We start from the raw sequence: 50,826 nt of genomic DNA on the forward strand, positions 1-50,826 counted from the left end.
CAGTATTATGTTGAACAATGGAACATATGTATATAAGACAATTCTTTAATCTATTAAGAATGGATTAAATTTGAATCTAGCTTATATAAAAAAAAAATTCTGCATGCTCAAGTGTACTGTTTTTCTTTTTCTAATAATTTGATCAAGAAATCTTTTCATGGACAGTATATCACAGTGAATATATCCGCAGACACGATTTCATAATGCGATATTGTCATAGACAGAATTTCATAGTGAAATATTGTCCAAAAGGATGTGACAAAATTTCATGGACATGGACACTATTTCATAATGAAATATTGTCCTGGACGTATTTTATAATAAAATAGTGTCTGTGGACAATATTTTATATTAAATTGTGTCCGACAGACAGTATTTTATATCACTCTTCATCGTTAACAGCATAGGAAGACATGGTCTTGTTCAGTGTCCTAATATTGTAGCTGTCCTGTTACTATGTTAGAACATTTTCTCAAATTAACTAGTATTACATCAAAATCTGATGAATTTTAGATCTGTGTTTTTTTGTAAATCTGATATATATAATTTTTATAAACTTAAAGACGTACAGGTCCGTTGTTCTATATATACGAGAGCTTATAGAAATAATACTTCCAGAAAAGATTTAGATACTTTAAAATTTAGACTGCAAAGTCTCCGTTTAGCATGATACGGAGGGACCACAGGCACTTGTCTCAGAATTTTGTTTATATTTAGGATTGTTTTGTGTATTGAGACACGTGCATGTGGGTGGGACAACGGCCGCTGCAGCGGATAGCGTAGAGGACAGATTGTTAAAAAAAAACATGGTCGATGGAAAAATGGCACAGCAAAAAGAGTCCTTGAAGGATCGACTTCCCGTCTCTAATAAATATAGGAAATTATTTATGCACTTTATTTTTAGCTTTGTTGAATATTGTTAGGTTACTTGATAGACCCGATACGAAGGTGTTGAATTTATTTTGTAAATAATTTATATTCATTTGAATTATGTATGAGGGTGGGGATGGAGGTTTAGATAATAGAAAATGATGGACATACAAATATAACATTATAACGAATAGAGAAAAATCGAAAAAAAAGAGAACAGAGAACAACGAGATGCTGAAATATAAAGAATAGATAAAAACGAACAAAAAGTAAAAAGAATACAAATAAAACGTTTTAAGAAATTAAAGAAAACATATATGAAGGGTCCGCCATCAAGACCCGCACGTATGGACTAAAAATTTAAATGTCTCTATATATATAATATCTCTTCTTTTTTATCAGTTCTTAAAATATATAAATGATAAAAAAACTTAACTTTCCTAAATGTACGATATGACCTTGTTGTCATTTTACCTAAGATAGTTTTCTTTCAATGAGGAAGTAAAACCTATGTTTAGATCACCGATAGTGACTAGAAAATATACCCAAAATGGCGTTTTCTCAGTCCACAGGGAAAGCGCAGACTCCAGCATTGTGCCAGTTCTGTGAAGAATCCCCGGAGATTAAGTGGAAGTGTATAAACTGTGAACTATTTTTATGTAACCTGTGCTGTTCAAAGATACACAGTAAAAGTAAGTCATCCATGAAACATGAAATTATAAATTTAAAAGATATTGATATAGAGAATTTTGCTAAATCAATGCGTAAAGTGGACCTCCAAAATTTGATATGTACAGTTCATAGTAACCAAAAGTGTATTATTTATTGCAAAGACTGCAATGAGCCGGTTTGTTCCAAATGTTTGACCCAAACTCATAAAATGCATGACTATAAAGATCTTGATGAAGTGTATAATAATAGTATCTGTGAAATGAAGGAACTTATAGGCAAATTTGAAACAAATCTTAAGTTCATCACTAATGAAAGGGGTAAACTGGAAAACAAACTTGCAGTTGGGGATAACAATTTCCAAGAAACCAGGAATTTGATTCTACAAACTGAGAAGGATATGAAAGAGGCTATTTCAAAACATGCTAGTAACCTCTTGCAAGATCTAGATGCGAAATGGAAACTGTCAGAAAATAGGATCAAAGTTGAACTTTCTGCCTTAAAACAGAATGGTGATGATTTGGAAATCAGGAAGAACAATTTATATCAATCGCTGCAAACTCATCAGGTGACAGACATATTCTCTACAACTCAAACTTTAGATAAGTCAGTACCAAATTATTTAGTTAAAGAATTCAAACAGAGTGAGACAAAGTTCATTCCTAATACTAGGCAATTGGAAATGGGAAGTACTATTCTTGGTAATCTTTATTCAGTTCCAGACTTTGAAGTTATAAAGAAATATCAAAGTAATAAAACAAGTGTGAATCATATTTTATTTTGTAATGACAGAACTGCATTCATAGGAACCCGAAGTAATGCAAGCCATAAACTACAAAAAGTCAAATTTGAAAATGACAATATGAAAGTAGAGAGAGACATCAAAATAATCATAGTGAATGATATGGAAATTACACATGATGGTGAACTACTAGTGTCGTCTGGAGAAAGTGATCTAAAACTATATACCAAAGATGGAACATTTAAAACTTTTATGACATTCACTCCCTTAAAAACTTTAGGTATACATTTAACTAAAAATAATATGATAATAGTAGGTTTGGCAGATTCCTTAGAGTGTATTGATACAGAAAGTGGTATCAGAAGATTTGTGGTCATGAACCTGAACGGTGACATACAACATACTATTGAATACAAAGATAATCAGAGACTGTTCTCCTGTCCTTATAGAATCAAAACTTTAAATGATAAGATAGTAGTTGTGGAACTTTTAAACAATTTAGGGGGCGGTCAAGTCGTAATGTTGGATTATTGTGGACATCTCCATTGGATCTACAACGGTTGTTATAATACCAGTTCTGATGAGGATGAGTTTAGTCCAAGAGATTTGTCAATAACTTCTTCCGATATGATTTTAGTTGCTGATTTTTTGAATCATGCTATACACGTATTAAATCATGATGGGGAGATTATTATATGCAAGGATGTAAGAAGTTTAGGAATAGAGTATCCTATAAGTCTTTGTATTGACAAAAACGAAGGTTTATGGATTGGGGAAGTATCAATAAAAGAACATAAAAAGGCCGAGATAAGCTGTATTAGATTGTCGTAAGAGTTTCTTACACAATAGATTTGACATGTTAACTTAAGCTTCTTTTTCTTCTTTAGTTCATCACCCTATCATTGGCTTCAACATACTGATGATAATGTGCCGTGCCGCATGCGTGGAATCTAATTTCTGACACAAATAAAAGTAAATTTCTTTTTTTCTTCTGTTTTGCACGATACATTTTGGTTAAAATTGAGTATAGTGTATGTTTAATTCAGATATGAAGCTGTTTGCTGCATGTGAACAGATATTAAAATCGGTTCTCGGAAACAATCAAGTGAAGTACATTTATTGCAGCTACATGTAGAAGGTTCCATTGTAATTTTGTTTTTGGATAAAATGTGTTTTCATATGAGTATTTATTAATCTGTATTGTACAAAAAAAGATGTGGTATGCATATGATTGCCAATGAGACAACTATCCACAAAAGACCAAAATGACACAGACATTAACAACTATAGGTAACCGTACGGCCTTCAACAATGAGCAAAGCCCATACCGCATAGTCAGCTATAAAAGGCCCCGATAAGACAATGTAAAACATTTAAAACGAGAAAACTAACGGCCTTATTTTTGTAAAAAAAATGGACGAAAAACAAATATGTAACACATAAACAAACGACAACCACTGAATTACAGGCTCTTGACTTGGGACAGGCTTTGGTCTGTTAGAAAGATCGATTTGTTAAATTTGGTTTGTTCTTGTTTCGTATAAAATAAGCTACCAATTCGAACCGGTCCTTGTAACACTTGTCAATTCAAAGTTTTAAAAAGTTTTGAAATTTTAGATTTTTGGAATTTTGATCAAAGTTTCAAAATGTCAAAATTCCAAATTGTGTAAAAGTTTAGAAATTTAGAAATTTTAACCAAATAATTAAAATATTAAAATTCTAAATATTGTTTTTAAATTTGATAGTTTAGAAATTTGATCAAACTTTAAAAATACTAAACCTAACGTGCAATTTTGTTTATTTCTCTTTTTGAAAGTTTGATTTTTTAAATTTTTGATTAAGATATCAAAAATAGAAAAGGGGCGAAAAGAGGGGTACCTGTAAACTGCAAAACCGGAACAAAACGAGACAAAATGAAATGAAAACATACTGATACTTAAAAAGTTAATGTATTAAACAACACCACAGGCAGACAGTTGTAAGCGGTAAAAAAATGGATGACAGAAATAAATATTTCTCAAAAGAAGAGAATTCATTTTAAAAACAAGACGCACGGCTCTGATAATGACCATTATACTTGCTGGTTTTCCCAGCACCCATATTTTAGGAGTAACAGTAAAAACTGACCAACTCGCAGTAGGTCAAATAGTATGGTTAGGTTGAGTATGTATATATATTTTCTACTAAACTTTAAGCAATAAAATGACTCAATACACGTTGTGTTATCTCATTTGATTTCAAATGTTTCTGTTTTGCTCTACGACTTTTTATCTTCTCCAATCACGTCGGCAGACGTATATATCATTCCATGTACATTTTGAACGATCATCTTTAACGTTTTAATCAGCTATTTCTGTTCTTTATAAATGGTTGGCCTTAAATATTCAGCTTTGAGCGTTCTTGAAGAAGGTAGATCCAGAAAAACGCTTCGGTCGTAACTTTTAACGTTTTGTATTCCTTTTTTATCGAATGCATGACGATCATATATTTCCTTGTATCGATATTTTCAGTTTTAAGTATTGGTACGGCAGTCGCAATGAACGTTGTGCTAGTCTGGAATATGGGAGGTTTTTGATATATTTTGTACGCTGAAACTAAGAGTAAGACCAAAATTAGTGGAGCCAGGATACTGCTATAAGGTATCTACATAAAGTCATCATAGATAGATACCAGAATGTTAATTTTGTATTTGCGCCAGACGCGCGTTTCGTCTACAAAAGACTTATCAGTGACGCTCGAATCAAATTAAGTTAAAAAGGCCAATAAAGTCAAATAAAATTAAAAAGGCCAAATAAAGTAAACGTTAACATCCAACTGATCGTTCTGGTTTTGTAAAAGCTGTACACATTCATATAACATAAACAATATTTTCAGCCTTCATATTTATGTAATAGTTGCCGCTGTACATTAAGCGCCTATCTATCCATTTGTATGTGTCGGCGTTTGTAAATTGAAAATAATTTTCAAAAGTTTATATCAGCGATAAATGGTTATTTTTTGTTTTGAATCCGATATAACCATATAGTCACTAACGTGACACTTTTTTTTACTTGGATACTTCCACGAGGGGCTTCAATAAAGGTACATAAATATATTCTGATCCCCAATTTGATGTAGAAAACAAAATCTGTGCAAGCAAAGGACAAAAAAAATATTTTGTATCCAGATTTTCCCCATGCCTTATAGTGTTAAATTTTTAACCAAATCATTTGATTAACAAATGATTAATAGCGAAGAAAAACTTAATAAATTTTTTTTCTCACTTCGACAAAGCAACCATATAGACTGATGCTTGTAAAAAGTATATGCATTTACCATAATATATCCATTAGCGGCCCTAAAGGATCAACCACTGTTTTTAAATAGCAAATAAAAGGAAATGGGATTTTTTTGTATGAAGGGATATCATTGTTCCGTATTTGTTATTTGTGCATTTTTAAGTTATCGTACGACAATTAACTTTGAGCAAAGTAAAAGAACACAGGTACATCCAGTCAGAATGGTGCGTGTAAAGAGAGTGCCACGCTGTCAGCTGCGTGATGGATTTTTCCATTTTTGGCCATACACCAATGTTGCTAGAGCATCTAAAAACCAGTACAATGTAAAACGCTAAATTTTAGGTAAAGCATTTACCTACGGAACGGAACGCTGAAAACTGAATATTTGAAAGTCAAGTAAATATAAGGTAGCACAATACAAAGATTTTATAACTCCAACTCCCAAGTTTTAAAATGCTGTAACTTTCTTAATAATGCTTGAAAATTTATAAAAGTGGTAGTTTTGGATAGCTAACAGATCACTCTTTCAAATAAATGCAATGTTAGTATTATGCAACAATTATGTAACCAATTATAATGTTAACTGTGTCTAAAATATTTTTCACCAAATTTCCACTTTCAAATGAAATTAGCTTCTGCATAGGTATCCCTAGAGGGATGATTTTATTATATGTTATTCCTATGGCCATTATCTACAAAAGGGTGTCTCAGATTTCAGATAGAATGAATAGAACAAATTTTACACCTAATTGAACATTGTCTTCTTTTATGTGGTTAGGATGTTTACACTAATTAGAGATTTATGAGAGAATGGAACACCATAGAGACAATCTGAGACACCCTTTTGAAGCCCATGATGTGTTGATTAAGATTCCGTTAAAATTTTCTGTATAGTTAAAGAGATGATAGAGCTAAATTCATTCAAGTGAACATACCCTTATTTTGCCACTAATTACATAATAATTGATTACATAATGATTGCATAATAAAAATATTGCAACCATTTAAAAGAGTAATCTTTTATCTATCTATATATACCTCTTTTATTATTTTCTATGCATACATAAGAAAGTTACAGCATTTTAAAGGTTAGTGATTGGAAGTAAAAAATTCTTTGTATTGTGCTACCATAAGAGCCGAAACAATTGAAGAGGTGTTTGGCCAAAGTTAAGTTAAACATAACAAGATCCATCTATAAGGGCTACTTTGCACGAGGGAGTTGAATCCTAAGATTCTTTATAATTTGTATGTAAACAACCTATTCTAAATCATCGATTTTTGGTTGCCAGTGACAAATATTTCATGAATGTTCAGGAACAAATTAGCAATAAATACAACAGGGAGGGATTGTGCTTGTTATTCATATGATGAAGACATTATCTTTAAATTAGTTTAATTGAAATCTGGAGCTGGCATATGTCAGTAACTGCTAGCTTTATATACAGTAGTCCTTTGTTAATTTATTATCATTGTCATTTTGATTAGTTTCTTTTGTGTCCTTTTCTGACATAGGACATGGATTTCTTTTAAAGTGCGTTTAGCTGTGCGTATTGCTGTGTGTTTGTTTATTGTACATTGGTTAGATGTATAGGGGGAGGGTTCTGATTTCACGAAACCAGTTTAACCCCGCCGCATGTGTGCGCCTGTACCAATTGCAGGAGCCTCAGGCCTTATTAGTCTTGTATGATTTTTATTTTAGTTCATCGTTATATTTCGGAGTTTAGTATGACGTCTATTATCACCGAACCATCACTGAACTATCACTGAACCAGTACACTGTTTTTATCTAGGGGCCTGCTGAAGCACTTCTAGCACAACGTTCATTGCGACACCATAAATTAAGTATCCCTTCCGTATCATTACTTGGAATTGAAATCAATCATAAAAGGCAATATGTTATCGTCATGCAATCGATAAATAGAAAACAAAAGTTTTAAGTGACATTTTGACCGAAGCGCTTTTCTGGATCTTCCTTTATCAGGTACGTCAAAAAGGCGAATAATACTATTTGGCACTGGGAACACCAAATAGCTCTGATTTTTTTTTATCTCAAATTCTTACCTTCTATTAGAGATTTAAATCAACTTATTTGATTCCGGTTTAAATAGGTTTAAATATTTTTGTTAATAGATGCACAACATTAAAATTTCAGGATACTATTATTCCATGTGGTGTATAAATATAAACCAGATGCCCCGCAGGGCGCAGCTTTATACGACCGCAGAGGTTGAACCCTGAACGGTTGGGGCAAGTATGGACACAACATTCAAGCTGGATTGAGCTCTAAATTTGGATTGTGATTAAATAGTTGACACAGCATAGGTTTCTGACACAGAATGAATGTGGTCTAATAAACTTAAAATTTGTTTTTGCCTTTGAGCAATTCACTATGCTGTTGAATATTAATCCTCTCAAAAAAAATGTTTGAAGAAATTTTCTTTTTATTTATGAAATCTGAAATGAGAAAAATTTACCCCCCCCCCCCCATTTTTTTTCTCACATCCCCATTTCCCTTATTCCAAAACTGATCTCAATTCAAATTTCTAATGGAGTTTGCAACAATAACTACTCATTTAAATACATCATAAAATATTAAAATGTAAACAAAGTGCTTGTTATCACTGAATGCTTAAAGATTGTTTTAATTTATCAGTTGATAGTAAAAGTGAATATACATTGTATATTGTATAAAACAATGATTTAAGTTGATTCAACTACTATTCTGGACAAAGAAAGATAACTCCAATTGAAAATATCTTGCTATTGCGCAATATTGTGCAATTAGATATTTCTTGCTATTGCGCAATACTGTGCAATTGAAAATTTCTTGCTATTGCACAATACTGTGCAATTGAAGATTTCTTGCTATTGATGAATACTGTGCAATTGAAAATTTCTTGCTATTGCACAATACTTAATATACTAGTAATAATTTTGGATCCTGATTTGGACCAACTTGAAAACTGGGCCCATAATCAAAAATCTAAGTACATGTTTAGATTCAGCATATCAAAGAAGCCCAATAATTCAATTTTTGTTAAAATCAAACTAAGTTTACTTTTGGACCCTTTGGACTTTAATGTAGACCAATTTGCAAACAGGACTAAAAATTAAGAATCTACATACACAGCTAGATTTGGCATATCAAAGAACCCCAATTATTCAATTTTTGATGAAATCAAACAAAGTTTAATTTTGGACCCCGATTTGGACCAACTTGAAAACCGGGCCAATAATCAAAAATCTAAGTACATTTTTAGATTCAGCATATCAAAGAACCCCAATTATTCAATTTTTGATGAAATCAAGCAAAGTTTAATTTTGGACCCTTTGGGCCCCTTATTCCTGTTGGAACCAAAACTCCCAAAATCAATCCCAACCTTCCTTTTGTGGTCATAAACCTTGTGTTTAAATTTTATAGATTTCTATTTACTTAAACTAAAGTTATAGTGCGAAAACCAAGTCTTCGGACTACGACAACGACGACGACGACGCAGACGACGACGACGCAGACGACGACGCCAATGTGATACCAATATACGACCAAAAATTTTTCAATGTTTGCGGTCGTTTAAAAACCCGACTTCTTCTTTTAATTATTTATTTTGTTATAAAAAGTTATTTGATAGATTTCGAGCTAGTTATTTCTAACTAAGAATCAGAGCCGTGTTTACAGGTACCCCTCTTTTCGGCCCTTTTCTATTTTTGATATTTTAATCAAAAATTTAAAAAAATCAAACTTTCAAAAAGTGAATTAATCAAAATTGCACGTTAGGTTTAGTATTTGAAAGTTTGATCAAATTTCTAAACTATCAAATTTAAAAGCGATATTTAGAATTTTAATATTTTAATTATTTGGTTAACATTTCAAAATTTCAAAACTTTAACACAATTTGAAATTTTGATATTTTAAAACTTTGATCAAAATTCCAAAAAACTAAAATTTCAAATCTTTTTATAACTTTGAATTGATAAGTGTTACACGGACCGAACTTCTCCATCACATCGGCACTTTAAATCTAGGGTGTGATCTAGAATTATTATCAAACTAGATCATGGAAACTGGGGAACTGTAGTTTCGAATAGAAATACGTATGTTTCTGACACATTCCCCATTTCCATTCTCAAATTTATTTTTATCTGAAAATTTAATAAAATGCTTAGATGAGCGCAGCCTGATACGACTACAGAGGACGAATCCTGAACAGTTAGGGCGAATTTTGACACAATATGCAAGCTTGTTACTGTCTGAATTTGGTTGTGATCAAAATTTATGTTTGATATAATATAGGTTTCTGACACAAAATAAATGTGGTCAAAAATCTGGCAAATCTATTGCGCAATACTGTGTAATTGAAGATTTCTTCTTGAAACTATTCAAAGCTTTGAAATTTGAAAAATAAAAAAAATAAAAATATGTACCCCTTAAAAAAATGGAAAAAAAATCCCCTACTTTTTGAACACTGAATACCCCAAACTTAATGCCAGCCTTTCCTTTCTAGTATGGAACCTTGTAGTACAATTTAAGATATATCCATACACTTAAACACAAGTTATAATTGTTAGGAAACTAAAAAAATGCTTGTTTTTAGTGCCTTTTTTGGCCAAAATTCCAGCACGTTTGGAGCAATTACCCCAGAACTCAATCCCAGCCTTCCCTTTGTTATATGGATCCTTGTTGTACAATATCAGAGAGATCCATACACTAACACACACGTTATTGTGCGGAAACTACAAAAAAATGCTTGTTTTGACCCCTTTTTGACCCTTAATTACTTAACTGTTAGCACCATTACTCCCAAAATGAATCTCAACCTTCTACTTGTGGTATTAAAGATTGTGGTGCAATTTCAGAGCTATCGAGATACATACTAGTATACACAAGTTCTTATCCTGATACTAAAAACATGCATGTTTTGGGCCCCTTATTCCGAAGTGGTGGGGACCATCACCCCCAAAATCAATCCCAACCTTCCTTTTGTGTATTGAACCTTCTTAAGAAATTTCATAGAGAATCATTCACTAAATATTGTCCGGAAACCAAACGTGTCTTCGGACGACGACATCATAGCATTATACAAACCTGCACAGTCAAACAGACACTTCTTCAGGATTTTAATCGCCAAATTCAGGATTTTTATAGTCAATGTTATGCGGGAAAGAGGGGGAAAGCGCAGACTAAGACAGTTGCCTCCCCTTTCCCGTTGAATGGTTAAATGTGTTTCACTGCTTTACATGTCTGTTCTCACTATTCTTAACTACAACAGTTTGGGGGACTGTCGTTCATGTTCTTTCGAGGCCTCCTGGTGAATAAAACAAAGATGTCTATATATGACGCCCATCAAGCAAAAACAACCCTTATGGCAAAAATTATGAATTGTCAGATTTTTTATTGATTTAACAGAAAATACTAATGCCAACTCAATGTAAAAAATTTGAAAACGATCGGAACTAACTAGTTGGGAAATTTCAATTTTGGTTACACATGAAAATGTGTTCTAACGTTAAACTCAACATAACGTTGGAATCATACACTTTGACGTCGATTTAAGTTTGCTGGAATTTACTAGTTTACTCTTCTCCTGGTGCTTGACAAAATGGAGCCTGATATTCCTTTCTAGTGCCGATTTTTTGAAAAGAGATGTTCCTACCGTGCTAACACGTGCAAGTCCGGCTGCAGGAATAACTACAGGACGAGCAAACAGATCAAACTATTATAGAGAATTTCACTGATGAAGAGTATTTATTTCTGTTTAAACTTGAATTTTTTTGGGGGCATAATTAATTCCTGATTTATCATGAGGAATGATGAAATAATGGTACTTTCTGATACCATAGAATAGGTTTAAACAAAACATAAAATTAGTTTCTAATCTCTCCATTGCTAAGTAGTTTTATCGTTCTCTTCCTTACAATGTTAAACGACTTATCTTATTGATGATGAGTTTCGAAAGAATTCTGCTACATGAAATACAGTATCACTGTTTGATCGTCAGTAATTTTTTTAGCTTGACAAAATCTACCAAACGTTTAGCATGTTTAGTGTGACCAAAGAACTAGGCTTATTTTCCTAATATCGTCCAGTTAACACACACAAAGCAAGATAGTCAGTCATATATCGATTTATTTTCTCCTACAATAACAGAACAATAAATACTTTTAATTGTTGGATTTCAAATATAAGAATATCTATTTTATTTTGGTATCGATTTCATTTATTTTTCGGTGTTATCTTAAATATAATTAAAAAAAGCACTGAAGTGTAAGCACCTGATTCTTCCAGGGCACCATATGTTTTTCATTGGGTTGGTGTTGCACAGTTTTCAAATTTCCGTGTTACTTTTTGTTTTACTTGTTTGTTTTTAAGACATGATCATCTGAGTTTTTCTGTTTATGATTTATGATTTCAAGCGTGGTGTATATTTATATGATATTAAGGATCAACTAAGTCTTATTTTTACTCAGGTTTTGATTGAATCAATTCATTTTGCCAGTTAGACAGTTTGGCCATTAAAATCAAATTCACTATAAAATTCGAGATGAAATATAGATTAAAGGAGGTCAGTGTTTTGAACATTTTATCTAAAGGAGTGGAATTTATTTTGTCAATAGGGCGTTTAATACTGGTATTAATTTACAGCCGATTTCATTGAGTGTGAAGGCAAAGGTAATATCTTTGGTTAGCTTGGTTGCTAGCTGAACCATGAACTCATTATGAGGTCAGGTAAACTACCCTCCTTTAAAAGTAGACTCATGCAACAGATAACAAATATATCTGTCTGTAAGACTAGGCTACTTCGAAAGGAGGGTAGTATACCTTACTAACCAAAGATATTACCTTTGCCTACACACTCAATGGAATCCGCTGTAAATTATTTAATTGTTTCATATTTTTCGTATTGGGGTCTTTTATAGCTGACGATACGGTATGTTATGTCTCATTGTTGAAGGCCTATCCATGCTTTACTTCGTCGACTTCATTTCAACTTTGGTGAATGTTATCTCACTGGCAATCATTTTCTTATTTTCAAATTGGTAAGAATTTATTAATAAAAGCCACCAATTAACAGAAATAAAAGTGAAAACAGCGTACCAAGATCATTATCACAATGCATTCAGCCTAATTCAGTCTAAAGCACTCAATAGTATGACCAAACATAGAAATGATTGCGTTTGGACCCTTTGTATCGGCGCAATCTTTTAAATAATTCATTAATTTTCATTAACCAAATATTTTTATTATTTCCGTTTTACTTCCATACATACACAAAGAACTTTAACCTTTCTACCCGATAAATAATACAATTGTGAAACTTGATCGGTATGATGCTGCAAAATTATAATATCAATCAAATTCAAGTGTTTTTATTTAAGCGAACATTTAAAAAAAATCTATATTGCATGATTATAATATCTATTTTTTTTCGGGCGATTTTGAAATTCATTTATTGTAAATCTCTTGTTCTCTCCTGGCAGCTTCAATATGTGGTATGTAATTTGGGGAATTTTAATTTTTTTTCTCTCTTCTGTTTGAGCTTATTGTAATGAATTCTCGTATTTTTTTGTTATAACTACGACCTGGGACTATTATACTACATGTAGTATAAGAGTACCAGCTACGACACACATCATAATGTATAGATGCAAATATTATGTACGGACATCAAGCCGACCAGACATTTGTCCATTCTGTTAAGTGGACACATATAGTTTATAAAGGCTCCGTGTTGAAGACCGCACTTTGACCTATAAGGGTTTTCTTTTTTAAATTGTGACTTGGATGGAGAGTTGTTTCATTGGCACTCATTCCACACCTTCTTATATCTATATCCAGTTCTTTTTGTCTGAAATGCTGATACATATGTGTCCAAACCAGACTGTTTTAATTAACAAGAAGATAACACAATCTGAGGTCCAGAGTCATGTCTGTTAGGAGGGACTTTTTGTGGTAAAGCATGCAGACTAGTATATTTTTTTTAAATACTGTGCCATATTTGAAACTCCCTCAAATAAAAATGTATTTTTCGGAGGTCTATTAAATTTTTTATATTTTCTTGGTATTTTTATTACTGTTGATGTGTTTAATCAAATGTTTTAAACAGGACTCTTCAATACTATAGGTAACAGAAATACATCTCGACAAACTTGTCTGTCTTCATGTATTATGTAAAATTTTGTTCGCTTTCGCTCTCAGTATCTAGAACGGGATTTATCTACGCCTTTTTAATCTAATTTACCCAATAAATACATATCTTTGCCTTCTTTGGATAGTTCACGCTTAGAGAGGATGTGCCTTATTATTTCAACCGGTTCAAATTGGTTGATACATAAAAAAAACCCGACAATCTCTAGTTATTTTGGCCACATCCAAACGTTAAAGCTATTTATACACGTATTATCTTCAATGTAAAGTATGGCATTTCAAGATTAAAAAAAATATAAAGAACAACAAAATTATTTAATGTGATTTAATTGTATTTTTTTTTTTCTCAATTAGTCCTTGTTACATATTTAAAGATCATTGTATTATATCCATCATCATCTTTCTTGAAAATTAACGCAACATTGCAAAATTGCCTTTGTTTCTGTTTCTGATTTTACATGGCGTTAAAAAATACTATTAAAAGTGTTTAATCGGATTGTTAACCTGATATATCCCTGATTTTAGAGATTTACATGATGAGTGATGCAGTTGATCATTAAATCACAAACATCAATTTAAAAATTGTCTTTTTGTCGTTGTATAACCTTTCGTACTTGAGTTGCATATTTATTTCAACAAGGTTAACAACTCTATTTAAGTCATACAATATCCGGCCGCATCTCATTGAAAATGAATACAATATGAAATTGAAATGTGACCACTAAATAGTATACATATATTTGACAACATTGTAACAGTGATTAACCAGCTTAAACAATCTCGGGTATACAGCCATCCAAAATTGTTAACCATTTTTCGAATTGGCTAAAGCCAGTCAAGCATCTTTTATTTTCTAATAATTACTGATGAGTTTTCTTCCTTTCTTTGCTTGTTTGATTCTTCAGGGCCTACCACGCAGACCATTTAAGAATAAAGAAATTTGTTTTCGAAAGGAAGCAGAAAACTATATTTTGTTTACTTTTAGAAAATGTAAAAAAAAAATTGAAATAAAACTTGTCCTTAATAAAGTTGATAAAGGAAATGCGGAATCTGTCAAAAAGACAACAACCTGGCCAAATAACCGAATTGTAGGTTTATTATAGTTTTTGTGTCATATTTGCCGAGTTAATTCCAACCTCTTTCCACTTAAAAGATGAGTGACCTCTATAGGTGATTAAAGTAGGAGATTTCAGTAAACTTCAAAAGCGTGTAAAACAAGAGCTACTGCTTACTGATGATACCCCCGTTTAAAATTTTCATTAACATGAAGTTCTTGAGTGATAAATCTGAAAACGAATCCCACGGTATAACTGGCTTATATAAACCATGAAACAAAATTTCAGAAATCCTTGTAATTTAGTTCCTGAGTAATATTCGACGAACGGACGGACTGACGGATGGATTGACTGACCACCAGACAGAGGTAAATAAAGGAAACATAGTATACCCCAACTTTTTTAAATTGAGTATGTAGTTTTGAACTGATACTTGTTTCATACTTACAGTTTTGAACGCATTGCAAACTTTTTGATATTATTTCTGATAACATACTCGAATGTTTTCTTTTGAACAAATGGACTTATTGTTTGAAGTACAGGTATATATATTGCGGATTAAAGCGTAACAAAATAAAAGACGAAAACTTTCAGACAGACTTTCTTCTCTGTCGTACTTGATTTTTTTTAAGCAAATGCTCTCGTGTGATGAACCATGTATAATTTTCCGCATTTGGTAAGCAATATAGTGCTCCAAATATCAAATTATTTTCTTGGGTTCTTCATACAATAACTTGCCGTACCAGAAGTATAAAAGAAATCTAGCTACGGAAAATAACTTTTTTGCGATTTCTAGAAAATATTTAAGATATTTTTATACAACATTGATATGTTTATATATAGTGAAAAAGGTTAATACGCGTATAGTATTGCATCATCACATATCGTGGTACTAATATGTCATAATAAGACTTAGAGATGTGTGGGAATTTTTTTTTATATTATTTATAAATTATTTCTCTAAAGACAATAAGCATATACAGTGTATATATGTCAAAACAAGCATTTGAAAAGTTTTAACCGAATTTTATCACAGAATTAAAACCGTGCTACGTTTAAATTTTGAATCATAAATACGGCATTATTTTACAGAAGTAATGTACTATAAGAATATACTATTCAATTCGCATGGGTAACGTTTAGAATTTTTTTTTATCTCAATTTCAACGTGCAATTTATTGGTTTGTTGTACGTTACATTCTAGCGTTGACTACCGATAACGACGTCAAATGCGATAAGGGTTGTTTTTGCTTGACGGGCGTCATATGTTTATTTCGAGTCCAACCATACCAGTAAATTAATCAAATACATAAATATGAAATAAAGAGTTTGATTCTTAAAATGAAATTGAATTAACAATTATCAAAATACTTTATCAATTAATTAAAATAGTTTATCATGATATTAATGGTAACTTTAATTAAGAAAGATTTCTGTTATAAACTGTTACATTAAAACATTATTAAGGTTACGTTATGTTTTTCATTAAACAAAATTTATAAGTTTACGAACCTGGTGAATAAAACAAAGATGTCTATATATGTTTATTTCGAGTCCAACCATACCAGTAAATTAATGTTTGATTCCTTAGGGTTTCCTATTTTAAACCCCTAGAACACGTGCTGGTTGGACTTGTTTTATTCACCAATCAAAATGACTTTTAGAATACATATTTTTATAAGAACAGTTTCTATTGGTTAGATATCTTTTAAACTAATTTACAATTTTACATAATTTGGGGTTACTGTTTTTAATTACTTAATACTTTGTTTGTACGACCATTAGGGAAATCCGATTATTTGGTTAGATAGAATTCTAGGCGAACAATAGAAAAGAATTAGATATATTTGCTCAAGGAAATACTTCTAAGAGTTTAAGCTGTCAAACCTTATTTATATCGCTACGTGTCAAATAAGAAGAATTTCACATCTAATACTTATATATTAAAAGTTACATAACATTATAGACTTTCTAATTATATCTTTTTATACAAAAAGCTTTATACAAGAATTAGTTATTTTCTACAATTACAAAGAAGATTCACTTAGTTTTATATGAAATATTAAAATTTATTTCTTGTAATATTTTACCTCATTTTACCTTCATTATATCATGGAAGTATTATATTGACAGGAACTCCAACAAGCGGACTTCAAACGTTTATAGTGCGATGCCGCAAAATCGTTAAGTATCTGTTAATTAACTCGACATGTCTTATGGATGCATGGGTTCCGATCAAATTTTTGGAACCTCGTGAATGATCGTAATTACGGAACATACCGAAATAAACGGATGTGTACTTAATTGTCAAGGAAATGAATTTACCGACCATGTGAATGACAAATATGTCAGTTTTTACGGGTTTTGCTGCTTAAAAACAAATAAAAAGAAACGAAACGAAATCCCCGCGACTGTTTTCACCAAATAAAAAAATAAAACAAAAACAAAAAAACTGAAGAGTAAAATTACCCACAAGCCATAGACATTTCAGTTTAAATTGCAATCAGTTTTAAAATAGTAAGATTTTAATTCGTGAGAGAGACGTTGACTAGACACGCGTAACTGTAATATACCTGTTAGACTTGAAAATCATAAAATTCTCATGTTAAGTAAACGGAAAAGTTTTTATCAGTAATTATTATCAGGTTTTACTGCTAACTTTGACAAATGTTGTAATGAAGTTTTTAATGAAAGAATTTCCAACAAAAATTTAATCCAAAAGTTGGCCGGGGGAACGGGGTTAAAGAGCTTTGATCCGAAAAAAAAATTGATTTATTGTTTACTAAAAGTCCAATGGCAAATATTTCATGCAATTTAACAGAAACAGAAACATAAATTGCTTAGCATACGATGTAAGATGTTTCAGAACTGTAAAAGCTTTTAAACACATAAATAAATTCTAAATTGGTTTCCATGATAAAAAAAAAATAAACTGCTTATGGCCCATCATGGTGATCGTTCTTTAAATGCATCCAGAAATATTAAAAGCCATCCGTAAAAATAAGTCTGTCAGACGTCAGATCGAGTAATCTCGGACTACATGTAGGTTGAATGTTTAAGGTTGTTTACAACTTTGGAATTATCATAAAAGGTGTAACAATTCATCTGCATGTCTCGTAACCTGATATTGCTATGTAGAGGTCATCACATGCGTGTAATTATTAACCTCTTTTAGTTCTTAAAACATATTTGATAAATAAGTTTATAACATTTTACGATAGAGAAAACCAAAAATATTTGTGTAACACTCGATAAAAGTTTACAATCTTTAACTTAAAATTTGAGTTATCTGGCAACATCTGGCACACTACAAGCGCATCACATTATTTTCTGCAAACACTCTACTTCAGAATAATGTAATTTTCATAATCGGATATTTCCCGATTTCCAAGTTCCAATGATTAAAACATACTCACCAAAACTAAAAATAAGCTTGCCCTCTTTCCGAAGGCAGTTAATTTTCTTATGTCATTCTGTTAAATATGGACCAATTTTTTCGATCTTTTCAGCGTTGTTCTTCATTTATTGATCAGAAACAGGTGTTGTTATTCATGTGGTGATTCACAAATAACCACGGGAGTTTCCGTGTTTATTTACATTGGTAGGTAGATAAGACAATCGATATCAACTCACGTGATAAGACCAGCTTCAGTTAAAAGAACAGGCGAAGGCGGCATCACAGATACCCCACAAAGGAGTTATCACGTACTTGACAAACTGAGTCGGAACCTTTTATTTTCTTAACGAAATCAGTGGGATGGGAATGTGCTAATTTTTCGTTGGAGTTCCTGTCAATATAATACTTCCATGATTATATCAATATGACCACATTTACCACAGGGGTCTTAATGAGATGACATTTAAGGAAGATGTCAATGAGATAGCAACACAGAGACATAAACAAACAATATCCAAAATACAATAGACATGGTTAAATTCAGCTTTTCAAAGATCTAGAGTTCGATTTTTGATGAAATCAAACTTTAAAGTTTAATTTTGGACCCTTTGACCTAAAAATCTAAAATCCTAGTACTAGATTAGATTCGGCATATAAAAAAAACCCATATATTTAATTTTTGTTGCAATCAAACAAAGTTTAATTGTGGACTCCAATTTGAAAACCGGGCCAAAAATGAAAAAAAAATCTTAATAGAGGTTGGTATTCGGCATATAAGTTATTTTCGACTTTTCGTTACGTTTCTTGTCGTTTTTTTTGCCATTGCTTTGTCAGTTTTTAATCGACTTACGGGTTCGGATATCCCATAGGAATCGTCGGTCTCTCTTTAAGAATAAACAATTTGACAAAGTAAAAATAAAGTTATCAGCTTCACATGACATATGAATTATATTTGTTTAAGAAAACTTAAAACCAGTATTTAAAGATTAATTTTAATATTGACCTCTTTTTAGTAAGCACAATCATATCCTGTAGCTTTTAGAGTAGTTTTGCCGTTTCTTTCAATTATATGGTCTTGCTCACTTCCACCCCATACACGACAAAAACTATGAACTTTTATGCCATCATTATATTTCTTTACATTAAATCCACCATACATCATTGGAACTGAATAATGAAACGGACCCTTTTCATATAAAAAGGCAAGTTGTGGGAGTTGAACTCCATGTTCTTGGATCAGTTTCTCCACTCTTTCCAATATAACTGCATGCAGAGATTTCTCCATTATAGCTATAGATTCTGATTTATTCTTTACATTTTCTGGTAGCTCAAGAAGTTTTAATATTTCCTCCTCTAAGGAATTTTTCACTGCTAAGTCGTATGCTGTTTCTCCATTTGTTGTTTTAAAGCATTTAGTTGCCCCCTTTTTCAAAAGATCTTCAAATACATACTTTGGTGCTTTCCCGGCAGCAGCATGATGAAGTGGTGTATACAAGGAGGGTAAAGAATTTGAATCATCTTTAATGGGTAGTCTAGAGAAATCTACATTTCCAGTGTTAACCAAAGAAACGAGCTCGTCCCAGTTCTTGTCTTTACCGAGTTTGTCAAGTTTTTGATGGCATTCTGAAACTCCTATATGGAAAACATCCTCATATACATTAAGTGGATAGTCGCAAGAGGAAAACACCTGTATAAAATGAAATATGTAGCATTTTAAATGAAAAAAAGATAAGATAAAGTTAAATCAAACGACAGAAAACACAACGACATTGTCGTTAACTAAAGTAATATGCATTGTGTTCATAAGATCGTGTAAATCTTGCATCAATGAGTATGCTGATGTTTAATATATTGCATAGCCCATTTACTGTTCTTTGACCTTAAGACAACATATACATGAGGCTATTTTTAGGCGCTTATTCTCATTTAGACTTGAAATCTCGATGTCTTAAAGACAGAACCGGATTTAGGGGGGGGGGGGGGAGGGGGCCCGCCCCCCCTTTTTGGGGAAAAATTGGTTGCTTATATAGGGAATCACTGAGGCGTGACTCGAGCGGGCCCCCTCTAAGGTCAGTCAGTGGGCCCCCACTATTGAAAATTTCTGAATCCGCCACTGTCTTTTTTTTTGTGTTTGAGTGTTCCTAAAAGATAAATTCAGAGTTTAAAGCACTTTAAATGCACCATGCAACATGCTGTTGTTCAAAACAAACCTTTCGTACCGCATAATAAAAGCCATTTGCAAAAATAAGGTATATAAAATATGGAATATAAAGGTTACGTCAACGAGTCAGTATCTTAACGACAAAATACAAATAAACGGTCTGGAGGTCTAATATACGGTCTTGAGCAATACAGATGTATCTTTCCATATATACCAAACTATAAATAATACTGACTCTAGAAAGAGAAAGTACCCAATGGCCATCGCTTTAATCAGGCTTGAAACAGAAACAGACACGTTAAAAATGGACTATAGTGTAAAATGAGAAGTCTAGTGAGACAACCCCGAAATTGTTTTCATAAAACCCCCTAAACTAAAACAATAATAAAAACACTTATTGAGGTCAAGTTGCGTTGTTCTTGTGCATAATATTTTGCTCTATACGATAAGAAGCTTTACAACACTTTTTGCACCAGATCATTCCGTATAATAAAGTCAAACTAAGTTAGTCGAGTTCTTAGCTAAACCTTAATGTGGTAATTATAAAACACGAAAAACAATTTATTAAACCGTAAATTGACACGTGGAATGAGAAAAAATCATCCCGAAAAGCGCATCGGACGCCTAAAATCAATAATGCATTGTTTCCATTTGTTTAAAGTCTAGTATCTTTGAAGGGTTTTAATACAGAAGTACAAACCGGTAAATCATCAATCTCCCCTGTCACAGCAGGTTCTTTTGATGAAGCGGAATCCCTGTCTTTTCTACTGCATAAGCGCCTACAGCAGCATGACTTGCTTACCTAGTTCAGTAAACGATGACATAATGTAGTTGAGTGGACCATATCTGAAAAAGTATATGTATTTTATGATTTTCCTGCGTTAAAAACATGATTTTAGAAAAAAAATCCAAATCAAAAGTTTGAAAAGAAAATTTAACATTTTTTTATAAAACAACTAGAAATATCTGAAGTCAAAACTAAACACTGTATGACGGGAAACACGCCATTATTTTGGAAATCTCAGATGAACCAGAAAAAAAGCAGCTAGATCATGCCCCACATGTAGTAAATATCATGATCAAAGGCGATTGCTCACTCTTTATTTTCCAGTCGAGGAAAAGACTGATGATTGTTGGTTGCTTAACATCCAGTGGCAAATATTTCATGCATGTTCAGGACAAGTCAAGTGTGAGGACGGGCTTATGACTACGATACTAAAACCTTATACGTATAGATCATATCGGTCAATCAAATTATTATATATACTTTGAATTTTTTATTTCAATTAACTCATAAGGAAAGGCTCTTCATAAACAACGTTAACATTTATATATCAAAGGGAAACAATGTTATTATTTGTCACTTTGTTTTCCGCAAAATTGGTTTCTTTTATGAGATATCACACAAGAATAAAGTGGGGGGGGGGGGGGGCAGGGGGTCGATGCTGGGGTCCTTCCATAAAACAGCTGAAATTTATAGTCAGAGACAGTATTAAATGTCCCTTTGGAGATAGTAAATTTATAGTCAGAGACCGTATTAAATGTCCCTTTGGAGATAGTAAATTTATAGTCAGAAACAGTATTAAATGTCCCTTTGGAGATAGTAATTTCAGTATCTATATACATGCATAAATAATTATTTCTGAGTAATGTCAAGTTCTAAAAATATGTCATAATTATCTGTACAAAAATGTGGGTTCAACATGTTCAACTGCCGTGACTGCGAAAACGTAACAACGAAAATGTCATGTAAATCAGACCTTAAATAAAGTTTCGATGTGTTTAGAAAATGTGTTTTCCTATGAAAATATAGGTGAATTTCCGAGTGGTAGTAGTACGACGTGCACATACTTTTGTACATATTTACCTACACACATCGTTTTAGACATTTATTTTCATAATATATTCGTGAGATATATACATTTTTGTAAGTATACTGTGTGCATATTTATTAATCGAATAGTTAAAAAAATATTATAAAAATTGTGATGTGAAAATAGCGTCAATCTCTAACAAATAACAATACCTTTGAGCGAATGTAAACAATAACAAGAATCCTCTAACGTCTATCTTTAGTAACAACCTTCGAATTGATCATGATGATGTCATTGCTAAAAATATATTCTGTATAATGAGGGATAATGCTAAAGGTTGCACTTTGTATTTAAAGCTTCATAATAATAAATAATAATAATAATAAAATTCTTTATTTAACGAAGGTAACACATTTAACAATTACATGTTAATCTTCCATGAGGCCTTCAAAAACTATTAATACAAATAGAAACGGACAAAAATACATATAACCCTTAATATAAATAGATATATTAAAGAGTATCTCCATAATTATTAATTTAATAAAACAGTTGTTATAACACAAGTATTATATTGCTATATATAAATGTGACAAATTACATAAAACATATATATTATAAAAGTAAATTGACAAATAAAGGCGGAAAATATAAAGAAGACATTCAACATGTTCAAAACTCACAAATCCGAGAAAAAAAAAAACATCACCTTGGTAAAAAAAAAAAAAGATGCTCACTTCTACAAACCAATGTAAGAATATTTACGATTGAGCAACACAAACCCAACAAAAACACTGGGTACTCCGGCTCGAATTCTACGGAAGGGTAGACAGTTCCTACTCTTCTAAAATCTGTCAAGCTATAGTTCTTGTCCTCGGTTCCATTGACAGTTTTGTAACTGTTGAACATTTGTCGGAAGAAAAAAAATATATATATTAGCTTTTTATAGGTGAAAGTGACAAGAAGTGCAGATGAACTATTTGGCTGGTTGTAACCGAATTTAACGTTTCCTTTGTTACTTTTGTTTTGTTTCTGACTTGTACGACGTGTCTAACTAGAAACGATTACATTTCAAAGGCAAGAATATGTGTATTAATTAAAATTGTTTTAAAAAAATCCTATACCGGCTTATGCACTATGATATTTAGATGTATGTAGTCTTTAATTAATGAGTAGATTTGCTTTAATTTTAGGGCTTTTCAAATCTTTAAGAAGTCTGAAAAAAAAATATACTATCCTAAAAAAATATTTGCATATAATATCCACACCACTGTAAGAAAAAGTATGGGGACTTGTACTACAATTTCATAGAGCTCCACACTTGTTTTAGCCCCTTATTCCGAAACAGTTTGGGCAATGACCCTCCTCCCCCCAAAAACAACAGCAAAAAACAAAACAAAACAAAACCAACAAAAAATTAAACAAAACATTCAGCATATCAAAGTACACCAAAAATTCAAGAATTTGAATTAAAACCAAATTGAAATTGCTCAAGACATATGCAATTTATATGAGAAAAGTATTGTTTTTTTTCTACCATTATTAGTAAACTGTTATGGCCTAAATGTCAAAAAACAATCCGTAACGGTTTGGCCCATGATCCTCCTTTTTTCCTCCGAAAAAACAGAAAAAAACAAAACAAGACAAAACACATCCAAATTTTTCTTTTGAGATCTTGTGAGGTATGGAACATGGAGATCCTGCCTCGTATTTGCGTCTGTCCCAAGTCAGGAACATCTGTCCTCTGTTAGTCTTGTATGTTTTTTTTTAAACGAGTATACATTTTAGTGAAGGGAGCATCCGAATCCCGCCTCCGCGTAAAGAATTTTCTCGCAATGTTGAAGACTCATTGGTGGCATTAGGCCGTTCTTTTGTCTTTGTCCGTGTTGTTGTTTCTTGGACACATTCCCTGTTTTCCTTCTCAATTTTACTTATTAGTATATATACAAGTATTGAAGTGATTGTCCTGAAACATGTTAAGGTCGTACAAAAAGTGCATAGGTGGAAAAAACTACGATGAAGTCAGGCTACCCACTCGAATGCTCATTTATAAAAACACTAGTAGAATACATTTAATGACATTGACATGGAAAAGATTGAGCAAGGTTCAAACTTGATTTTCTTGTATGTCGTGTTTTTTTTAATAAATAGCTTATAGAAATAACCTTTCAAATCACAAGCAGTGAGAAATACGATGATCTGAGTTGTATGTGTCGATTAAAACAACACTTAAAAACATCATCGATATGGCCCGATTAGTGCTAACACATCTTAAAAAGTCTATCCGAATCATTTGCAGTGCGATGGCAGTTTCGTTTGAGATGAAGAAGAAAAATAAAAGCGCTGTTCTTTTGTTTGTTTGTTTTTCTGTTGTGCATGTACTGATTTTGTGTCATGGATGGAGATACCTCATTGTATTGTAATAAACGACTAAAACTCGATACTTTGCGTTGTGTTACTTTTATGCTCAAACTCTATATCGAAGGCCCCATACAAAGGGTACAAAGTAACGTCATAAACATAAGACGTAAATACGGGAAACATAACGTTAACGTTTGCATTATATTCTCAACATACTGGGGGCCGCAAAAGTATATCTTTGCATTAAATTGAAATATTTCTTTAACTGTCCATATATGAAACGGAAAAATATGAGGGCAATTATTGTCTCTTGGGATCGCTATGATAAAATTAAAAATTAACAGTCTCTATAACGATTTTAAAATCGAACACAATTAATGTCTAGAAGAATTTGTCCAAGTTTCAAGATGTCTTTCGCATAGGCACTATTCTTCTGGTATCAACTTCATTCGTCTCATCTGCTGTATTTGGTAGGTCTTCTTTGCTGATCTCTAGCGGATAAAGTTTGACGATCTGGGAAAATTGCTTTTTTCCACCGAGTTCGTGGTTTTTCTTCACGAACTTGCCCAATAACTCCGAAACGGATGGTGATTGTGTTGTCTCTACCCTTTTTATGTAACTCTCTAACGTTATCAGTTCTCTGTTTTGTAATTACTTTTTTTGGTAAGGTATCGTGATCATGTTTCCAGGGCAACTTTGGTACGTATCTATTTTCATGAAATTCTACTGATGTTTTTTGGTACATATTTTCTTCATCATGTTGTGTGTCGACTTCTCCTAGTGACTCTACTTTAAACTCTTCCGATTTCTGATTTGCTAAAATGCTGGCCATTCCTACTGCTCCCGATTTACGATTCACATCTGGTGATGTCGGACCAGACAACAGGTAACCAAGTTTAGATTTAACAGCTGTCGGACCTTTTCCTCTGATAACGGTATCTTCTATAAAATCCCAGTAAAAATCAGCACCTATCAGTAAAGATATACTAAAATTGTTGTCGTTCGTGATCGGGTGTGCTAATCTTAATCCTTCTAGATGTTTGCAATCTCGTGTTTTATTTGCACTATAATTTGTGATCGGACTTGCTATAGTAGGAACTACTAAAACTTCAATGGGTATTTTCTCTCCTTCTATTGGTTCAACATATATAATTGCTTTCGGTAAGTTTTGAACTTTAGTGCTTGTATTTCCAAATGTCGAAAGATTAATTACTTCGGTACCTTCTGTCTTAACATCTAGTGTTGAAGCTAATTCCTCGGTAACGAAAGAACGCTCTGCTCCTTCATCGAACAATATATTCGTATTTATTCCTTGATGTTCACTCCAAACGGGTGCTACGGCGGTTTTCAGTAATACGCTAGAACGGGATTGCATCGTGGACGAATAAAAACTTGTGGCAGTGGCAACAATTTCATTGTTGACTACGGCGTTAACTGACGTATCATATCTACTTACATTAGCGGTTTTATCAAAGTACGATCTGCCGGTAATTTGGGTACATATACTAGTATGGTGATTCTTGTTACAGAATCTGCAACGAAATTGAGATCTACATTCACATGCGCGGTGCGATCCCAAGCAATTAAAGCATAAGTGCTTGTGTTTAATAATTGTTATCCGGTGTTCATAATCTGGAACTTTTAAGCATTTTGCGGGGTCGTGCATATCGTTGCAATAAATACAAGGTTTCTGACGAATGTTTGTGCTTTGGCGGTAATCTAATCTATCTTGTGTTCGCGGGTAATCTCTCGTATCGGCGCTTGTCAATAATGACGCTATAGACGGTAAATGTTCATTTACTTCATCGGTTTCAAATCTATCTTGTATTTGCGTGTAGTCTCTATTATTGGCGATAGTCAAAAATGACGCTGTAGACGGTAAGTTGTCAATAAATACATCGGTGCGTTTCTCTCCGGCTTCTAAAATTGTGATTTCTTTCAATATCCCATATCTTAATCCTTTTAATTCCCAATTATCGGTTCCGTTTTCTCTAGCTAAGTTTTGTCTTACAGCTGACGGTAGCTTATTCAAGATGATTGGGATGAGCAGTGCCCCATATGAATCTCCCGATCTGCCTAACGATTCTAGGCCTCTTATATATGCTTCTTGTTTGTCGTAATAATTACGGAGGCTAATAAGGTTGTATTGTGGTGTGGGAAGGTCTAACAGGGCTTGCATGTAGGCATTCGTGATTTTGTGTGGCTGACCAAAACGTTCTTTTAACAATTTTATAGCTTCCGTATAATTATTATTTGTGAGCGGTAGTCCATCAATACATCGAGCGGCTTCATTACAAAGCTGCGATTTCAAATATGTGAATTTCTGTATGTCGGTAAGTGTGGGATTATAGTGTACAGATGATTCGAACAAGTCCCAAAAAGTTTGCCACATGAGTGTTTCTCCTGTAAATGTAGGTAAGGTGAGTTTCGGAAGTTGGTGATTTTGCATAACGTTGGGCGGAACATGGTACATTTGTTGTTGAACAGAGCTATATGTGTTTTCTACTGAACTATGCTGATTCGTATTTTCCGTTGATTGATTAGGCCAGTTGGTAATATTCGAAGTTACTGAATTGGAGTATTTTTTACGTATGTGTCTAATTTTAGTATTCAGAAAGAATTTATACTCATCTGTCTGTAGAATTTCATCCTCAACATCCTCATCCTTTGTTAAATTAAGAATTTCTTCATTCAAAGCACTAATAATCTTCTGTTTTTGCGAAAGTGTTTCTAATAATTCTGTACTTTCTTCTATCTCCAAATCCTGCTCTTCTTCCGTTTTTCTCAAAAGTCTTGTTACAGCACTTTTATGGCCTGCTCTCACCGCTTTCAGTCTACTTTCCATGGCGTCACGGCACCAAAATGTATTGTAATAAACGACTAAAACTCGATACTTTGCGTTGTGTTACTTTTATGCTCAAACTCTATATCGAAGGCCCCATACAAAGGGTACAAAGTAACGTCATAAACATAAGACGTAAATACGGGAAACATAACGTTAACGTTTGCATTATATTCTCAACACTCATATCCTTGTTTCCCTATTATCAATGCATTTTACTCACACGAGCAACACGATGGCTGCCACATGTGGAGCAAGATCTGCTTACCCTTTTCATAGACAAGAGATAACAATGGTTGTTTTGTCGGTTCGAGTCGTTCTTTATTAGTGCTTTGCATACCTTCGTTCATCCTTTAGTCGGGATTTATTTTGCCATTGCTTTGTCAGCTTTTAATCGACTTATGACTTTGGATATTCCATAGGTATCGTTGGTCTCTCTTTTAAAATAAACAATTTGAAAAAATAAAAATAAAGTTATCAGCTTCACATATAAATAAATGAATTCTATTTGTTTCACAAAATTTAAAACCAGTATTTAAAGATTTATTATCGACTTCTCTTTCTACTTTTTAGTAAGCACAATCATGGCCTGTAGCTTTTAGAGTAGTTTTGCCATTTCTTTCAATTATATGGTCTTGCTCACTTCCACCCCATACACGACAAAAACTGTGAACTTTTATACCATCATTATATTTCTTCACGTTGAATCCACCATACATCATTGGAACTGAATAATGAAACGGACCCTTTTCATATAAAAAGGCAAGTTGTGGGAGTTGAACTCCATGTTCTTGGATCAGTTTATCCACTTTTTCCAATATAACTGCATGCAGAGATTTCTCCATTATAGCTATAGATTCTGATTTATTCTTTACATTTTCTGGTAGCTCAAGAAGTTTTAATATTTCCTCCTCTAAGGAATTTTTCACTGCTAAGTCGTATGCTGTTTCTCCATTTGTTGTTTTAAAGCATTTAGTTGCCCCCTTTTCAAAAGATCTTCAAATACATACTTTGGTGCTTTCCCGGCAGCAGCATGATGAAGTGGTGTATACAAGGAGGGTAAAGAATTTGAATCATCTTTAATCGGTAGTCTAGAGAAATTTACATTTCCAGTGTCAACCAAAGAAACGATCTCTTCCCAGTTCTTGTCTTCACCGAGTTTGTCAAGTTTTTGATGGCATTCTGCATCTTCTATATGGAAAACATCCTCATATACATTTAGTGGATAGTGGTAAGAGGAAAACACCTGTATAAAATGAAATATGTAACATGCATTTCAAATGAAAAAAGATAAGATAAAGTTTAACACAAAACGACAGAAAACACAACGACAATGTCGTTAATTAAAGTAATACGCAATGTGTTCATAACGTCGCTGGGCTTCTAAAATGTTGTAAATTACAAATTTTTCAAGAAAAAAATATCGCACAAACAGGCTTTGAAAATTTTGGCAAAATGCATGCTTCCAAAATGTCGTATGTGAACTTGAACATTTTTGTAAATAGCAGTGAAATAAAAACTTTGACATTTCTGGATTATCCAAGAACTTAAATTATTTTCACAGAAATAAAGAAATGTACAATTATTTTTTTCCCAAAGCCATTCTACAACGATTTTCAAGTTTTCATACAACATTTTGGAAGCAAACTTTACAAACAACTGACATTGGCAATTTTGTAATATGTATTATTTCACACATTTTGATTGGTCTAACTGTATTTTATTTTGTAATACCGAAGATTTCCTCCCGCCAAGACCATTGGTGTCAAAAAGTATTTTTAGCCAAAAAAGTCATATACGACATTTTAGAAGCCCAGCGACGATAAGATTGCGTAAATCCTGCATCAATGATTATGCTGATGATTAATATATTGCAGAACCGTCGTGATTGTGGGGGGTCTCATTGGGGGTTCCGATCCCGGATCCCGCTTACTGTTTTGTCAGATTCCCGCATCCCGCTTACACTATGTACGTAAGCAATTATCATTTTTTTGTCATTTCCCGGGTCCCGCAAGACCTCATTTCCCGTTTTCACGACACAATAATTTGACTTTCACGTGTCACGCTTACAAAAAATCGACAATCCCGCGTCACGCTTAGACTCCAATGAGACCCACATTGTGCACAGCCCTCTTACTGTTCTTTGACCTTAACACAACAGAAATAGGGCTATTTTTAGGCGCTTATTCTCATTTAGACTTAAAATCTCAATGCCTTTTTTATTTTTTTTTGTGTTTGAGTGTTTCTGGTGAAGATAAATTCAGAGTTTAAAGCACTTTAAATACACCATGCAACCTGCTATAGTTCTTTCAAAATCTTGTATCTCTTTTATTTTGTTAGGTGTTTCCTAATCAAAATAAAGCTTTCGTACCGCATAATAAAAGCCATTTGAAAAATTTAGGTATATAAAGTACGGGATATAAAGGTTACGTCAACGAGTCAGTATGTTAATGACAAAATACAAAGAAACGGTCTGGAGTTTTAATATACGGTCTTAAGCAATCCATAAGTATCTTTCCATATACCAAACTCTAAATAATACCCACTCTAGAAAGAGAAAGTACCCAATGGTCATCGGTTCAATCAGGCTAGAAACAGAAACAGACACGTTAAAAATGGACTATAGTGTAAAATAAGAAGTGTAGTGAGACAATCCCCCAAATTGTTTTCATAAAACCCCCTAAAATAACGCTTTACAACACTTTTTGCAACAGATCATTCCGTATGATAAAGGAGGTTATACACCTGGTATAATAAAGTCAAACTAAGTCATTTTTGTCCCTCTGGTCGAGTTCTTCGCTAAACCTTAATGTGGTGATTATAACACACGAAAAACAATTTATTATAACCATAAATTTACATGTGGAATGAAAAAATCATCCCGAAAAGCGCATCGAACGCATAAAATCAATAAAGCCTTAATTGTTTCATTTTTTTAAAAGTCTATTATCTTTGATGGGTTTAAATATAGGAGTACAAACCGGTAAATCGTCAATCTCCCCTGTCACAGCAGGTTCTTTTGATGAAGAGGCATCCCTGTCTTTTCTACTGCATAAGCGCCTACAGCAGCATGACTTGCTTACCCAGTTCAGTAATCGATGACATAATGTAGTTGAGCGGACCATATCTGAAAAAGTATATATATCTTATGATTTTCCTGCGTTAAAAACATGATTTTAGAAATAACATCCAAATCAACAGTTTGAAAAGAAAATTGAACATTTTTGTTAATAAAACAATTAGAACTATCTGAAGTCTAAACTAAACACTGTATGACGGGAATCACGCCATTATTTCGGAAATCTCAGATGCACCAGAAAAAAAGCAGCTAGATCATGCCCCACATGTAGTAAATATCATGATCAAAGGCGATTACTCACTCTTTATTTTCCAGTCGAGGAAAAGACTGATGATTGTTGGTTGCTTTACGTCCAGTGGTAAATATTTCATGCATGTTCAGGACGAGTCGAGTGTGAGGACGGGCTTATGACTACGATACTAAGAACTTATACGTATAGATCATATCAGTCAATCAAATTATTATATAAACTTAAAATTTTTTATTTGAATTAAGTCATAAGGAAAGGTTCTTCATAAACAACGTTAACATGTATATATCAAAGGGAAACAATGTTATTATTTGTTACTTTGTTTTCCGCAAAATTGGTTTCTTTTATGAGATATCACACAAAAATAAAGTTGGGGAGGGGGTTAATTGATGCTGGGAGTCCTTCCATAAAAAGCTGAAATCTATAGTCAGAGACAGTATTAAATGTCCCTTTGGAGATAGTAAATTTATAGTCAGAGACAGTATTAAATGTCCCTTTGGAGATAGTAAATTCAGTATCTATATACATGCATAAATAATTATTTCTGAGTAATGTCAAGTTCTAAAAATATGTCATAATTATCTGTACAAAAATGTGGGTTCAACTGCCGTGACTGCGAAAAAGTAACAACGAAAATGTCATGTAAATCAGACCTTAAATAAAGTTTCGATGTGTTTAGAAAATGTGTTTCCTTATGAAAATATAGCTGAATTTCCGAGTGGTAGTAGTACGACATGCACATACTTTTGTACGTATTAACCTAGTCAGAGATATACTCTGACGTCCACCGGTTGTTTTGCCAGACAAGCTGGGGCCGTGGTCCCGTGGCTTGTCTGGCAAAACAGCCGTTCCACAGCCCAAGCTTGTCTGGTAAGACAGCCGTTGGACGTCAGAGCAATCTCGGACTAGTATTTACCTACACACATCGTTTTAGACATTTATTTTCATAATATATTCGTGAGATATGTACATTTTTGTAAGTATACTGTGTGCATATTTATTAATCGAATAGTTAAAAAAAAACATTATAAAAATTGTAATGAGAAAATAGCGTCAAGCTCTTACAATCAAAATATATTGCAACATGAAAATCAGTTTACACACAACTTCTTAAACATGTTAAACATGTTAAAATATATCTGATGTACAAGATTAATCGATAAGTTATTATTGTGTATCTTCTACAGTGAAATAACGTAAAGATTTTATAGAATATTAAATCTTAATCATACGCTCAATTTTTTAAAAGGTCACACCTTCTTTTCCATATAACGTTACCTTTGAGCGAATGTAAACAATAACAAGAATCCTCTAACGTCTATCTTTAGTAACAACCTTCGAATTGATCATGATGATGTCATTGCTAAAAATATATTCTGTATAATGAGGGATAATGCTAAAGGTTGCACTTTGTATTCAAAGCTTCATAAGCCTTAATATAAATAGATATAAGAGTATCTCCATGTTTATTAATTAATAAAACAATTGTTATAACACAAGTATTATATTGCTATATATAAATGTGACAAATTACACAAAACCTATATATTATAAAAGTAAATTGACAAATAAAGGCGGAAAATGATAAAGAAGACATTCAACATGTTCAAAACTCACAAATCGAGAAAAAAACAACATCACCTTGGTAAAAAAAAAAACAACCCGAAAAGATGGTCACTTCTACAAAACAATGGTAGAATATTTACGATTGAGCAACACAAACCCAACAAAAACACTGGGTACTCCGGCTCGAATTCTACGGAAGGGTAGACAGTTCCTACTCTTCTAAAATCTGTCAAGCAATAGTTCATGTCCTCGGTTTCATTGACAGTTTTGTAACTGTTGAACATTTGTCGGGAGAAAATATATATTAGCTTTTTATAGGTGAAAGTGACAAGAAGTGCAGATGAACTATTCGGCTGGTTGTAACCGACTTTACCGTTTCCTTTGTTACTTTTGTTTTGTTTCTGACTTGTACGACGTGTCTAACTAGAAACGATTACATTTCAAAGGCAAGAATATGCGTATTTATTAAAATTGTTTTTATAAAATTCCATACCGGCTTATGCACTACGATGTTTAGATGTATGTAGTCTTTAATTGATGAGTAGATTTGCTTTAATTTTAGGGCTTTTCAAATCTTTAAGAAGTCTGAAAAAAATATACTATCCTAAAAAAAATATTTGCATATAATATCCACACCACTGTAAGAAAAAGTATGGGGACGGTTTGGGCAATGACCTCCCCTCCCCCCCCAAAAAAAAAAACAACAGCAAAAAAACAAAAACAAAACAAAACCAACAACAAAACTAAACAAAACATTCAGCATATCAAATACACCAAAAATTCAAGAATTTGAATTAAAACCAAATTGAAATTGCTCAAGACATATGCAATTTATATGAGAAAAGTATTGTTTTTTCTACCATTATTAGTAAACTGTTATGGCCTAAATGTCAAAAATCAATCCGTAACGGTTTGGCCCATGATCTTCTTTTTTTCCTCCGAAAAAAACCCAGAAAAAAACAAAACAAAACACATCCAAATTTTTCTTTGGAGATCTTGTGTGGAGATCCTGCCTCGTATTTGCGTCTGTCCCAAGTCAGGAACATCTGTCCTCTGTTAGTCTTGTATGGTTTTTTTTTTTAAACGAGTATACATTTTTGTTAAGGCAGCATCCGAATCCCACCTCCGCGTAAAGAATTTTCTCGCAATGTTGAAGACTCATTGGTGGCATTAGGCTGTTCTTTTGTCTTTGTCCGCGTTGTTGTCTCTTGGACACATTCCCTGTTTTCCTTCTCAATTTAACTTATTAGTATATATACAAGTATTGAAGTGATTGTCCTGAAACATGTTAAGGTCGTACAAAAAGTGCATAGGTGGAAAAAACTACGATGAAGTCAGGCTATCCACTCGAATGCTCATTTATAAAAACACTAGTAGAATACATTTAATGACATGCAAAGGATTGAACAAGGTCCAAATTTGATTTTCTCGTATGTCGTGTTTTTTTTAATAAATAGCTTATAGAAATAACCTTTCGAATCACAGGCAGTGAGAAATACGATGATTTGAGCTGGATGTGCCGATGAAAACAACACTTAGACATCATCGATATGGTCCGATTTAGTGTTGATACATCTTACAAATAAACTCATCATAGATACCAGGACTAAATTTAGTATATATGCCAGACGCGCGTTTCGTCTACAAAAAACTCATCAGTGACGCTCGAATAAAAAAAAAGTTAAAAAGGCCAAATAAGTGTATTCGAATCACTTGCAGTGCGATGGCAGTTTCTTTTGAGATGAAGAACTACAATAAGAGAGCTGTTTCTTTGCTTTTTGTGTGTTTTTGTGTTGTGCATGTACTGATTTTTTTATCCATGGTTTTCCTATTATCAATGCATTTGTAATCACACGAACAACACGACGGTTGCCACATGTGGAGCAAGATCTGCTTACCCTTTCAAAGACAAGAGATAACAATGGTTGTTTGTTCGGTTCGAGTCGTTTCAAAAACAAGAGATAACAATGGTTGTTTGTTCGGTTCGAGTCGTTTCAAAGACAAGAGATAACAATGGTTGTTTGTTGGGTTCGATTCGTTCTGTATTAGTGCTTTGCATACTTTTGTTAATCCTTTAGTCGTGATTTATTTTGCCATTGCTTTGTCAGCTTTTAATCGACTTATGACTTTGGATATTCCATAGGTATCGTTGGTCTCTCTTTTAAAATAAACAATTTGAAAAAAATAAAAATAAGGTTCCAGCTTTACATATAAATAAATAAATTCCATTTGTTTAACAAAATTTAAAATCAGTATTTAAAGATTTATTATCGACCTCTCTTTCTACTTTTTAGTAAGCACAATCATAGCCTGTAGCTTTTAGAGTAGTTTTGCCATTTCTTTCAATTATATGGTCTTGCTCACTTCCACCCCATACACGACAAAAACTGTGAACTTTTATGCCATCATTATATTTCTTTACGTTAAATCCACCATACATCATTGGAACTGAATAATGAAACGGACCCTTTTCATATAAAAAGGCAAGTTGTGGGAGTTGAACTCCATGTTCTTGGATCAGTTTCTCCACTCTTTCCAATATAACTGCATGTAGAGATTTCTCCATTAAAGCTATAGATTCTGATTTGTTCTTTACATTTTCTGGTAGCTCAAGAAGTTTTAATATTTCCTCCTCTAAGGAATTTTTCACTGCTAAGTCGTATGCTGTTTCTCCATTTGTTGTTTTAAAGCATTTAGTTGCCCCCTTTTTCAAAAGATCTTCAGACATACTTTGGAGCATTCCCAGCAGCAGCATGATGAAGTGGTGTATACAAGGAGGGTAAAGAATTTGAATCATCTTTAATGGGTAGTCTAGAGAAATTTACATTTCCAGTGTTAACCAAAGAAACGAGCTCGTCCCAGTTCTTGTCTTCACCGAGTTTGTCAAGTTTTTGATGGCATTCTGAAACTCCTATATGGAATACATCCTCATATACATTTAGTGGATAGTCGTAAGAGGAAAACACCTGTATAAAATGAAATATGTAACATATCATACATTTTAAACGAAAAAGATAAGATAAAGATAAACGCCAGAGCAACAGTAACCACGACAATGTCGTTAATTAAAGCAACATGGGGTTCATTAGATCGTGTAGATCTTGTATAAATGATTATGCTGCTGTTTAATATATTGCAGAACCGTCGTGATTGTGCATAGCCCATTTCATGTTCTTTGACCTTAACACAACTATTTTTAGGCGCTTCTTCTTATTTAGACTTAAAATCTCAATGGCTTTCTTTTTTTTTTTGTGTTCGAGTGTTTCAGAAAAGCACTTTAAATGCACCATGCAACATGCTGTAGTTCTTTCTAAATCTTGTATCTCTTTTATTTTGTTAGGTGTTTCCTAATCAAAACAAAGCTTTCGTACTGCATAATAGAAGCCATTTGCAAATATCAGGTATATAAAATACGGGATATAAAGGTTACTTCAACGAGTCAGTATTTTAACGACAACATACAAATTAACCGTCTGGAGGTTTAATATACGGTTTAAGCAATTCATAATTATTTTCATATACCAAACTCTAAATAATACTAGAAAGAGAAAGTACCCAATGGCCATCGCTTCAATCAGGCTTAAAACAGAAACGTTAAAAATGGACTATAGTGTAAAATGAGAAGTCTAGTGAGACAACCCCCAAAATTGTTTTCATTAAACCCCCTAAATAAAACAATAATAAAAACACTTATGGAGGTCAAGTTGCGTTGTTTTGTGCATAATATTTTGTTCTATACGACAAGAAGCTTCACAACACTTTTGCACCAGATCATTCCGTAAAATAAAGTCAAACTAAGTCATGTTAGTCCCTCTGGTCGAGTTCTTCGCTACACCTTAATGTGGTGATTATAACACACGAAAAACAATTTATTATCACCATAAATTGACATGTGGAATGAAAAAAAAAAAAAATCACGAAAAGCGCATCGGACGCATAAAATGAATTAAGCATTGTTTCCATTTGTTTAAAGTATAGTATCTTTGAAGGGTTTTAGTCAAACACAAATGATACAGAAGTACAAACCGGTAAATCATCAATCTCTCCTGTCACAGCAGGTTCTTTTGATGAAGAGGCATCCCTGTCTTTTCTACTGCATAAGCGCCTACAGCAGTATGACTTGCTTACCCAGTTCAGTAAACGATGACATAATGTAGTTGAGCGGACTATATCTAAAACAATATATATATTTTATGATTTTCCTGCGTTGAACACACGATTTCAGAAAAAAATCCAAATCAAAAGTTGAAAAGAAAATTTAACATTTTTTTATAAAACAATTAGAACTATCTGAAGTCAAAACTAAACACTGTATGACGGGAATCACGCCGTTATTTTGGAAATCTCAGATGCACCAGAAGAAAAAGCAGCTAGATCATGCTCCACATATATTACATATCATGTTCAAAGTCGATTACTCACTATCTATTGTCTCAGTCGATGAAAAGATTGATGATTGTTGGTTGCTTAACATCCAGTGGCAAATATTTCATGCATGGTCAGAACGAGTCGCGTAAGAGTACGGGATTATGACTACGATAATAAGAACTTATACGTATAGATCATATCGGTCAATAAAATGATTATATTAACTTTGAATTTCATTTGAATTAACTCATAAGGAAAGGTTCTTCATAAACAACGTTAACAAATTTATATATCAAAGGGAAACAATGTTATGATTTGTCACTTTTTTTCCCGCAAAATTTGTTCCTTCTTTGAGGGATCACACAAGAATATAGCTTAGGTGTGGGAATGCTGCTGGGGTTAATTTCAGTATCTATATACATGTATATAGAATTATTTCTGAGTAATGTCAAGTTCTGAAAATATCATAATAATCAAGTGGGTTCAACATGTTCATTTGCCATTATTGTGAAAAAGTAACAAGGAACCTGTCATGTTAATCAGACCTTAAATAAAGTTTCGATGTGTTTAGCATGTTTAGAATATGTGTTGTCCTATGAAACAAATAGTTGAATTTCCGAGTGGTAGAAGTACGACATGCACATACTTTTGTACGTATTTACCTACACACATCGGTTCAGACATTTATTTTTATAATATATTCATGGGATATACATTTTGCGGAAGATCATATTTATTAATCAAATAGTTAAAAAAATATCATAAAAATTGTGACGTGAAAAGAGCAAAGCTCTTACAATCAAAATATATTGCAACATGGAAATCAATTTGCACACACTTCTTAAAATATATCTTATGTACAAGATTAATCGATACGTTATCATTGTGTATCTTCTACAGTGAAATAACGTAAAGTTTTAATAGAATATTAAAATCTTAATCATACGTTCAATTTTTTAAAAGATAGATCTTCTTTACCATGTATATAGCATTACCTTTGAGCAAATGTAAACAATAACAAGAATCCTCTAACGTCTATCTTTAGTAACAACCTTCGAATTGATCATGATGATGTCATTGCTAAAAATATATTCTGTATAATGAGGGATAATGCTAAAGGTTGCACTTTGTATTCAAAGCCTCATAAGCCGTTAATAATATAAATAGATATAAGAGCATCTATATGTTTATTATTTAATAAAACAATTGTTATAACACAAGTATTATATAGCTATATATAAATGTGACAAATTACATAAAACATATATATTATAAAAGTAAATTCACAAATAAAGGCGGAAAATATAAAGAAGACATTCAACATGTTCAAAACTCACAAATCCGAGAAAAAAACCTTGGTAAAAAAAACAACCCGAAAAGATGCTCACTTCTATAAAACAATGTAAGAAAATTTACTATTGAGCAACACAAACCCAACAAAAGCACTGGGTACACCGGCCCGAATGCTACGGAAGGGTAGACAGTTCCTAATACTCTTATAAAATCTATCAAGCTATAGTTCTTGTCCGCGGTTCCATTGACCGTTTTGTAACTGTTGAACATTTGTTGGAAGAAACTATATATTAGCCTTTTATAGGTGAAAGTGACAAGAAGTGCAGATGAACTATTCGGCTGGTTGTAACCGAACCGTTTCCTTTGTTACTTTTGTTTTGTTTCTGACTTGTACGACGTGTCTAACTAGAAACTATTATATATATATATATATATATATATATATATAAGACAAGAATATGCGTATTTGTTAAAAAGTGTTTTTTTTTTAATTCCATACCGGTTTATGCACTACGATGTTAAGATGTATGCAGTCTTTAATTAATTAGTACATTGGCTTTAATTTGAGGGCATTCCAATCTTTAAAGTAGTCTAAATAAAATTATACTATCTTAATATATATATATATATATATATATATATATATATATATATATATATATATATATTCTCTACACCACTCTAATAACAGTATCAAAATACATTCGATGAGCGTTGTGTTGTTACGCTATTCCAGTTTCCGTGATACCATGCAGACGGGACGGGACTTTTTACAAACGTCCAATAGCAGAAAGACGGCATCAGGACACACAAAGTTTTCACGACAAAAGATAGGCATACATACAATCTAAGGCTACATGAAAGAATTGAATAGTTGAAGTTATTCGTGGGTCTAAACTAAAATTGACAGAGTTATTTTGTGATAGGCCGAAATGTTGTATACATACTACTCTATTATAACAAATAATAATAAACGAATGGTGTCCTAGGGTTTATATTCGCAGGCTAAATGTAGTTCAACAATCGCTTGTTTTATAAAGAAAGAATGAGAGAAAAAGAGAGAAAAGAGTATTCAAGCATAAAGGAACTATTCATTATTACTTTTAGGAGATAGCTATACAGTAACTATATACTATCAAATTTTAGAAGAAAAGTAGTGATAGATTTACGGGCTTGTCATGCTATTTGACAAACCATTTAAAAGCTTTTGAGTAATGTCAAATTGACAGAATTTTGATTGATTGGCAAACTTCCTTGTCTGCTTTTGAGGAGAACGTAGACGGAATGGCATTTTTTTTCATGCACAGAATAATATATAGAAATGGCAAAAAATTCTCTACCGTCACTATTAGATCATCAGATAAACAAGAAACTCGTAAAAAAGATTAGACTACGTGATAGACTTCATAAAAAAATATGAAGATTGAGATCTGAGCACAATACTAAAAGAATTGAAGTTCAAACAAAGACAAAATAAAATGATTATATATGCAAAGGAACAGTTCTATTTAAACGCTTATGGTCTTTTAGAGTAAAAATCAAACAAAAAACCGAAAGCATTCTGGGGCCTGTTTATCGAAACTTTTTTAAGATCCGTCCTAAGAACTTCTTGGGACAGAATTTAGGATAAAGTTAGGACCGACTGATGACATGGGTCAGCACGCACATCGAAGCTATCTTAGGATAGTCTTAGCTAGGATGTCCTAAGAATGGGCGTAGAAGAAAATAACATTTTTTTTGTTTAGATGAGGTTTATTAGAAACTAATTATTAGTTTTAAATTCAAGTTATAAATAATTATTGTATAACAATTGTACATTTCAAATGTATAAAACAAAACGCAAGACAAAAAATAATTACTACGTTTTAAATAAAAATTAAACAAACTAATTGTAAACTAGATATATAATCGGTAAAAATCATTATATGTTTTGAGTGAGTTCACTTCAAAGAGTACTTTTAAAAATTCAATGTGAAATATCGTGCATCTAAATACGGAGTACTTCAAATTTTTGTAACTGTTAAAAGAAATACGTGTGAAAATTAGTAAGGATGTAATCCGAATTTTGTAGATGCTGAACTACAGATTCTCCTGGACGAAGTTGAAAAGAATAAGACTTTACTATTTAGTAAGCTTTCGAATGTTTCAACCAATGGTGCTAAAAAGAGGGCTTGGGATTCCATCTGCAGTAAAACACCGACCACAAAAGAACGGTAGATGAAATAAGAAGAAAGAAATTGAGCACGTACACGAGTAATGCTAAAAAGCAGACTGTGAGAATACGCAGAGAATCAGAGAAAACTAGCGGTGGACCACCTCCTGAAGAGCTGACTCTATTGCAGGATAAAGATGTAGGGATTATAGGCAACACTCCCATGGATGGAATAGAAAAAGGTATTAACACATGTCTTGGCATGGAAATGGACGGACCCCCGAAACAAGAGATGCTGTCTCTTCAAATGAAAATGGTAAGCTAATTTTATTTTATTTGAAAGTAAAAAAAAACATACATACTTTTGTGTACTATATATTACATATTCTGTCTGTTAATTGCAGGAAAACACATATAAGATACTAATTTTCATACTCGCTTCTGTATAAGAATGCAATAACAAACATTTGACTATTCTTTTTACCAATCGTCCTGATCGTTCATGAAATATTTGCCGCTGGGCGTAAAACAAACAGCAGTCAATCTATAATTAAACCACCGTGCGCTATTTGTGTTGATGGATTTGGCGTTTAAGAGTCGTTAACGAAACATTCATCAATCTATATACCCTATGTATGTGTTTGTTTTGATTAGTTCTGATTACATGTCTTATAGAGACTGCAAGTTCATATATACTTTTACAATTTCATTTTGATTGTTGTATATGACAAATGTTTGTTTTTTATTCAGTATTTCAGTTAATCAAACACACCGATTGATCTTGCGAACCCCCTTTTTGAGCAGTGACCATCTGCATGTCGACCTTACAAATAAAGGAACTATGCATGTATTATTCATTATTTTGACGTTTTGTTAATTATCTTCAGATATGTATAACTGTTTATTTAGTGAAGCAAGGTGTACAAGAGAAAATTTTTGTGGCAATTGTTTTCTTCTGGTGCCTTATCTTCCATAGGGGGAAATATAGTTCACCATCACCAGAGGATTGTCAGTTGATAGAAATAGAAAGTGAAAGGTTGAAGGAAGAAAAGGAACGTCTCTGTTGAAAAACAGCGATTACACATAGAACAGCTCAGACTAGAAATCGACCAACAAAGACTATTAACTGAACAACAAAAGCATCAACTATACATGACAAAGCTCAACATTAGCACGACACAAATGGATGTACATGTAGTAGATACACCATCAACCAGTGTAGAAAAAGACAATCCGTCAAGCTAAAACTCTGTGTTGTAAAAATGTTTTGCATATAAATACATCATGCTAATGTCATACTTATTTATGTACCTAGTTATTTATTTTATTTTAGCTTCTGGTAAATCCCTGTTGAAAATCAACGTTTCAATTTCACATATGTATTTTGTAATCAAATAAACACAAATACAGATATATGAATAAATGTTATATTCATGCTCTGTTGTACATCAAATGTGTTTGCAGAAAATATCTCTACAAAATACTGAATTGGAACGACCAAAGGTATATGCACTAAATTACAAGTTTTCTGACTAAGAACATGCACATGAATATGGAAATGCTAACAACCTTCCCCTTTTTTTGCAATGAGAAATGGAAACTAGTTTTTACAATATTTTTTTATTTTTTTTATCAACATACCTCCATACATCCGAGCTTCCCCGTCTGTGGAACATTTTCGACACGCTATCCAAGACATCAGCGTGTCGACACTACTCCACATCTAAATTACTGCACTCATTTTAACTGTAAATACTTCAAGGTTTTTAGCTGATACTCACGCTAGAGTATACACACTCAAAAATTAGTCCACTACTTAATGGGAAGATAGATAGTATTGTCCCTGGATTAAGAACAGGTGTTAGAAGCCAAGGCCTCATTGGATATTATCAGATGAAGATTTGTAAAAATCAATGATGTGTTTTTCTATATTTACGCAACAAAAGAATTGCAGTTGACGGAGTCAGAGCTAATGGAAGTTGAAGAACTAGATATCACTAGAGACACTATCAATTGACTGAAAAGAATACCTGTGACAAAGAATTATAACCAACCAGTACTATTGATCATCATGAAATTGCAAAAGGCCTACAATTATAAATGGTTTGCAGGCACATACTTCCTTGTATAATAAATCCTTGACCCTCCAAGTGATGAATTTTAGAACAAAACAGAAGCTGAAAATGTTCCGATTCTGATGCTCTATCATATTGGCTATCTATTTTAGGTATTTTTGACATATAGCTGTTTAACGGTTTCAGTACTTATACATCTTCGGATTTCAAGTGTTTTGCTTTGAGCGTTCCTGGTGAAGATAGGTAAATCCAGAAAAGCACATCGGACGCATAAAATTATAAAACGTGTTGTTTTCAATTTTTCTTGCTCATTGAATGCAGGGAAATCATTAGAACGTTTTTTGCAAAATATCTATTCAGATGACATCAGTTTTAAAATTGAGGAAATAAGAAGAACACCGTCTTTGTTTCATTAGGTCTTGTTATTTACTGATAAACCAACCAATTATATTTTGAGGAAAGTATTAAGGCAGATGTTATGTCCTCCAATTAACTTTGGTAAAAGAAATGATCTTGGGCTTGAAATATACCAGAAAAAACATAAAACTGTTCAAGTTGATATAGTGGTTTATGCATGTTAAATTTCCATTCATGGGAGCCGCCCCTGACGGAGTAGTGTCATGCAGCTGATATAGAAAGGGGGTATTAGAAATAAAATGCAGTGTTAAAAGCAATGATGTGATTTTGTATTTTACATCAAAAAAGAAAATGCAGTCTATAGAATTGCTTTTGACAAAGATCTAAACAAAGATATTATTGTAAAATGCGAGCAATTTTCCCATAAATATGTTTTTACAAGCAAAAAAATCGGAATGAATTTCTATTTTGTAAAAAGTATAAAATGTTTCCAATAACTGCTACTGTTAATCTTAAATTATAAAGAACTTCTATCCAAGTGAACGTTAAATTAAAAAATCCATAAAATTTTGTCCAGTAACTTTTAGAAGCTTTAAACAAAGACATGACTGTACATGAACCTAAATTGAAAATGATGCCCGCAAGAAAATAAGAATTCAAGTGGTATAATTCCCAATAATAAAATTAACGGTACCAATTTTCTTGCACCAGATGCGCATTTCGACAATACATGTCTCTTCAGTGATGCTCGTGGCCAAAATATTTGAAATCCAAAGCTTATATAAAAGATGAAGAGTTTTAATCCAAAAGGTAAAAAAAAGTATAGCCAAATCCGTGAAAGGAATCAGAGCTTAGCATTAGGGAGATACATTCCTTAATTTATAATAATTTCTCTCATTGTGCAACAGCAAATTTTAATAACACAAAAAATCCGTATTTTCATGCCAGTACTGAAGTGCTGGCTACTGGGCTGGTGATACCCTCGGGGACTAATAGTCCACCAGCAGAGGCATCGACCCAGTGGTAGTAAGAAAATTGACGGTACCAATTTTCTTGCACCAGATGCGCATTTCGACAATACATGTCTGTTCAGTGATGCTCGTGGCCAAAATATTTGAAATCCAAAGCTTATATAAAAGATGAAGAGCTATAGTCCAAAAGGTAAAAAAAAAGTATAGCCAAATCCGTGAAAGGAATCAGAGCTTTGCATGTGGGAGATACATTCCTTAATTTATAATAATTTCTATCATTGTGTAACAGCAAATTTTAATAACACAAAACAATCCGCATTTTCATGCAAGTACCGAAGTACTGGCTACTGGGCTGGTGATACCCTCGGGGACTAATAGTTAACAATAAGACTTGTTACTATTTACAAAGACAAAATGACCTAGACAATAACAATCAAAACCAAGGAGTAAACAAGGACTCACAACACTAAAAGACATTTACATCAACAGTTATAATTAATAAATAAGAAACAACACGAACTCCACTAAAATCCGGGAATGAAATCAGGTGTTCCGGAATGGCAATGCTAGCCTCTTAAATATGAAAATGAAATATAATATATAGAAACATCGACAGAACGGGTTAACTGAAAAGTTGTCTATTCTATTAAATTTTGACTCACGTAGTTCAGATAAATCAGGGAAGCAATTTTAATAAGTCTCTAAAAGAGAGTACGTTTGGAATTCCACTTCAGAACTAATATTTTGGGAAAAAAGTGTGGAAAAGCTGGGTGTTTTTTGGTCAGCACTGATAAGAGTTTGGAATAATATATGCAAACAACAGCAATACAGGTGTTTTAAATTAAGATTGGGACGTGGGAGCACAATATTTTAAACCGGTTAAGAAGTATAAATCCGTACTGTATATATATGTTCAAATGTGACAAAGTTACAATTTTCAAATACAATCCCAAACAAACAAAGAAGTTTTCGATGTAAAGATGTATTTGAATGTACACATTGTAGAAGTAAATGCCGGTTTTGATGGATGACATGAAAGTAGTACACTGTAAAATATCATTAAGTTTCCATATTAAAAGCGTTAAAAAATCGAAAACATTGTTGATCTGGTACATGTGGTAAGAAACGTTTGGTAATACGCATAGAACACGTCAAGAAATTGCAACATAATTAAGATATACCAACAAACTAGATGAAAATGAGTTTGAAAGCCTGCTGAAATCATCTCGAAAAATGACAATCGAATTATATAATATTGTACTACTATATGTAATGTTTTGGACGGAGAATAGTTATGTGGTGAAAGACAGTGTAGTTTACTGGGATGCTATTTGAACGGTTCTTTGAATCAAGGCTGAAATGTGCACTTTTATTTATTATGAACTTGCATGCTACAATCCAGTGAATGGCCAACATATGATATCGGTCTCCATGGTATTCTGAATATACTCAACCCCTATTGCTAAATTTTGGCTTGGTCAGTTTAAAAACTTGAAAAAATCCCGAATATATACATTCAAATGCAGTTATACCATACCAAGTAACAAACGATAGGAGCATAACGTGCATTCAATCGGCTCTCTCGGAATTCATTTCTGAAAAGAAAAGAACTTTGCGAGAATCTTTTCCACATACCCGTCTTGCACATGTTATGGGCTGCTGTAAAACAATCGTTAAACAGCACGACCTATTCAGATTTGAGTTTGAAATGTTTTTGTTCAGTACATTTTTATATTCATCAACACTGGCGGAGGTAGAGGAAATATTAATTGCCATTTATTATTCCTGGTCAGCCATTCCATTCACATCAGCCAGTGGGATAAGACGCATACAGTTGTTATGTGCTCCTTAAAAAATCGTTACGTACAGTACCACAAATTCAACTATAACTTTGGCATGTATTTGTTTAGTATTCTTTAAAATTTGTTCATTGTTTTCTTTTGAGCAGAATGTTGATTGGAAAGTAATGATGATAAAATCTACACATGTGACTGTGCTGCCAATTAATCCAGTAAATTGAGCGCGGAGAGCATACACACTGAAGAAAATGTTTGCATTCATTTATTTGAGAAAGTTCATTATCAGAACTTACTAATAGAGGACGATTTTGACAAAGATACGAATTTGCTGGTCTAGGGAAAACTATCTTAAAGAAAGTGAACGAAGAACTCACGAATTTTAAAATGACAGCTTTGTCAATCAACAGAAGATTCTCACAAACCATCCAAGAGAAACTACACAAGCTATTCATACCAGCATTTGTCTAATATTTCAATGTGAAAGTTGTCCTGACATGGCACTTCAGATATTTACACAGAATTTATACCACCAGCTAACATTGTGCGAGGCAATTCCAGAATTGAAAAATGATTTCAAACCCGAAAGACATCGAACTTGAAGAACAGACAACACGTCCACTGTATTTTTGTCCATCTGATGAGTTAAGCCTTTTTCAACTGATTTTTATAGTTCGTTTTTATGTTGTACTGTTATACCACTGTCCCAGGTTAGGGGGAGGGTTGGGATTCCGCTAACATGTTTAACCCCGCCACATTATTTATGTATGTGTCTGTTCCAAGTCAGGAGCCTGTAATTCAGTGGTTGTCGTTTATGTGTTACATATTTGTTTTTCGTTAATTTTTTTACATAAATAAGGCCGTTAGTTTTCTCGTTTGAATTGTTTTACATTGTCTTATCGGGGCCTTTTATAGCTCACTATGCGGTATGGGCTTTGCTCATTGTTGAAGGCCGTACGGTGACCTATAGTTGTTAATGTCTGTGTTATTTTGGTCTTTTGTGGATAGTTGTCTCATTGGCAATCATACCACATCTTCTTTTTTATAATAACAATCAAAACCAAGGAGTAAACAAAGACTCACAAAACCAAATGACACTTATAAATAATAAATAAGAAATAACAATGCGTAGTGAAATCAGGTGCTCCGGAAGGGTAATCATTTCCTGCACCGTTATATGGCACCCGTCGTGTTATTTCTTTGTTCAGTTCGGTAATGATGGAATGTTATTATGACTGAGGAAGAGTATCATACGATGGCCGTAAAACATTGATATTTTTTTTTATCTAATGGAAATACCAGACCTGAATAAAAATAAAAATGTGAAGATATGAAAAAAGATAGTGTAGTTTACGGGGATGCTACAGGAAGTAAGGTTGAAAAGAGCACTATTTATTATTATGAAGTTGCATAATCCCATCCAGGGAAAGGTCAACATTTGATACTGAACGAAGCATGGTATAAAATTTTAGCTTGGAAAGTTTAAAATATCTACCGTATCAAGTAACAAATGATATGAGCATTGCATTTTTTCAGTAGGCTCTCTCGGAATTCAATTATGAAAACTAAACACTTTTGCCGCAGAACACACATGAAGAGCAAACAAAGTTGACTTTCGAGAAACTTTTTTACTTACCTGCCTTGCACATATTATGGGCTCATTGAAAACAACCGTTACACAGCACTACATATTCAAGTTGAGTTTGGCATAGATTTTTTGCTTTATATCTTTTAAATTTATCAACACTGGCAGAGGTAGAAAAATATTACCTGCCATCTATAATTTTTTTTTTAAACTGAAATATTGACAGGTATTAAAGTTATCAATTACTTTGAGACTCTTCTTGATAAAATTTCCATATGAGATCGAGATGCCGATGCATTAAGTGAATTGATCGCGGAGAGAATATCATGCATGGATTCATTATATGATGAAATTTAAATTTCCGACTTACTTTAAAGAGGAAGATTTCGCAACAAGATCCGCCAAAAAAACCAAAACCAATTCGTTACTCTAAGGAAAAAAATCTTGAAGAAAGTGAATGAAGAACTCTCGGATTTTTTTATGAAAATTTTGCCAAACAACAGTAGATTTTCACAATCCATCCAAGAGAAATTACACAAGCTAGTCAAGCCAACATGACCACTTTAGTCTAAAATTCCAATAGGAAACTTGTCCTGACATGGTACTTCAGATATTTAGAAGAAATTTATACCACCAGCCAACACTCTGCTAGAAAAAACCGGTTTCAAATCCTTTATACCATTTAGAGAGACGTCAACATGGTACCATTTAAATCGTCTCCCAGCACCAAGATACTTATCTGTACGTTCGAGGTTTCTCAAGGTCATATACTAGCTTTCCACAATCCAAGCTTATGTCTACTTCTCTTCAGATCATCAATAATCTCAGACAACCCCTACCTTTTATCTTGGATAGAAAACTATATTTCAGAGCGTCAACGAAATGTAGTGTTAGAAGGTTTTTTTTTATCACCTCTTAAGAGTATACAGGCTGAAATTCCTCAGGGATAAGTCTTGGCACCCTTTCTTTTTTCTATTTATATCAATGATATTTGACTTGGAGTAGATGACACCTCTTTTTTTCACTTTTGATAGATCGTAAAATTGAAGATACTTAAGTAAAAAAAAGTTCCATCTTCTTCGCCAAATTCAGTAAATAACGAATCACAATTTGCAAAGGACGTATGGACAATTAATTTATATACAATGTAAGGGAATGTGTCCGACCCCTTCTGGGATTTACATATCTAGAAAAAGTCAGATATGTGTTTCCCCAAAGAGTATTTGATGCAAAAAAACCTATACGTATATCAAGTATTAATCTGGTAACCAGATGTAAGCCACGATTACTGAGCTTAAGACAGAAGTTGCAAGTTCTGAACAACGTGTCGTTGTCTCAGATCTTGACAAATAGACTAACGCCAAGGAGATTTCAATCCGCTATTGCAAGACAACTTCAATTCAATACACCATCCGTAGATGTACCACCAAACAGGGATATAACTCTAAGAATTATACCATCATCGTGTATATTTGAAGTCCTTGATTCAAAGATTCAATCCATTCCAGCGCCACATAATATAAGATTGCAGCAACTCAACATGAATTACTCAGAAAATTTAAATCATGATTTGGCACGGTAAATTTTGCAAAGCATATTGTGAAACTGTTGTATCCTGAACTCTTTATATTTGAATGTTTGAGGAGATTTCATTCTTGCAATGGCAAAAAACAACAAAAACCTTTTGATACGAAGGCTTCGGTATTTACACCTGTTAGGTGAATAATTACAAGCATGGAAGCTGATATTGGTGACAAAGATTAAGGAAGCTTTAAGGAGACCAATTCCAGGAGAACAGAAGAAGAAAGCTCTTAATTGACAACAATTAGTCTTTTAAAATTTATTGCATTATATATTACATGTATCTGTTATATGTTATTCTAATATGACGTTCTTCTTTAGCTTTGGGTACAAAGGCATGTTCTAATTCGAATAGAACATGGGCTGCACGTGACTGACGTCACTATTGAAATTGCAACGTCAGATGAATTTTGAACAACGTCAGAGATCAAAATGGACACTTTTGTTGTTGTTCCTCGCTAGGAAATTAAATAAAAACATTCTAAAAGTAAGTTTAAATGATTCTGTTCTTTTTTTTTGATAAACTGTTGATTTTTCTTTAACATTTTTGTTCCATCAAATCAAAATGGCGACATTTCGAGCGTCTACTCTTGGTCCTCTTCGAAGTACAAAAGTTAAAAATATTCCTATAAGAATAGAGCATGGCATGAACCAATTATTTCTTAAATTGTGTCATGTATCATACATCATGTACATGTATCTATTAAAATTTTATAAGTTATCTTTATTTTGCGTATGTAAAACATTAAATAAACATTGCTGTTATACCACATTTTTAAAACCTATTATATATATTAACCACGTCTATACTAGAAATATATGTTACTGACTTATGTCCTAAGAGCGTCCGGAAAGGTGCTGGTGAATACCTATTGGTTTAATTCAGTAATACAGCTGTCTAAATATTAAAAGCTTAAGCAAAATATAAATTGACAGATAAATGATAACACATCCTACGAAGAGAATTTGAGAAGTATTTTGAAGTTTTCTACAGAAGAAGAAAAGGAAAAGACGTTTCCAAAAATTATCCTCAGTTCAATTACATTCATATCATATACGAACTACAAACCTATTCGCAAAACGATGCTCACGAATTGTCTGTCACTAGAAATTGGAGCAATTTATTGTATGGATTTTTTTTTCGAGAAGACTGTTAAAGATTGCACATTGTATTTTTAAACAAGCATTTGGAGAAGTCAGAAGTGAAGTGTTTATTTTTAATGATTTAGATGATATACAAAAAAAACCCCCAAAAAACCCAAGATTGGTTGAGTTTCAAATTGAGCAAAGTAAATTAAATAAATAAATAATAATACCTCTTTTTACTAAAAATAATCACATTAAATGTTAGTAAACCATTTTTGTTTTCTTTATATGTCAAATTGAAACCGCTGTAAGAAACAAGAAATTCGGTAGATTATATTGAATTTTAAAATTGGTCACCAATGACGGAATTCAGTCGTGGGCATTGCATTACACAATAGAACTTTTAATACGCATATCTTGATTAGAAATCCCAAACGTAAACATTTCTAAATTAGGGATACATAAATACATAGACACGTTACGACCAATATGTAAGAAACACTCTTTCACCATGCTTTACTAATTGTTTTAAACAAAAGAAATATAACCTTCCCGCTTAAGCTTGTACAAAGGTGAATGCTATCAATCTGTACAACTTCACAAAGATGTGTTTGCTTTATTCCCAACTGGCATAGGGAAACACTTTAATTACTGTGTTCTGATCGATTTATTTTGGATTTCATCACCAGTTAGCCACTGTCCGGATCAACGGTATATGTATTGAACATGAATCTTCGTAGTCAAATCACCGCTCAATAGTGCAATGAAAAACAAAGAAATAAGTATCAATACCATGGGAATAAATTGTGCCTAACTTGGCGAAAAACAAAACCATGGAGGATTTGTTTTTGATCGGTTATATATTTTTGTAAACTAAGAGGACAGATTATTCATTTTCTGCACTATTGAAGCAAGATTTTTCATTTTCATTAAAGCAAGGGACTGATTATTCATTTTCACAAGTATATTTTTGATATTCGAAAACATACAATTTTTAAATGATTTGTTTATTATAAATAATACATATAGTATAGTCAAGTCATTATGTACCATTTAATTAGATTAACCATCCCCTCTGCAGAAATGAATCTTTTAAATTCGCAACTCATTGAACTGCATATACATTTATTGCATACATACATAGTATTAAAGTTTTGTTATAACTAGGCACTTTGAAATGTATTAGCAAACATACGATGCCGAGCGGAGCGAGGCAAAATATTTTTTGAAGGGTTTTGGAGCCACTTAAGGCCCAAGAAGCTATAGAACAAATGATGCTAAATCATGCTTTCTGGGTTTTCCGAAGACCCTTTCATAATCTGAAAATGAAGTTTT

General features: G+C 32.8%; 2 protein-coding genes and 4 long non-coding RNA genes across 6 annotated transcripts; 2 read left to right on the forward strand and 4 right to left on the reverse strand.

The window, feature by feature from the left end:
* Window positions 1–1,410: 1,410 nt before the first annotated feature.
* Window positions 1,411–3,266, forward strand: LOC143074594 (uncharacterized). Its single transcript, XM_076249978.1, has one exon. It carries the CDS (start codon window positions 1,421–1,423, stop codon window positions 3,110–3,112), a length of 1,692 nt encoding a protein of 563 aa, XP_076106093.1. The 5' UTR covers window positions 1,411–1,420; the 3' UTR covers window positions 3,113–3,266.
* Window positions 3,267–4,226: 960 nt separating this feature from the next.
* Window positions 4,227–17,151, reverse strand: LOC143075998 (uncharacterized). Its single transcript, XR_012978502.1, has 3 exons — window positions 16,270–17,151; window positions 10,643–10,862; window positions 4,227–4,875 (listed from the first exon to the last, which is right to left on the reverse strand). It is a non-coding gene; the product is annotated as an uncharacterized LOC143075998 (long non-coding RNA).
* Window positions 17,152–19,132: 1,981 nt separating this feature from the next.
* LOC143075997 (uncharacterized) lies at window positions 19,133–22,468 on the reverse strand. Its single transcript, XR_012978501.1, has 3 exons — window positions 22,342–22,468; window positions 21,016–21,161; window positions 19,133–19,841 (listed from the first exon to the last, which is right to left on the reverse strand). It is a non-coding gene; the product is annotated as an uncharacterized LOC143075997 (long non-coding RNA).
* A 5,391-nt stretch (window positions 22,469–27,859) lies between these two features.
* LOC143075999 (uncharacterized) lies at window positions 27,860–32,070 on the reverse strand. The gene is made up of 3 exons (XR_012978503.1): window positions 31,940–32,070; window positions 30,314–30,459; window positions 27,860–28,578 (listed from the first exon to the last, which is right to left on the reverse strand). It is a non-coding gene; the product is annotated as an uncharacterized LOC143075999 (long non-coding RNA).
* Window positions 32,071–34,455: 2,385 nt separating this feature from the next.
* On the reverse strand, window positions 34,456–37,670 carry LOC143076000 (uncharacterized). The gene is made up of 3 exons (XR_012978504.1): window positions 37,591–37,670; window positions 36,254–36,399; window positions 34,456–35,193 (listed from the first exon to the last, which is right to left on the reverse strand). It is a non-coding gene; the product is annotated as an uncharacterized LOC143076000 (long non-coding RNA).
* Window positions 37,671–38,933: 1,263 nt separating this feature from the next.
* Window positions 38,934–41,332, forward strand: LOC143074065 (uncharacterized). The gene is made up of 3 exons (XM_076249614.1): window positions 38,934–38,956; window positions 40,176–40,356; window positions 41,088–41,332. Exons 1-3 carry the CDS (start codon window positions 38,934–38,936, stop codon window positions 41,283–41,285), a joined length of 402 nt encoding a protein of 133 aa, XP_076105729.1. The 3' UTR covers window positions 41,286–41,332.
* The last annotated feature ends 9,494 nt before the right edge of the window (window positions 41,333–50,826 follow it).

This window comes from Mytilus galloprovincialis, chromosome 5 (genome assembly GCF_965363235.1).
Source record: "Mytilus galloprovincialis chromosome 5, xbMytGall1.hap1.1, whole genome shotgun sequence".
Taxonomy (NCBI): domain Eukaryota; kingdom Metazoa; phylum Mollusca; class Bivalvia; order Mytilida; family Mytilidae; genus Mytilus; species Mytilus galloprovincialis.

Coding starts and splice junctions, on each gene's coding strand:
- LOC143074594 (XM_076249978.1), top strand. CDS start 1,421: ATGGCGTTTTCTCAGTCCACAGGGAAAGCGCAGACTCCAGCATTGTGC.
- LOC143074065 (XM_076249614.1), top strand. CDS start 38,934: ATGAGAGAAAAAGAGAGAAAAGA. Junction 38,957..40,175: donor AGAGAAAAAGAGAGAAAAGA/GTATTCAAGCAT, acceptor GAGAATACGCAG/AGAATCAGAGAAAACTAGCG. Junction 40,357..41,087: donor TGTCTCTTCAAATGAAAATG/GTAAGCTAATTT, acceptor GGTTGAAGGAAG/AAAAGGAACGTCTCTGTTGA.